We start from the raw sequence: 60392 nt of genomic DNA, 5'->3' as shown, positions 1-60392 counted from the left end.
GTGAAACTGTCGAAAATGTTAACGATGTCAGAATAATTTAAATTTTGCACAGTACTTGCAAAACTAGCGGAGGAATCAAAGTCATTTCTAAGTTAAATGTTCAATGGTACTCCATATGTTAACCCATCAGTTTGATGGATTTGAGTAACACACCTCTAGGGTGAATTATTAGTTATTACTGTTATTGGTTAAACTTTACATGTTTGGGTAAAGTGCCAAGATTTATAGTACTCTGTTATGAACACTTCCCGCACGCCGGCTGATCTTGAAGGGGACGTGCGGAGTGAGGTGGTGACGTCGGGTGAAGCAATGGAGCCGACGCCACCAAGTGAAGAGGAGTCGGAGGAACGAGAGGAAGAAGAGCTGAAGGAGGCTGTGCCGGAGGTAGTCGTGGAGGGAAGAAAGCTACGACCGCGGGAGCAGCTGAAGCTGATAGAAATCCACGACTATGTCCCCAAATAGGCGCGTACCTTCAGCAAGGAGTGCCGTATCTGTTTACTTATTCTAGCGTCAAATATTTTGTTTTATTTAATTATGTGTTGAATTTAATTTAATTATTTTGAGCGAATTATAAGCTCCGTCGGATTTTCTTTGTTGGTTCTTCCCAATATATAGGATTAAGTCGAACAAACCCTAGGGTCCGTAGATATTACAAATAGGGCTTTCATTGATTCCGTCTCGCAATGAATGAAGAATTATTTGCCCACATTACTTGCGTAATACAACAAACCCTACTTTTGCAGCCGGCAGAGAAGTCTCCGCGCCAGCCGTGTGAGTGTGTGACTGCTGACCCACTGAATTGGGCGACGGTACTGCTATGTTGCGTACGTGATCCAACATGTGTTCTTCGTTAGGAGAAGGAGTCTCTTAACATACTCCCTCCGTCCCAACTAAGTTGAGTCGTTTTCCTATTTAGGATGTCCCAACTAAGTTGAGTCATTTCCTTTTTTAATAAAAAATAAAACATCAAATCAATCTTATTTTATTCCACCATCTACTTTACTCTCTCTTTATCTTTCCTACTTTATTCATCTATCATTTTTTCAATACGATTTCTTAATCTCTGTGTCCAAAAGATTTGTCTCAATTTCTCAAATAGTTCCTGAACTATGCGTTTTGCACGCAAATAGTACCTAAACTTTAAAAATATCGTAGGTAGTCCCTGAACTAAGGTGTAATCACATTTTTATACTTTTTCACTATTCATCACAATTTTGCACAAAAAATGCCCCCTAAGGCATGAAGGGCATTTATGGACTTTTATTTTCAGGCACAAAATTTGATATTTTCTTTATCTCTCTCTATTACTAAATATGATATTTTCTTATAGTTTGAGTACCAAAAATGATATTATTCACTTCACTTTTTCAATCATTTTATGTCGTATATTCTTTCTCTCTCTTTCTCTAACACTTTTAGAAAGTAAAAAAATTAAAATAAAAAATACTACTATGAAATTCTTAAATATGGAATAAAATTTAAATTATAATTTTAATTATCAAAATAACTTGTAGCTAAATTTAAATTTGATTCTGATTTGATTATTTTATTTAATACTATTAATTATTAAAAAATTAGAATTAAATAAAAATTAAAAATTTAGTTTTAATTAAAAAAAGTAATTTTAAATATTAAAGAAATAATCAAATCACAATCAAAATTAAATTTTGCTACAAATTATTTAATAATTAAATTTATAATTTTAATTTTATAATTAATATATTTAATAATTTCAAACTATTTTTTATTTTTATTTTTTACTTTCTAGAAGTTTTAGAGAAAGAGAGAAAGAAGAACTGACATAAAGTGATTGGAAAAGTAAAGTGAATAATATCATTTTTAGTACTCAAACTATAAGAAAATAGCATATTTAGGGAGTAATAGAGAGATAAAGAAAAATATCAAATTCAGTATCTGAAAATTAAAGTCCATAAATGCCCTTCATGCATTGGGGCATTTTGGGTATAAAATTATGATGAATAGTGAAAAGTACCATAAATGTGATTACACCTTAATTCAGGGACTATCCACGATATTTTAAATTTTAGGTACTATTTACGTGCAAAACGCATAGGTCAGGGACCATTTGCGTAGGTGACTCTTATATTTATAGTAATAACACATCCAAGGCAATGGCATAACGGTTGAATGCTTTTTGTCGATTGTTGGGACGAAAGTATGAATTTGCTTTTGAGCAGCATGTTATATTAGTAATAAGATTTAACTTTGTTTATTTCTCTGAATTTTGAGCATTCATCCTCTAAATATTGTAAATCATTATAATTTTTGTATGAATTGTAAATCATTATAATTAACATTTAATTTTTTGCTTTTCTACTTTTTATACATTTCATATTATATTGTGAAATGTGTTTTTAATTTTCTTGTAATATGTTTCATTTTTTTCATCATTAATCATTTTTTTCAAAAGATCTTAATTATTGTTTAATAATTTTTTTTTATCTTTTTGGTTCCTAATATATTTACAATTTTTTACTTGTAACTTTTGAAATAGTAGAAACTTGTAGACTTTGAGATAAATTGTCGGTAATAAGGAGTAGTAAATCTAAAAAGTAATAGCTCATTTTTTTTTTACATACAATACAAAACTTAATTAAAAAATTTATACAAATCGTGATTGAGAAAATGTAATAAATAAAAGATGAAAGATCGATCATATTTTGAAACTCCAAGTTATAATCATTTATTGCTTTAATACTCAAAGTAATGTCTTTCTTTTCTTACGGAAAATAATCCTAAATTCAGTAGTGTGTGAGCATTTCAAGTAAAATTTATCTGTTCAAGAATAGGGCTGGAACGGTACGATATACCGCACCGAAATGGTCATACCGCATACCATACCATACCGTGCGGTATGACCAAAGACCATACATTTACCGTACCGCTTTTGTCGGTATACCAAAATTGCGGTATACCGAAAAGTCGGTATACCAAAATTTAGATATCGTTACCGTACCGCTTTTGTCGGTATACCGTGATTTCGGTATACGTGATTTCCGGTATATACCGCAATTGCATATACCGTATTTGCGGTATACCATGTTATTTGCAATATATACTGCAATTGCGGTATAACGCAGTATATACAAAATGCATACATTTACCGTACCTAAAACTGTCGGTACGATATACCGAAAATTCGGTATTTTCGATATTTTCTCGGTATGGTAAGTGCGGTATTTCGGTATATTTTCCCGCCCTATTCAAGAATCCTTCAAACTATATGGAAAGGCTAATTACATTACACAAATCTTATACGTATAACAGGATCTACTTAAAACTAAAAGATATTGACAAGCTTCTCAAATAAGCGATGCTAATATTTTAGAATATTTGTCAAGTATTGAACAACAATTTACAATCCTACATATAAGTAAATGAATTACTAGTAGTAAATAATGGAGTAAATGTTTCAGAACCAAATTAACTAGCACTATGAAACTTCAGTGAAAATGAAATGTTAATTTCATATACTTTATTTTATTAACCACACTAATTTAAGTGTGCAACCACTGTCTGACAAGTTAAAAAAACTATACGATGAAACTCTGATGTATTAAAAGTTGATTACAGGGGACCAATTTGCATACACATAAACGCACTGAAAAGATACATATAAGTATAATTCCAAAATTTGGGATGAACCAGCAGCTATTGCAGTGCTAATCAGAGCATACACCAAGATTCGAAATCAAACTCTCTTATTTATAGTTGCATCAGGTTATAATAAAAGGATCACAAATACAGGTATACATGATTAATAAATAAATCACATTCAGATTATGCTAATGCGGAGTAAATAAAGTAGCCAAACCTTGATCAACTCTAATAAGTAATCTGTCGTATCTCATCAATGTATCTTCTTCACACTTGTATGCTCCACTCCCTCTGGCCAAAACTTCTCCATCCACATCTATGATCCCAGCTTTAGTTGGGTCATCGGTTCGTGGACCAGGCTGCAAAATGAATGCCTTCACCTGTAGTTACAAACCAATACAAAATATAGTAAGGAAAAGTGTTGCTAACAAAGATAGAGGGGAATCCAGCTATAGGGTACTTTGGAAGTAATTCCAAAGGTACTAATAAATATTGCAAGAAGAAAATACTGATGGGTAAAAAAAGCGGAAACGAGATCAGAAATCAAAACTCTGAGTGCACCTTCAGATAAGAAACATAAGGGGATTTAACATGGCCTCCACTGTTTAATTCAGTCATCAACTTTAGCAATGGCAGTTTGGGAGTTTCCTTTATCATGATCAGGTCCAAACACCCATCTGAAAACTGTAGATGGATAACGAAAAGGATGGAGTGGAGTTATTACTCGTAACAATTATACTTAATTACCTCTTGATATGAAAATAATAGAGTTGGACTGTAAAATTACAGTGGTGAGGCAAAATAACAGAAAAGAGAATAAATGGAGGGAATAGACCTCGGCATCAGGGGCTGCTTTAGTATCTTCAGCTCCCCAAGGTACATTATGGAGCCAGACTGAAACAAAAGGTCCGTCAATCATCCGCCAGTTTAAACTCTTTATATCAACTTTAGGACCCTGATAGCCATACGCTGGATCCCTAACAAGTCCATCCTCCGATTTAATTGCACTTTCATCATCTATAATTATATTCTTTTCTAGATCTAATGGCTCTCCATAAGATTCATAACCCGGTGCTGGCACAAAAATTATATTGCCGTTGTACCTCCTGAGACCAAATATTCGTTGAAGACCCTAAAAAATATAAGGAAACCCCATTATTTTTAGTGAAGAAATAGTTTCTTGGACAAGGATGTATCTTTCATGAGAATCGACATGATAACACCCACATAGAATAAAATAGCAACAGAAGAAATAACAACTTTTTAGGAATACCTTGATTACCACTTCCAAACTGCTAGAAACATTAGAAACATAATGGTAAAAAGTTGTAAGCCGTCTCAATAAATAAATTAATCAAGGAAAACAGAAATGCAAAAGATTGTTTGTCGCCTATCACTCTATCACATAATGAGAACACTTCTCAGGATACAAATGAATGATGCTTTCGTGTAGAGAGTATGCAACACATACAGTGTATAAAATTGTATAGTATGAGCTATGCAATAATAATATAGGTGTACTCTGTTTTATCGTTATCCAGTAAGATTTCAATGCAAACTTACGTAGAAATCCAATCGAGCACTTCCCATCCATCTGTATTTCTCAGACTCAATATCAATATCAGCCACAAGACCTGTATTGATTTACCCCAAAATTCATACATTACCACTAGCATATTTTATAATCATGACCAACAACTTGGTTGACTACGTTAAAGTAGTTATCTATATGACTTAGAAATCTGAACATAATTTAAGCTGTTGAGACTTGAGACTAGTGCTCCAAAAGATTGATGATCACATGCATTATCCATACATTACCACTAACATATTGCATAATCATGACCAACAACTCGGTTGACTAAGTTAAAGTAATTAGTATATGACTTAGAAATGAACATAAATTGAGCTGTTGAGACTAGTGCTCCAATAGATTGATAATCACATACCCCATGCCAGCATTAACATGCTAAAAAATCTAGTTTCCCCTTGTGATATAGTAGCTATATCCAGTGAGCACTTATGCCCTGCAATTTGCAAGCAAGAACTTACTTACAGTAGTTTCAAAAAAAAATTTCAAAACACTGGCAATGAATTAAATGAGAATACAATCTACCTCGAATAATAAAAAGAGCAGCATTAGATGCTGCACATGGTTCACCATGTGAATCTAGAAGCGACTTTGCCATGCCATTTCCAGTTCCTGGATATTGTATCGTATCAAGTTCGAATTTTGAACTCGTAAACATAGAGCTATTGTCTTTATCTATGGTAAAACATAAACTAATCTAAAATGAGTCAGACCTGCAGGTACTGCTCCAAGAGGTATCCTTATTGCCTTCTCCCAGTCCTCCCTAATGAGCAGTCCATTTAGCACCTACTAGAACCCGAATGTGTTAACAAAGTGGACAATTTAAGACATTGTTCGTTACTTCTAATTGGAGACTGAAAATTGATCAATAAATAAATTGATGTATGTAGTTTGAGGATTCACAGTTTGAGGATTTTATTTAATATATCATCGAAATAAATCAGAAAGAAAACCACAATTTCTTAATCTGGGTAGGTAGTTGCATTACAAAAGTTCATGAATAACAAAATAAGTATATATGCCGCTATAAATACCGGCCTACCTCCACTAGAACTCCATCTCCACTAACGCAAACAATCCCATCAAATTTTGCCAGATCCAGCGTCTGAACGACTTCCTTAGCGTGCAACTGGTGTTTGGTTTCTAAATATCATCATAAACCCCAACACATCAACAACCATCCATTTTTCAAACTCATCGACTGCAAACAGAGAAGGAAAAGAGACGAACGCCTACCTTGTACGGTATACTCCACGCTCGCATCATCGAGTAAGGGCTTCACGTCATTTTGAAAAATCTTCGACGCCGATTTCTTCCCTCCGTAGGGATTCACAAATACAAACAGCCGTTTCGGCCTGCCTGAATCCAAAACACGCAAAATTGGAACATGAATAACAGACGTATTTCGTCCAAGGCTGATGAAATTGAAATTCCTACCATCCAAATTACAGCATAAGTGTTGTGATTACCTAGTGAATCCAGATAATCCTGAAGTTTTTCAGTCCAGATTCGAAGAGAATCATTCGATAATAACTCCAGCGTGAAGGTCTTCCTAATCAGGGCGGATTTACTAGTGCAGCAGCAGATTCCAGCTTCGGCTTCCACAACCGCTCTAAATTTGATCTTCAATCCGTCGACGGAGAAACCTAATACCTGCTTCTCGATGTCCAGCCGGTGGTAGTCCCACTGGAGTTGACCGGCGGTGGAAAGTGTCGCCGTCGTTGTGCGGCCGTTGGTGCGTACTTGGTCAGACAATATGCATCCATCCTGCTCCATTCAATTCAATTCAATCCAATCAATATGAGATAATCTAAGCTCTTCCCAAATCATACAAGTGTTTTGAACCCAAAGGAATTTGATTTCTTGTTGGATTTGGATTCTCCGCTTTGGTTGGTTGAATGGTTTTGTTAATTGTTTTTTTGCAGGAAAAGTTTTGTTAATTATCTAACAAAACCACTGCTTAGTGCCTATTTTAAAAACAATTAAAAAGACATGGACAAAAAAACTCTCCCTAGTGGCAATGGAAAATTGAAACATTCGGACACGTTGAATTCCCTTGCATCCGCAGCGGTGGGAATTGTCCGTCCGTCCATCTGTGCCAGCGGTAAGGACACGCTTTTCCGTCGTTGCACTCTTGCCGCTGGCAGGGCGACGTGGCACGTTTCTATTGGCCGTTGTCATTTTCTTCTTTTTCTTTTTTTTTAAAAAATCGAAAATAATACCAAAAATTAAAAAATATATATTTTTGTATTCCCAAAAATATAGTCATTTATTACTGTTTTTTTATTTTTTTTTGAAATTTAAAAAAAATTAATTCCAAAATTATATATAAATACACCCTTTCATCGTCCATTTGGACGAAATTCGGTCACTTATGAATTTAATTATGTAATTTTTAATTTTTAGGATTTTAATTATGTAATTTTTAATTTTTTAGTAATTAGTAATAGTATTTTGGGTATTTTTAATACATTTTAATATTGTGGAAATATTTTATTTAAATTGAATAATAGAATGGTGGGACCATTGAACATATCCTTGCGGAAGAGCACGGATGTGGTTGTTGTGCTCTTGCCTAAGAGCAGAGAGTAAAAGTGGGTCCGGGCCCACATCCGTGCTTGTTGGCAAGAGCACGGATGTGGATGCTCTAACAATTTATAGTATGTTGTTTTGTAATTTATTTTCTTCTCTTCTAAAAATTGTTCTTTGGTATGGTTTGTTACTACTTTTTGTAAAATTTCAACAAGACGTAGCACACTTTATTTGAAACATATTTTTAATTTTTAAATCTAATAAATATGAACTCGATAAGAAACTATCTCGGTTCTTAAAAAATTAATTGAGTTTGATGGCTCTAATTGATACTAATACATCATGTTTGGTAGGCAGTAAGTTGTAATTATTGTTGTGGTGGTACTACAATGGCTCTCTCTAACTATCTCTCACGCATTCTCTCTTTCTAAGGTCGAGAAGCAGACGGCGACAACATTAGCGGCAGGTCGCCGGAGACAGACACAACGACTCTAGTAAAAATTGTTGTGTTGATTTTGATGGGAATTATTGTCATTTTTTCTGACTAGTTCTGCAATTATGTGATTTGATTGGAGGTTACTAGTAGTCAGTTTATACGTGCAAAATGTATAATTAATACAACTAGTATAGTTTACTTGTGAAGCTTAGGGTATCCACTATAGGGGCAGCGCGCCGCCTTCCCGCCAGATTATAGTGGGGAGGACGTCCGCCCCGAGGCGCACAAAATTTCCGGGGCGGAAGAGGCTTCGGCGTGTTTTGTGCGAGGACGCACCACGCCGGTCCCCGATCGCCGGCCACCCCTGCGATTTTTTTTTTCTCGACATTTTTAGGGTTTAGAGGGAGATGGGAGAAGGAAGAAGGAAGAAGGAAGAAGAGAGAAAGAAGCAGTTTCGAATTTTGTGTAATTAAAATGAAAATTGGTTATAAAATTTTGGGGCTATTGGAAGTGTCCGCTTATAGTGGCGGAAACTTTTTTTTGGGCGCGGACAAAAAAAATTGGGGCTGTAAACAAAAAAGGAGCGGGGCTATTAGGGACGTACTCCTTAATAGTGGATACTCATATTGGATTGTTGTAAATTGTAAACTTGTTTTTGGTATGTTTGTTGATCATGCAGAGCATATGATTGGAATTCTAGACGTACATCCAATATATATGAATAATTAAATTTAGTGTACTACTATTATTTTAGTCGTTTGCAAAAACTCTAGGCTATTACTTTTATTCAAAATATAAAAAAATGTTGTTAGAGAAAACGCGTGTTCCCAAAATTTAGTTGACTCCGAAGTGAAGAAGGTGCAAGAAAAGGAATAATTATGTAGACCGTCTTTAGATTATGGGCCATGCTTTTTAAAGTTTTTTAATCAAAGTACTAAATTATCTATAATTTTGTTATAGATACCGATTTAAAAAGTTAGCATGTCTCTCTACAGTTTGTATTTTATCACACCTATATATATATATATATATATATATAGGATTGTGATCAAGATAGAACCATTCTTAAACATAGAACCATTCTTAAACGTAGAACCATTCTTAAACGTAGAACAAATGTCAAACGGAGGTAGTTAGATCTTTTAATCCAATGGTGTTGATTTGCACAACAACTTCCCATTACAATCAAAACTATTATTAATGGGTGAATGCAGATAAGTGAAAAAATAAAGCATGCATGGACTCTTCTTCGTTTCCTTCATTCTTCCATCAACATGTGAGTTTTTTCACATGTTGAGTCCGGAATGTCGTGAAAACATAGTCTAATATGTATGATTTTTAATCTTGATCGTCATTTTTTCCTCATCCAATGAATAAAATATGTAGAGTTCTATGTTCTACACTTAAGAATGGTTCTATCTTTAACGCAACCCTATATATATATATATATATATATATATATATATATATATATATATATATATATATAAATTCTCTCTTATTTTATTTTCTCATTTATTTTACTCTCTTTTTATCTCTTCTATTTAATTTCTACCATACTTTATTCACAATCAATTTAACTCGATAAATATAATTTTTAAAAATTTTCTGCCCAAAAAATTCAAATCATTTGTGTGGGAGTAGAATACAATGCGATACACATAAAAATTTATAATTTTGCAAAAATATACATGTATATAATATTACTAGGTCCTATGAAAGGCAAAACACCTTGATAAATGCGAAAAAAAATAGGCCATTACATATTCTGAAGGCTGAAGCCATTTGAAAGTTTGGTTCTTACAAGTTACAACAAGGAAGCAGAGAGAGAATATGACAAAAGCATGCCCTCTCACACAGTCACACTCCCCTGTCCAACCGAAGCCTTGCCTCTCGAATACCAAAGCATAAGAAAGTAAAATGAGTCATTCAAATGTATAGTACTTTTTGGTCTAGTTAGTAATGGAAGGTAAAATAAATAAATTAGAACTTATATACCAAATTTTACACATACCTGATACCACCTCCAATATAGATACCCCAAAGGAACCATCCAACCAGCATACATTAAAACAAAATCTCAACGTAGATCTCCTTATTCAGTTATTGCATCAAAAAACAAAAAATGTTAACAGTCCATCTCCCAATCTTTCAATTAGCATACAATGAAACAGGCCGCAGGATTCTCTTCATGTGCTCATATGAAACAATGTCGGCTCACATAAAATCATAGTCATCATAACCATCATAACCATCAACCACCACTGCATCATCTTCTTGTTTGCCAACATGCAATTGTTTCTTCTTTCCAACTGTAAGCAATATATAACTTGTCATAAAACTAGAACTCCATCTCGATAAATCAAATTCACTAATGTAGGATGCAACTGAGAAGTGACAAACCTGTCTTCTTTTTGCTTGCATTGGCTTCTTTTTCAGCTTTTATCTTTTCGTTTGCGATTGCAGTAACAGATGAGGCAACTTCTTTGGCATCTGCTCCTTTCAAAGAAGTCAATGATAACCTCATAACAGACTTGAGCAGACCAATGTAGTGATAGCTTTTCTGTAATAGAGAAATGTACGAGTCATCAAACTTCTTTACAACAAATGCAAAATAAACAGGTATAGTGAGGCAAATATCACGAACCTCGTATGGACGAAGTTTATGAGAGATGAGTTCTGCATATTCCAAAAAGTCATTCTCACTGTTTGGAATAAAATTATCCAGAGTCTTTTCATCACCCTTCTTGGAAAACAATTCTGTAGTAGCCTTAAAATCAGCTTCCTCAACAAGCCTGTAGAAGCGAAACACGTGTATTGATAGATATTCCGTGTTAGTAACTGATGTTAATGAAAATTAGTTATTTGCATTATTATAAAACTGTGACTGCAGCTAATGGAAGTTCAGTGACTGTTTCTTTAGGAGAGGAAAATAATTCCTAAGTTGAATGATGTCAACCACCCCTACCCCCACAACTACAAGAACTAGAAATAGAAACTCTAGTATGAAATATGTGCATAAATTGAATAGCAAAATGTATTGCTTCAACTTTGGTAGCACGAGAACGAAGCTGGCCGAAAAATAATTCCTGAGTTCAGTGAATGGTTCTTTCGGAGTGGAAGATAATTCCTGAGTTCAATGATGTCAACCACCCCTACCCCCAACAACTGCAAGAACTAGAGATGAAAACTATAGTATGAAATATGTTCGTAAATTGAATAAAAGAATATATTGCTTCGACTTTGGTAGCACAAGAATGAAGATGGCCTAAAAATTCAAATGCAGAGCATAAGACTACCTCTGCTGCCGAAGTTTTTCTTCTAAAGGATCTAAAGGCACCTCTTTTATGGCTTCAACAGCTTTCACCTTCTTTTCTTCTGGTTTTGATGCAGTCTTTTTAACAGCCTTTTCAGGAGGTGGAAGCGGCTGACGACATAAATTTGGATAATGATAAGTACCATAACATACAAGAAAGTTAAGAGCAGCAATGCAACCAAATAGTGCTTAGCGTACCTTCGCAGGCTCCTCTTCATCTTCCCAAGAATCCTTGATACCATCTTCGTCCAAATCCTCATCATCCCAATTGCTCTTCAGAAGCTCCTTTTTGCTTAAGAGATCTGGAACAGGCTCATCTTCTGAAGCACAAAAGGGTCATTACATTAAGATATTGGAAAAGTAACAGAGCAAACCACGTTACATTCATTACTCAACAAAAAACAAGAAAGGCAAGACGAGATGTTTAGGGTGTATTCTAGTTGTGAAAGCGAACAAACATCTTGTTATTGTCCAGTCAGAGTAATCCATACAATTCTTGAGATATTCAGGGAACAGTTTCAGCGAGAGCAATCGGTATCTAGAGCCAAACTGTTACAATTGACATTTATTAGAAATCACAGGAGATCTAACCATGCCAAGAAGTTCAGATCCTCAACCCAAATTTTTGGTAATTTTCTCATGAATTCTGAGAACTGGAATTTTGCTACTGATGAAACTGGCATAACTAATTCAAATATCAAAAGGTGAATTATAGATCTATCAGAAGCCAAAATCATATGATGAAAGTTGTCGATAAAATAGCTAACCGAAAGAAAGAATGGTAAACAATCTGAGAGCGATTCAGTTATAGCCAATCTAGAGTCAGATATCAACCACAAATAATCACAATCTACAAAAGCCAAAGCCATCGATCAAATAGGGTACAGAAACTAGTTGTATAAATGATGAACACGATGAACAAAGAAAATACTACAATTCAACAACCACCCTAAAATCGATCGAGGTAATTGAAAAAAGAAATCGACATAGAAAGTACCCCAATCCTCCATGGAGTTCCGCTGCGTCTGGACTCGAAAGCTCTTCAACTTTCGATAACTCCTCTCTACAACAGACCAATTACGAATATAGGGAACCAATTACTTCAGAATCATATCAATTAAGAAAAAATATACTCACAAACCATCAATACAATCAACTGAAATTTCTCGAAAATTAAAGATCGAACCTTTTACGAGTTATGGGCGAAACAGCTGAGGCGCAAAGATTGGTGAGAGAAAACACTCCGACAGGTGTTGTATGTAATTTTTACACTGGGACGGCGACAAGAGAGTGACGAAGAAGAGAGGAACCGGTGGAGTTATTATTAGGGTTAAGCAAATGGCGGTTCATTTCTCCTGTTATCCGATATATACCGGCGGTATTAGAGCATCCGCGGAGCTCGCTGAGACGGACGGCGTCCGTGCCGCTGGCGCAGCGCCTCCCTTAGGGATGTCAATCGGGCCGGCCCACCGGATTTCGGGCCAACCCTACTCGGGTTGCGGGTCAATCGGGTGCGGGCTAATCGGGTTGAGATTTTTTCGGGTTATAAAAGTTCAACCCTAACCCTAAACGCTCGGGTTTCGGGCTGGCCCAGCGGGTTAATCGGGTTGCTACCGATAAAATTAACATGCGATTAATCCAATAAATAATGACGAAAATTAGTTATATTTATAAAATATAAATATTTAGTTATGATAAATTTGAGATTTATACTTAAAACTCAAACACAAACATGATCAAATACTAATATTTGAGATTTGTGTAAAATAAAATATAAATTTAAATATTTTAAAGCATGTTTTAAAACATGTTTATAAATTTAAATATTTATTAATGAATTAGAAGTTTCTAATTTATTTATTTATTATTATTATATTAATAAAAATTTAATATATAATTTATATGTTTAATATAAAATTGAATGTTATTTTTTTAGTTATCTATATTATAAAAATAATCAATGAAATTGTCCAATTCGGAGTCAAACAAATAGAACAATAGAAATTTTATCGGGTTTTCGGGCCAGCCCATCGGGTTTTCGGGTCTGACCCTAACGGGTTGCGGGCTAATCGGGTTGTAATTTTATCGGGCTAGAAATTTTCAACCCTAACCCTATAAATTTGGCTGGTTATTCGGGTCAGCCCACGGGTTGCGGGCTGCATTGACATCCCTAGCCTCCCTGCTCGCCACTGCGATCTCGCAACTGGTACGGCGCTGCTCGATGCATAGAGCTCGTTTGTGTCTCTGAGCAGGCGACGTGACGCGTTTCTCTTTGCCAATGGATTTTCCGTTGGAATATTTTTTAAATCGAAAATAATACCAAAAATAAAAAAAAATATTTCTAGATTCCCAAAAATATAGCCATTTTTTTTACCTTTTTCGAAAAAAATTTATTTTTTAAAACCCAAAAATCATCTATAAATACACACATTCATCATCCATTTTTCGCATCAAATTTATCTCTTATTCATCATTGTTCATACAACTCATCTACGTCTTCCTCTACATCTTCCCCTCTCACTCAAACCCTCTCTAAAAATGAATTTCACCGATATCATGGCTGAAGCGGAGCGCGAAGAATAAGAATACTATGAACAATATCGTGCCGCCTATGAAGCATATGTCGCCACCACCACCTCCGCCCCTCCTCCTCGACCAACTAGATCAATTCGTCGCTACATACCTCGTGACCGGGAGGGAGCCAGCGAAAGGCTCGTTGCCGACTATTTTTCCGACCAGCCGCGGTTTCTGCAAGATTACTCCTGGCGCCGTTTTCGCATATCAAAACGGTTGTTTATGCGTATTGTCAACACATTGTCCGCCCGTGTTGAATACTTTCAATCAAGTAGAGGCGCAACCGGTCGGCATAGTCTCTCGGCATTGCAGAAGTGTACTTGTGCCATCCAACAACTTGCTACTGGGAAAACGGCTGACCTCTTCGACGAGTATTTGAATGTGGGTGAGTCAACTGGAATCCTATGCCTCAAAAATTTTTGCGACGACATTCGTTCTGCTTTCGGTGAGGAATTCCTTCGGGCACCCACCACCGAAGATTGTCAACGGCTGCTTCATCTTCACGAAACAGTCTACGGTTTTCCCGGTATGCTTGACAGCATTGGCTGCATGCATTAGAAGTGGAAGAATTGTCCGACTGCTAGGAGGGGGCAATACTTAAACGGCCACAAAGGCGGAGGCCCAACGCTTATCCTTGAAGCGGTCGTCGACTACCGCCTATGGATTTGACATGCATATTTCAGTGTTGTTGGATCCAACACCGACTTGAACGTGCTCTATTCTTCACCACTCTTCAATGATGTTTCGAATGGTGTAGCACCGGCAATCAACTTCACCGTCAACGGAAATGCATAGCACATGGGTTACTATCTCGCTGATGGTATCTACCCAAGGTGGTCTACTTTCGTGAAGACGTTCAGCAATCCTCAAGACCCGAGACAGGATCTTTTTGCGCAGCGTCAAGAGTCTACTCGGAAAGACGTCGAAAGAGCTTTTGGGGTCCTTCAAGCCCGATTCAACATTGTGAAGGCCCCGTCTTGGCTGTGGTACGTTAAGAATATCGCTGACATCATGTACACGTGTATTATCTTGCACAACATGATTATAGCTGACGAAGGACCGAGGACGGCTAACTTTTACGACGAGGATGAAGTCGGATGCTCAACCGCGAGGTCTCCCCCACGCCGAGGAGTGCATACGACGGTGGACGAGAGGATCGAAACAATACACACACAATGCGTGATACCAGAACCCACACTGAGCTACAAGAAGACCTAATCAAACACATTTGGGCGAAATTCGACAACGAGTAGTGTGTTTTTTTAATATTATGAATTTAATTATGTAATTTTTAATTTTTAGGATTTTAATTATGTAATTTTTAATTTTTTAGTAATTTGTAATGGTATCGGATATTTTTAATGCATTTTAATATTGTGGAAATGTTTTTAGTAATTGAAGTATTTAATTTAAATAATAGAATGGTGAGACCCTTGAGCATGTCCTTGCAGAAGAGCATGAATGTGGGTGTTGTGCTCTTGAGGAAGAATAGAGAGTAAAAAAGTACCAAAGAGCACAGATGTGGATATTCTTAGGGAGGTTTATTAATTTTGTTTTTCCTTTTCTGATGTTTGGGACATTAAAAAATACATTAATTTATTATGGCAATTATATGCCGCTATGTTTTATACTCTAGTAAAGAATATTAGTAGCAACTAATAACTTATTCCACTTAATTAGTATAATTCATTTCTGGTAAACTATAAGCAATTAATCATTTCGTTCCAAAAAAAAATATGCATTCTTAATTACACAAGCTTAAATGTACAATTAATGTACAATAAAAAGAAAAAGTATTAAAAATATTGTTAATGAAAAATTGATCTCACCTCAATAGAGAGAAAAAATTTTTAAAATTAGAAATTATATATTTTTGTTAAATAGACTAAAAATAAAAGAATGTATATTCTCTGTGTCATGTACAACTTATTCCGTGTCATGTACAACTTATTCCATTTAATTACTTCAGTATTTTATGCATTAATGTACATTGCGCTTGTATGTCTTAACAATCGATGATGCATAATGGAACTTTTAAGGGCCTTTTTTCCCATGGCGAAAAAAATAATTAAAAAGTTACTCTTTCTGTCCCATAAAATGTGAGTGAAGTGAGTTAGTGGTATGCGAGACCTACTTACCATTTATGATAAATGTGACTATTACTGTGTGACAAACTAAAATAGTAAAATGTAACTTTAATTGTGGGACAGATATAATATATTTCTCATTTATCTTCTCAAAAAGATAATTATATTTATTTAAAAGTAATAAATTCCTAAGAGAAAAAGATAAACTTAAAAAGCAAATAAAATTAACTAACTTTTTTCCTTTTATATAAAAAGGAAAAGTATATTTTCATAAATTAAAAAATATACAATACCTTTTCAAATGCTATTTTCTATTGAATAATAATTTTTTATAAAAATAAGGTAAATATGATAGATATATCTCTTAACAATTAATATTGCATTGTGGAAGATGTTTCATGGTGTCACCCTTCTAACCATAAAGCATGGAATTATAATAAAATAGGTGAAATAGCTAGTACTCCATTCGTCTAAATAAATATAAAAGATTTAGTTTTCGGTATTGGATTTTATGTAGTGTTACTTTTTAAATTAATGAAAGAAGAGTAAAGTAAGAAAAATGAAAAAGTAGAGATTATGTTATTTCCATATTAAGAAATATTTTATTTTTAATATGACAACTCAAAAGGAGAAATATTTCATTTTTGATAGGATGGAGAGAATATTTAATACTCCTCTTGTCGTTTAACTTGCCTGGATCCGCTACTATTTGTACATAAGAATTTGAGATTGAAAAACTAGAAAGAGTCAAATAAGATTCGATGGTAATTAAAATAGGAAAATATGATGGCTAACTTATTCAAGTTAACCATCATATTGATCTGAACCTTTTGTCAAGTTACTTCAATAATCATAATGTACCATTTGTATTACAGTATCCAATATAAGAGCATCCCCAAGACCCCAATGCATGACATGCGGATGAGCATGCTTGTGCTGTTGGTACGGCATGTCGCAAGCTCGCCGTTGGGCTCCTGTAGGTGAGCTTTGCTTACTGGCAAGAGTACATACACACACCCCGTGAGTGAGTGCCATTTTTATAATTTTTAATTAATTTTAAAAAAAAATTAAAAAAATTCTAAAAAAATCCCACTTCACAAAATATGGCTGTTTTATTTGCGTTTTTTGAATTTTTGAATTTTATTTTTCATTTTATATCCTCAGCCAAATCAACTATAAATATCATCATTTATCACCCAATTATGCAATTTTAAATTTATCGCTTGTATTTTTAATATTTATGATTTAAACTACGCAATTTTAAATATTTAGAATTTTAATCGGGCAATTTAAATTTTTTAAGATTTAAACTATGTAATTTTCAATTTTTTAATGAAGTTTTCTTATTAATTTTTATTAGTAATTATAGTTTTTAAATTGAACAATAGAATAGTGAGACCATAAATAATGAAAAACATGCTATTGAGGAAGAACATGGTATGGATGTTATGCCTTAGTTAAAAGCATGGAATAAAATATGGAGTAAATAAAAGTGTGACCGAGCTATGAATAGTGAAGAGCATGCTCTTCATGGAGAGCACGGTTGAGCATGCTCAAAATCTCAATTTCAAAATGAAAAGAAATCACGTGCACGCTCAGAGAGAGAGGCAACAAGGATGTTGTAGTGAGAAAATAATTGGATTACTTGCTCGTGTACTACGCGTGCAAATGAGGGTGGGAAACGGATGTCGGGTATCAGGTTTATCATAATATGACTCTATACTCATCGGGTAGGGTAACTAATATCTAATTTACGGGATTTAGTGTAGGATCGAGCAATAAGATTTAGGATATGTCGGGTGTTGGATATTTGTAATTTATTGTTTTGGGAATTTTTAATTATGTTTGGGGTTGTTCGGCTTAGTTATAGTTATTTATAAGAATAAAGCTATGCGGCCACATTATGGCCAGCCATAAATTAATTAAATAACAAAAAATTGATTTTTTTTCAAATTTTTGGTTTAATACTACTTGATTTTACTTTTATATCATCTTCATTATATGTTGTTCAACATGTTAGTGTTGCTCTTTCATAATTTTTGCTCAACTTATTGCTACTGTCATTTCTTGATTGTTGCTCAACGTATACAGTAATTCGTGATATTAATGTGCTTACGTAATGGAATTCAAAGATAAGTATCAACTCACAAGTTCATTCACACACATATAAGTTTATATCGGTAATTCTAATTTTTTATACATGTAAATGTACTAAATCAACTCTTTATGGCCGGCCACATTATGGTCATTTAGCATCACTCTACTTATAATACGTATAACAGTATAATTATTGGTTTTTGCTAAATTCTAATCTATTTTCTAAGTCATATTTGAACCATTGTCGGCTTTTTATAATGTTTCCTAAAATCAAAAGAGGAAGTATTTCTCCCCTCCTCGTGCCTACTAAAAATGTACTAGTAATATTTTGTGCGAAAAATTAGTACTTGACACCTCAAGAACAAAATCACTAAACAATGATAAAATTAGTACTTGACACCTCAAGAACAAAATCACTAAACAATGATACGTAGTTCAATTGATAAGACGTTTCTCCTCCAATTGATAAGTTTGGGGTTCGAATTATCTAGGATAGATGGGAAACCATGATTGATAAGTTTACCCTTATCAATGACACTATCATTTCACTCGCTGTCCAGTTAATTCTCCTTTAATTGTGTTTATTGTATAATCAAAAATATTTTAAGAGAATTAGTGTCCCAATATAAGCATTTGATCTCCAATTATTCGCTACTCTTAGAGCATCCACAACCGTGCTCTTGCCAGCGGCACGGTTGTGGGCCCGGGCGGTACTATTCATGCCTGCTCTCTGGCAAGAGCACAACACCCACAACTGTGCTCTTCCGCAAGGACGAGCACAATTAATATAAAATTCAATTACACAAAAACATTTTCATAATACTAAAATTCATTAAAAAAACCACAATAAAATAACAAATTACAAATAAAATAAAAAGACATAATTAAAATCCTAAAAATTAAAAATTACATAATTAAAATACTAAAAATTAAAAATTACATAATTAAACTCCTAAAAATTAAAAATTACATAATTATTGGCTAATATAACCCGAGGAAGACTACGCATCCGGCGGCACCAACCCCAATTGTTTTTGGAGACCCAATATCATGGACTCGTGCGTTTGAAGTTGCGTGGGGGTCATAGTTGACCTATCGGCCATATTGAGTTGGGCCAAAAGGGCCCACAACGAGTTGTTCGGGGGTGGAGGTGGAACATAGGGTGCGGGTTCGGGAGCAGGGGCAGATGGAGTCGCGGCGCGACGTCGTTCGGCCGCCGCCTTCTTCCTACCTTGCGGTCGGCGTCGGGAACCGCTTGGTTGGGCATCGGGGCTACCCAAGTTAGCTTCGGCGAGTTGGCTAGCCACTTCTTCGCCGGCGTCGGATAGGGATGCCGACCGTGAGCGTTTGGAGGAGCCGCTAGAGGAGGATGTTATGCCTCCCTTATACTTCGGGTGCGTCCGCGTCTCCTGCCAAACGTTAAGATATTTGAACGACTTACCGTTCATGGATTGGTAGGTGCTCAGCGAGGCGGTGATGATGTCGACCTCGCTTCGGCCGCTCCCGGCATTCCGGGACTCCTGGATGAAATAGCCGTTGAACTTGCCAATTTCTTCGTTGGCTCGGCCGATGCAGTTGCGCACCATACTCTCGTTGCGCTCGATCGTTCCCGGCGGCCGGTGTGCATTGTACCGGCTAGAGACGCGCCACCAAAAGTGATCTCCGGATTGGTTCGTTCCAACCACCGCATCTTCGGAGATTTCCAAGTACGCCTTGAACAATCTTTCCATCTCCGCCGGTGAGTACGGTGTGCGGACACCGGCGCGAGATGGAGGATTCGGCATTTGGGAAGGGGCGCGAGGCCTAGGCTCCGGTGTCCACCCGTAGCGCCCATCGGAGGCACCTTGATCGTCGATTGGGTATGGCCGGTAGCCACTCGGAACGCCCGAATCTTGGGTGAGAGGAGGGGCCGAATATTCCGTTTCCGGACTATGAAACGGTTGCGAACCGAACCATTCGGGGTTCCAACCGTGAGAGCCGCTTGGGTTGTCGTCGTTACCGGACATAGTGGTGTTGTAGGGTGTGAGAGGAAGATGAAAATGGATATGAGAGATTGATGATGAGAATTGTGTAGTGAAAGTGTGAATTTTTTGGAGTGAAATTGGGGGTATTTATAGATGAAAGTGTGTATTTTTGGGGTAAAAAAAATAAAAAAAAATTAAAAGTGGGGAAAAACGGTTATAAACGGATATAATTTTTTGGGGAAGTGAAATTTTTTTTTTTATTTTTTATCGATTTTTTTAATAAAAATCCGATTTTTTTAAAAAAAAATTAAAAAAATGTTTGAAACCAACGGCTATGCCGTTGGCGAATGGGAGACCGCCACGTGTGCGTCCGCTGGCACGGACGTGCTCGATACATCGAGCAGCGCCGTGCCAGCGGCGCGGTTGCAGCGGTGGCGGTCCTTCGCCTTGCCGCTGGCACGGACGGCGGTGGCGCCAACCGCCACCGCTGCGGATGCTCTTATTCTCGTTATGTATGAGTATTTATCTTTCAATAGCTTGATTGGACGGAGCCGGTAGCTCTATATTTGGGCTGCTAGGGTAGTATTTTTTTTGTTTTATATTTAGCCCATTTCTATGGAGCTTAATGGGCCTCGAGCTATTTTAACTTTCAAGTCAATACGGCCCAAGGCCTATCAGTCCCACCTCTCCTAGGGAGTAAAATTTATTATGTTTTTATCAGAATAAATAATTTTTTTATCTTCATATTGGCTCAAATTTCCTAAGTTGAGAAAAAATCAGTTAATAATTCTATAAATGAATTCAAATCCCGTACCCCAATATATTTCGTTATTTTGTCCTACTATCAAATTCGCGAAGAGTTAATCGTGCCAAATAACTAAATAAATACTTAAATAAAATGTTATCCATCAACTTAATTTTAATCAATTACAATAAACTTTGATATGAAATTTTTTTAGAAGCTTTTAGTATGAAATGAGTTCAATCGGTCGTACCAACGCGTTTCATGTTGAAACTGGTTCGGATAATTTCAATTTGTAATAAATTTCGGTTTGTACAGTGATATGGTTGGTCAAATTAAAATTGGTTGAATTTAGCTATAATTCATAATAAATTAAGTCGATGGCCACTTTTTATTTCCATAATCGATAATAACTATCTCAGATTTTGCATCATTAGTTATTTCCATTATGCTTATTTTAAAATAAATTCTCTAACAATATAAAGAATCACATTTAAAAATATGACCAAAAATAATTTTTTAAATATATATAGCCTACTTATGAAATTATAAACTTATATAGTCATTATTAACTAATAAAATTGAAATTAAATGATAAATGATTAAACTATATGGTAATCAATAAAAGTAAATAAGCTCTAATTTGAATGAAAAGAGAATGTTATTATTTGAAAATAGTACTCAAAATAGAACACTAAATTTTTTTTATAGATCTCGTTGACCCCAGTGAATACAATTTTTATTGTCGTACATTTCAATCGAGGCCAATAAAATTTGATAATCCATGACATCGAATTGAAGATCTTTTACTAAATAAACAATATTGGTATGCACTATCTCAGATCAAGTATAACTCGAATTATAGAAAAATATAGTCAATTCTTTTTTTTTTTCACTTCTCACTTGACGCACAAAATAATGTTCCATGTATATATTATACACTCAGGGTGCGATTGATTGGTATGAGAGTATAGTGCAAGAAAACTAGATAGAGATAGTGTTTTCGGGCCGAAAATAAGATAGTGTCAAGATAGTCTTTTTAAAATGTTGTTTGATACACAAATTAGTTTTGTAGATATAAAATTGTAAGGACAAAATTACCCTTTTATATTCAATTTCTTTTATACATCTTAAATATCTATTTTTTAATTACTTTAATTATATAATTAATTATTTAAATAAATTAAATGACTCACGATTGATTGGTAAATATTATTATTAATTACAGCAAAATTGATTTGATTATTCTTAAGGCACATAATTAAAGCTTACTTATATACATCTTAATATATTTAATAAAATATTACTACAAAAATTGCATAAAATTAAACGACTCACGATATTTAGTAGGAGTATTAAATATCTAATGAAATGAATCCCAATTCCCAAGTTCCAACAGTATACTGTATACCCAAAATCCATTATGCAATTTGTCTCATTTCCCACTCCTAACTCTCTCCCTCCCTCCCTCTTGCCCCATTTTCTCATTCAGCCCATTCTCCACCGCTTCGACTCCTCTTTATGAAAATGGTCGACGGCACCGGCTAAGCCCCTGCTGGAGGGGCTTGGCCTTAGCTGGTTCCGCTACTGGATGGAAGCACTGTGGTCTTCTTGATAAGGTAGAGAGAGGGTGAGAGGAAGAGGGAATTACATAAGAGAGATATGGTAAATTGAGTTGCAGAAGAGAGAGAAAGTGGAAGTGAGAGTGGGTGAGAGAAGAATGTTGCAGAGAGAGAAAGGAGGGTAGTTATGACTATCATGGACAAAAAGCTTATTATCGGAGGTTTTTTGTGAGATAGTGTATTACCAAATTTCTGGATAGTCCACCGGGCCGAGACGGGCTTTTCACTTTTTTCGGACTTAGAGATATAGATATCATACCAACCAAAAACTACATAGAACCTAGATAGCAGGCTATATCTATGGCTATCGTACCAATCAAACACGCCCTCAGGGTGCGATTGATTGGTATGAGAGTATAGTGCAAGAAAACTAGATAGAGATAGTGTTTTCGGGCCGAAAATAAGATAGTGTCAAGATAGTCTTTTTAAAATGTTGTTTGATACACAAATTAGTTTTGTAGATATCAAACTGTAAGGACAAAATTACCCTTTTATATTCAATTTCTTTTATACATCTTAAATATCTATTTTTTTTAATTACTTTAATTATATAATTGATTATTTAAATAAATTAAATGACTCACGATTGATTGGTAAATATTATTATTAATTACAGCAAAATTGATTTGATTATTCTTAAGGCACATAATTAAAGCTTACTTATATACATCTTAATATATTTAATAAAATATTACTACAAAAATTGCATAAAATTAAATGACTCACGATATTTAGTAGGAGTATTAAATATCTAATGAAATGAATCCCAATTCCCAAGTTCCAACAGTATACTGTATACCCAAAATCCATTATGCAATTTGTCTCATTTCCCACTCCTAACTCTCTCTCTCCCTCCCTCCCTCTTGCCCCATTTTCTCATTCAGCCCATTCTCCACCGCTTCGACTCCTCTTTATGAAAATGGTCGACGGCACCGGCTAAGCCCCTGCTGGAGGGGCTTGGCCTTAGCTGGTTCCGCTACTGGATGGAAGCACTGTGGTCTTCTTGATAAGGTAGAGAGAGGGTGAGAGGAAGAGGGAATTACATAAGAGAGATATGGTAAATTGAGTTGCAGAAGAGAGAGAAAGTGGAAGTGAGAGTGGGTGAGAGATGAATGTTGCAGAGAGAGAAAGGAGGGTAGTTATGACTATCATGGACAAAAAGCTTATTATCGGAGGTTTTTTGTGAGATAGTGTATTACCAAATTTCTGGATAGTCCACCGGGCCGAGACGGGCTTTTCACTTTTTTCGGACTTAGAGATATAGATATCATACCAACCAAAAACTACATAGAACCTAGATAGGAAGCTATATCTATGGCTATCGTACCAATCAAACACGCCCTCAGGGTGCGATTGATTGGTATGAGAGTATAGTGCAAGAAAACTAGATAGAGATAGTGTTTTCGGGCCGAAAATAAGATAGTGTCAAGATAGTCTTTTTAAAATGTTGTTTGATACACAAATTAGTTTTGTAGATATAAAATTGTAAGGACAAAATTACCCTTTTATATTCAATTTCTTTTATACATCTTAAATATCTATTTTTTTAATTACTTTAATTATATAATTGATTATTTAAATAAATTAAATGACTCACGATTGATTGGTAAATATTATTATTAATTACAGCAAAATTGATTTGATTATTCTTAAGGCACATAATTAAAGCTTACTTATATACATCTTAATATATTTAATAAAATATTACTACAAAAATTGCATAAAATTAAATGACTCACGATATTTAGTAGGAGTATTAAATATCTAATGAAATGAATCCCAATTCCCAAGTTCCAACAGTATACTGTATACCCAAAATCCATTATGCAATTTGTCTCATTTCCCACTCCTAACTCTCTCCCTCCCTCCCTCCCTCTTGCCCCATTTTCTCATTCAGCCCATTCTCCACCGCTTCGACTCCTCTTTATGAAAATGGTCGACGGCACCGGCTAAGCCCCTGCTGGAGGGGCTTGGCCTTAGCTGGTTCCGCTACTGGATGGAAGCACTGTGGTCTTCTTGATAAGGTAGAGAGAGGGTGAGAGGAAGAGGGAATTACATAAGAGAGATATGGTAAATTGAGTTGCAGATGAGAGAGAAAGTGGAAGTGAGAGTGGGTGAGAGAAGAATGTTGCAGAGAGAGAAAGGAGGGTAGTTATGACTATCATGGACAAAAAGCTTATTATCGGAGGTTTTTTGTGAGATAGTGTATTACCAAATTTCTGGATAGTCCACCGGGCCGAGACGGGCTTTTCACTTTTTTCGGACTTAGAGATATAGATATCATACCAACCAAAAAGTACATAGAACCTAGATAGCAGGCTATATCTATGGCTATCGTACCAATCAAACACGCCCTCAGGGTTTGATTGATTGGTATGAGAGTATAGTGCAAGAAAACTAGATAGAGATAGTGTTTTCGGGCCGAAAATAAGATAGTGTCAAGATAGTCTTTTTAAAATGTTGTTTGATACACAAATTAGTTTTGTAGATATAAAATTGTAAGGACAAAATTACCCTTTTATATTCAATTTCTTTTATACATCTTAAATATCTATTTTTTTAATTACTTTAATTATATAATTGATTATTTAAATAAATTAAATGACTCACGATTGATTGGTAAATATTATTATTAATTACAGCAAAATTGATTTGATTATTCTTAAGGCACATAATTAAAGCTTACTTATATACATCTTAATATATTTAATAAAATATTACTACAAAAATTGCATAAAATTAAATGACTCACGATATTTAGTAGGAGTATTAAATATCTAATGAAATGAATCCCAATTCCCAAGTTCCAACAGTATACTGTATACCCAAAATCCATTATGCAATTTGTCTCATTTCCCACTCCTAACTCTCTCTCTCCCTCCCTCCCTCTTGCCCCATTTTCTCATTCAGCCCATTCTCCACCGCTTCGACTCCTCTTTATGAAAATGGTCGACGGCACCGGCTAAGCCCCTGCTGGAGGGGCTTGGCCTTAGCTGGTTCCGCTACTGGATGGAAGCACTGTGGTCTTCTTGATAAGGTAGAGAGACGGTGAGAGGAAGAGGGAATTACATAAGAGAGATATGGTAAATTGAGTTGCAGAAGAGAGAGAAAGTGGAAGTGAGAGTGGGTGAGAGAAGAATGTTGCAGAGAGAGAAAGGAGGGTAGTTATGACTATCATGGACAAAAAGCTTATTATCGGAGGTTTTTTGTGAGATAGTGTATTACCAAATTTCTGGATAGTCCATCGGGCCGAGACGGGCTTTTCACTTTTTTCGGACTTAGAGATATAGATATCATACCAACCAAAAACTACATAGAACCTAGATAACAGGCTATATCTATGGCTATCGTACCAATCAAACACGCCCTCAGATTATTAGTGCCTAACTGACTATAATATCAAAATCAACCTTGACACTAAATCACAGCGTCGCATCAATCTGAAGACAAATTACGGCACCAACCATTGTTAATAAACCTTGCTTGAATGGTGATACTTGACAATAAAACAAATTTTAAGAGCACTGAACCACAAAATATTGGATTTCTAAAAAAATATTAGGATTTCTTAAAACAAAAAAAATAATGTGAATATGAGAAAGGAGACCCTCGCACATGGAAATAAAGCGTAATTTTGTTAAGCCCAATGAATATGATACCCACGTGACGGGCGATATTATTACACTCTCTAATCAAAATCATTTCTCTCACAGCTTTGGAGCCAATTGAGGGAACACATTTCAACCAATTATCTTGGCCCCATTTCTTTTATTAAAACGCCCCTGCATTTTGAATACTAACCGTTATAGTATACCTATTCAAAATTCATCTTTGATTTATGTTGATAATCATTATCTTGTTTACCATAAAATATAATTAGTCTCCTCATCATTACTCCCACTTAGTCCTTCAAGTAGCAATGATCAAGACTATGAGTGTATTTAATAGTATTTACAGATATTCCGCCGATCCCAAAAACTATAGTACTATCAAAAGATTATTTAGTATTTCACTCTGTTACTGATTGATCATATACGTAACATTTTGTTAATTTCTATTCAAATGAATTTTGAGCCCACAGATACAAATCCTGATCATCCATTATCATCTTATTCCACTGCAAGTGCAGGACCTGAAAATAAAAAGATTCACGTCCTATAAAGCAAAAGAGGCATGATGAAAAAAAGCTGTTTCAACAGTTGCTAATCACGCAGGCAGTTTCATCCCCACCAACACAAGTAGATTTTCCGAAACTCAAGTAAGCCAAAAATAAAAACCACATCCATTCCCATAGAAGAATGCCGCGCCACACCTGCAGATTCGTCTCCACCATTCGATTAAAACGTTGGAGTCTTCAAACTTGAATTTAAACTGAGAAAGATGGTAACAGCGACCTCCATGGCGACTCGCAGCTCGCTGGAGCTCATGCTCGATAAACTGCAGCAGCTGGAGGAGCAGCCGCCCGACACTCCGCCTCCGCTCCCCGTTAGGCCAGTCTCTAGGGCCCGGAGAGCCCGGCTGCCGCGGCCGCCGGGCAGGCATTCTCATAGAAATGGAATTGCAGCTGCATCTCACCATATTTTGGAAAAGGTAATGTTGTGATTTCATCAGATTGATATACATGCTTGGATCCAATTGAAATTGAGTTGTTTATCTGTTTACAGAAGCACGAATTTGGGGATCTGAAAGGAGGAGCAGAAAAAGGAGTGTGCAAGATCCAGAAATGCTACCGCGGTTACCGAGTTCGTTGCTGCAATTGGGAGCTGAAAAGGGGAGCGATCGCCCTGCAATCGTGTAAGCAGTTAGAAGTAGAATACAATTTTTGAAGAATTACATGAGCAAACAATCTCAATATTAATGTTCACTTCTGGTGCAGTTATTCGAGGCCAAAACGCGAGAAGGGGATACGAACGAAGATGCAGAATTCTTAGTGCTACTATCACAATACAGAAACAAGGCAGAAAGTATCTCGAGCTTCGCTCTGGTAAATCAATACACCTTTAATTTATGCTCACGAGAGTAAAACGGATGAACTTACAATTTCATCACTTGCTATTTTGATCAGCAGCCAGTCTGAATCCCAATCAACGGCGGCAACGAGAAGCGGAGAAAACCAAGGTTTAACGTTTGATCTGCACACAGAAATTGATCTCTCCCTATTTTCGTAACAAAATCCGATTGAATTTTCCAGGATCAAACTCGAATTCCGTACACATCTCTGGTTGATCTTCAAAAGCGAGTGGTGAGAACAGAGGCCAAGCTCAGGGCGAAGAATGAGGAAAACGCCGCGTTGAAGAGGAGACTGTTGGAAATTGAGAAGAAATGGCAGCAGCGCGAGGAGAGGATGGCGTCGATGGAGAAGGAATGGCAAGATCAATTAACATATATACAAGTGAGATCAATATAGATTCTCGTCTAACCTAATCCTTCTCACATAAAAAAATATGAACATGCGTTTCATCGCGCAGGAATGCTTAGCTGCTGCGGCTAAGAAGAATCAATCGCCTCAAATCCGATATTCCAATCGATTCCAAATTCCAGAAAACGGAAGGGGTTTGCATATTCCGATGAATTCCAATAGTAATGTTGTGGATGAAGACGATGAAGTTGGAGAGGAGCGAGTGTGCCTCAAACTCCGCCCTCGCGAGGAGCTTCAGAAACTGAGTGTAAGATTTAAGGAATGGAAGAAAGAGTACAAGAATAAGCTAAGGAAGGCACAATCAACCTTCAAGAAGACTTCAAAGAGCCACAAGAATTGGTGGGGAAGATTATCCAACTAATTAAGTCAATCATCATCAAAATGTACCAACAACTTTCTCTATTCTTTCTCCCACTCCTCTACGCTTGCACAATTGTAAACATGTTGAATACCAAACATTATTTGAAATAGAAGATCTCTTCTATTTGCATTAGATGTGTAGCACTAAAATAGAGGAAACTACCCGTTGTTATTTATTTGAAGTTTTGAACTAGTATAGTAGTACTACTAGGGACTAATCCATTAAAAGACTAGTATATTTGTTGGGCCAAAAGCCCACAGCCAGAGCACTAGATGGTGAGGAAAGGACAGGTGGGGATCCTTTGCGTATAATTGCATAGCAGCCCCGTTACAAACATACCAATAAAATAATACTCCCTCCGTCCGTCATTAGGAATCCCACTCCTTGGTAGCACTAGCATGGATTTTAATAAATTTTTTGGGGACGAAGGGAGTAATTATGAACGGGACGGGCCAAAATAGATAAACGAGACTCTTATTCGCAAACTGAGGGAGTATATAGCAATTTTCTCGATTACCAAGCCAAGGAAAATAAGGTATCAATATAATAAAAAAATGATTTTCTGTTAATTCGAGATTTGCACCAAAATGAGACATCATTTATTTGATTATTAAATTAATCGGGTAAGGGATGTTACCGTTCTTCTTTTCTCCAAGCTCAGTGTATTTTTTATTAATTAAAAAATTATATTTTATTTATTGTACTTAGTTAATTTAATTACTAAATAGTACTCCATCCGTTCCCTAAAAATAAAAACTCTTTCTTTTTTAGCCCATCTCCTAGAAATAGAACCTATGTTGTTATGCATAATGGACTAACTACGCATTGAGTGAACATATGCTGATGTACATAATGTTCATTATAGTGTGTAGTCCATTAAAATTATACTCCATTCATCCCAACTAATTTTTTGTTATATTCTTTTTTGAGACGTCCAAAAGTTGAGCCATTATATTTTTTGATAAAAAACAAAACATTTAGTTACGGTTACTTTACGACATCACCTATTTTATTCCCTCTTATGTCTCCTATTTTTTCTCTCTCTCCTATTTTATTTTATTTTCATTTAATCCATTCAACACTATTTTTTTTCTCCGTGTCAAAAGTTTTAACCCAACTTAATTAAGACGGAGGGGAGGGAGTACAAAATGCCCATTACGGCATGAATTTCCATAGTTGTGAGTTTTGACAAAAGATAGAGCTATTTTTTGAACCATTTCCCAATAAAGAAATTTTTAAAAAATTGTAATTTATCATTTTAATTTTAACAGATGGGGCAAGCCAAATATAACTTATTTTTCGTAATTTTTATTGATCATTAACAATTCTTAAGAAGTCCTGAGACAAAGTAGATACACGGCTTATCCGATGCTCACCATAATAATAATAATAATATTATAATAATAGTAATATTATTATTAATAATTTTATTGTACTAATACAGGGTCCCCATTTACATTCTACTAAATCCTTATTTGAGACACGGCCAATTTCATCTTCTCCATCGTCTCTCTCTCAGTCTCGCGCCAGTCCCCGCCGACTCAAACAGTGATAGAGAAACAGGGCAACCTGCCTCCTCCGCCGCCCGCAGCCTCAAGGTGTGCCCTCGGTGCTTCGCTTGTTTTATTCATGTAGTTTGAGTTAAATTGTGTTAATCATTGAGCTGCTGAATGCATCAACAGAAGAATGCCGATTTCGTTTATTTTCTAAATTGAAAAAGAGTTCTCTCTCGAACACCAGAATTGTGTTCAAGAGCTCATTCCCATGATCAAAGTGTGTTCAATTCGACACCGATATTCCCCAAATTCTCCACATCGCCATTTCCCTCGCCCAAATTGATTGCGCACCGCTAATCGATGTTTATTAATATTATTGAGTTTATTATTAACTTATTCTGCCATCATGAACTAGATTTCTTGCCTGCTTTCCTCAATTCCCGCTTGATTAACCACTGCACTGTTCTTCTTTGACTTGTTTGTGCAGCAGGATTATTTTTCATGGTTGATGAATCATAGCTCTGCTCTGGTGTGCTATTCATTCGTGTTATGCCAATGACAACCTCTTTGAGAAAGCTCGCGTCCTGCGTTATCCTTGATTTGGATGGAACACTTCTTAATACAGGTGGTGTTTATATCTCTATTGTAGAGATCTTTTATTTATATGAATGCCATTATAATAATTTCTTCAATGATTGTCGTGTGTAAATTGATCTAACTGGAAAGGGAAGTACTTTTACTAGTCCTTCTGTAGAAATTGATTGCCATCTGCAAAAAGGCCAACTCATACCTAGTATATGAGCATAGATTTACTGCAATGTTTACTTTACTCATAATTAACTCTCATTTCTTAGTGCTTTATGCTAACTTCAAGTTATGAAAAAAATCATTCAATGTGGGTGTGGGATGAACTTTATAAGGCTTTATGTTGTGTCCTCAAGTGTTACTTATTTAAATTTCATTTATATCAGACACCATTGTGCACGATGTCTTGAAGGGTTACTTGGTAAAGTATGGAAAGCAATGGGATGGAAGAAGATCTGATAGAGTTGTTGGAAAGACACCCTATGAAGCTGCAACTGCTATTGTTGAAGATTATGAACTTCCCATAACTACAAATGAGCTTTTATCAGAACTTTCTCCAATATTCTCCGAGAAGTAATGTTTCTTATCTTCTAGCTCCTCTCTTATTTATATTATTGATGAAGTTGGTAATTATTATGAGCATGCATCTTCTTACTTGGCTAACAGTTATGCGTTGTTCTTTTTGAATATTTGGAACTTTTGGAATTGCATATCTAATTTACGTTGGTGGGACATGCATGTTTACCTTGTTTCATCTTACTAAAGCCTATTGTGCCATTTTGCAATGTGTTGTCTAGAAACTTATTTAGAAACTTGCTCTCATGAAGTACTCTCTTTCCGTCCAACTCAAATGCCACATTTCTTGTTCGGCACGGGATATTATGAGTGTTGTTCAGAGTGTTTAGTGGAGAGAGAATAAAGTCGGAGATAAAATAAAGTAGAGAGTGGTGTTTATTTTTTTAGAAATGTGTCACTTTGAGTGGAACGAAGTGCATATTTCTTAGAGAGATTCTAATATTTTTCTTCAAATATAGAACGATGATATTTTTTTCCGGTTTATGCAAAGTGAGTAATTTAGTTTCCATGTTTTCTTACCTAAACTTTGCACAATTAAGGTTTGAGAAGAAAAGGCACACTTGGTTGATTCAGTAAATTGTGCCATCTTTGCCTATGGAGATAATTTACTTTAGGAACATGTTGGCACGGTTTTCATTTTCTCTCATTAGTTCTCCTTGAAGTTATCAAGTATTATACTATTATGTTTCAATTATGTTATTGGCAATATGAACCTTCTTTCTTGGTGAGGACTACCTAATTGTTATTTTAATTTCATATTAGGTGGTGCAGCATCAAAGCCCAACCTGGCGCCAACAGGTTAATTAACCATTTGAGGAGTCATGGCGTGTTGATGGGCTTGGCTTCAAATTCCTCAAAGGAAAATATTGAAACTAAGATTTCTTATCATCATGGTACTTGGATGTGAATCTGATTTCTGCACCCACATCACTGATGTGTATGGTTTTCATGTGCATTTCCTGTGGCGTTAAAATCTTGTAGGCTGGAAAGAATCGTTCTCTGTCATTTTAGGTGGTGATGAAGTCACTTGTGCGAAGCCATCTCCTGAGATGTAAGATTGGTTAAACCTACTTTATCTTGCTACTTTTGATGCTTCTTTCAGATAAGAAGCAGTAATGCCATATGATTTTGTGGTTCATCGTTGCAGATATCTTGAAACTGCTAAGAGGCTGGAGGTAGAAGTTGCAAGTTGTCTTGTCATTGAAGATTCACTGTAAGTATTAGTGAAGTACTATGTTGCAACGGGTGGACAGTAATACTTTGAGCAAGTTGATATTTTGAAATTTGTGGTACTTGAATTTTTCATCTGACTACCTTGAATATGTTAATTTCCCATGGAAAACATATGCTTGCTAGCCAGATATGTTATGACTTATCTAAAGGAAGAGAATCAGCAACTATTTCTTATCTAAAGCTTTAAGGACCAGAAATGGTATCCATCACTTTGCAGAATGAGTTTCTCATATTTTTACTCAAGTACACGCATCTTTCCTATAAATATATTGTAAATTTGTGTAAATTAATAAAATTACAATGCTATTGTTATTTCATGTATTATATATAGGCCGGGTGTTGCTGCTGCTAAGGCTGCTGGAATGGAAGTGGTTGCTGTTCCGTCACTTCCTAAACAATCCCATAATTTTACCTCGGCAGATGAGGTGATTAATTCCCTCCTAGACTTGCGACCCGAAAAATGGGGCCTACCCGCATTTGAAGACTGTGAGCTGCTCTTTCCCGACTTTTTGCTTGTTTTGTTACTTGTTATATTTCCTACATATTGATATAGCAATTGCTGCAGGGTTGGAAGGTACTTTACCAATAGAACCATGGTACATTGGTGGTCCCGTCATCAAGGGCTATGGCCGTGGTTCAAAGGTTCTCGGGATTCCTACAGGTTTTTCCACAAATAGATGAATCATGAATCAATTACTTTGGTTGTTGATAGAGGAGTTTGGTCTAACAAACTTGGTCTTGTGCTGCTCTTCCAGCTAATTTGTCGACTGAAGGTTACTCGGATCTCCTCTTGGAGCATCCTTCTGGTGTTTACTTTGGGTGGGCTGGTCTAGCAACTCGAGGTGTTTACAAGATGGTAATGAGCATAGGTTGGAACCCTTACTTCAACAACACTGAAAAGACAATTGTGAGTCGTGCCCGTGTTTCTCTTTTCTGCAATCCTTTTTTTCCTTTTCCCATTCTTATGATCTTGTCCTATAAAATATTACAGGAGCCATGGTTGCTTCATGATTTTAAAGAAGATTTCTATGGTGAAGACCTACGTCTTGCTATTGTCGGCTACATACGGCCTGAGGTATGTTCTCTGATCATTGTTTCACGGGAAGAAAAAATATGTAACCAACGTTAATGGTGTCGTTGTACAGACCAACTTTTCGTCGCTTGAGAGCTTGATAGCAAAGATCCACGAGGACGGAGAGATTGCTGAGAAAGCGCTTCAACTTCCCCAGTATTCCAAGTATAGGGATGATCCATATTTCAAAAGTTCCTAACACATACTCCACTCATCAATTTATCAGAAGCCGAAAAATGTGATGGAAGAATGGTTCAAAGTAACTCATTTTTATTTGGGGATTGTAATTAAAGAAATATCTACGTATTAAATAAATTATAATCATTGTAATTCGGCTATCAACCCTTGATCGATTGGATTGTAGTGGCGCCGAGTGTTATTCACAAAAATTCTTAGTAAATGAATGTTACTCCCTAGTATGAAATGATCATTTTTACCTCTATTTTCTTTTGCTTGGTAATTTAAATGAATCTTAGTCTAATTTTTCTACTAAATTAAGAATACTATTCCTTCCCCAGCCCATGGGTTCCATCATTCTATTCCTATATCTTTTTTATTTTTCAGTCTTCATTTGTTTCGCATACATTTCATTTCATCTCATCATCCGAAGCATGCCATAAGTACTGTATTACTAACTACTGTGTTTGAACCGTCCAATTATAATTTCTTATGGAGATTTCAATAATGTTTTAGTTGTTATTTAATGGGTTTTAGACTTTTATCTTGGTACACATAGGTTGTGATTTAGCCTAGAGGCATTTTAAAGCTCGAATATGTTGGTTACAACTTTGCTACTTTCCTAATTGCTACAGAACTAATACTACAAAGTATTTTGTGTTAATTTCTTGGAGCAAGATAAATGGAGTACATTATTGTTCATAGGCAAAACACATAAAAATTGGCAGCTCTCAGTAAAACAATGCTCAAACGTAATTGGCATGTGGTTACATATATCTGTATAATTATATTCCATACATAGAAAACTCTATCCTCCATGTTTCTTGCATAATGCCCCACCATTCCTATATGCTACTCATAGGAACTTTGACGGGGGCGATAAACGAAAGGTCTCACAGCATGAGAATAGCCAGAGGGGTGCTCATAGCTGAACTTGACACCTGCACTTCCATCTCCAAGATGCGTGCAGTGGTTGTGGAAGCTGCTGATCGGCCTTGCTAGACAGGCATCCCAACGCTCACTCTCTGGCATCGTCTCAGCTACTGTGTATATCCCATTTGAATTTGTGAATGCCTGGTAGTTAGGACTTCCCCGGACTTTGTTATGCAGAGCACTGCCACCTCAGCACCTGTGCAAGAATTGGAAAACTCAGGATATCATGAACTAATAATGACTGCTTATGCCTTGAAATGCTAACCGGGCAGATGAAAAAGGAGCAATGCATTTCACACTCCAGCTATATCAGGTTGGTTGCTGATTGAACTTGGTAAGAAATTGAAACAAATTGAAAACATGCCCGCTAATTGAAATAAATCGTGCATATCAGCAGAGATAAAATGAAAACTCTATGTCCTTACAGACCAAGTTCATCTAGGAACTTTCATACAAGAGTGAAGAAGCCATAGTGTTCTAATCCTTTGACAGAAAGATAGGGTCAAGAAAGATGTAAACCCTTATTTTCCTCCCCAGTACTCTCCTAATGAAAGCTAGGACGCCGCCATCAAAATCCTACATTATATCTAGCTTTGCATTCCTCAATCCTTATCCTGCTGTTTATCATGAAACTTGGACAAATCAATCCTCTTGAAAGATCTAAAAACAAAAGCAACTGATAGACAAACATGGGATGTGCCCACACTCAGCGAAGCACAAAATGAGAATCATGAACTCCTCAGGACAATACAACATTGCAGATTCAGCAGAAGCAAACTTCTATGCGTCCAATCCGAACAAAAGCAACATCATCAATATTCTCAAAGAAGCCGAAGACAGCTGAATCAATCATTAAATCATGAACTATACACAAATTACTATAAAATAATTCCCTCCCGATTTTTAGATTATTATTCACAACCGTCACTAAGAAAGTCATTTCAACAACTATACAGCTATCAACATATCATTCTCTATGCAGCCAAAGGAGTTAAGATAGAAAAACAAATAGGTGAATCACATCATTTTCTCACACGAAAACTAGATCATAGAGCATCACAATTACAAGATTTATCTCTCTTAGGATACTTTTGAAGTGAACATAACCCTATATTTCTTATAAAATCAACTAACAACACTAGCTCGGTGAAAAATTCAATCACAATTACAAGATCTGAACCAGCTGTAAAAATCACCCGCCAATACTGCAAAAAGCAATTATATAACTAACATTGGAAGCAGAAATGAAAGGGGCAATATGTCTTGCCTGCTAAAACGTGATCTTCGGGGCCGATGGAGGAGTCGGCGCACACGTCGCAAACTACTCTGCCGTGGATTTCGCCGGTCCATGCCGTCACTCCTTTTGCCATCAAAACAGCCGCAATAAGAAGCTTGGACTCCATTTGGTATAAAAACAATACTTTCAATCTTTACTACTGCACTAAATAAGAATTTTAAACAAAATCACTAAGCCAATAATCGGCTCTTTCTTTCCTACCGACCCATCATGAATTCCATTTGTTTTCTACTTAAATCACCAATTCCAGCATGAAACTAATTAATTACAGAATAGTAGAATTCTTACCTTTATTTGTAAAAATGAAGGTGGGGATAAAAAATGGGAGACAATAGAGGACGCTGTTGTTAGGGCTGGGGCTGAGATGACAACAACATTCAACGGAAACCGCGTCAGACGACACGGTAGCACCGGCCAGAAGAGGCGGCGAGGGGTTGCAGGAGAAGATGAAGTGATTCAGAATTATTCTTTTACAATGTGAGATGATTTCTTCTCCTCTTTATTTAGTGAGTCTTGTCTCTGTGTGCCCACAATGGAGAGTTTAAAATAGGCTTTATGTAATTATTTTATGGTAGTCTCTCCGTCCATGAAATATTATGGAACGAGGATCCCACATTTATATATTAGTGTTTTTATAATAGAATGTGAGTGTAAAAAGTTAGTGGAACGTGAGAACCATTTACCAAAAATAGAAAAAAAACAAAGTAGACAATTTTTTACGGACGAACGAAAATGGAAAAATTAAACAACATTTGACGGACGGAGGAAGTACTATTTGACTAAAACTAATAGGTGGACATTCCTTCTATGAATCGGAATTTGTACCGTATATTTTATGAAATTATCTATTTAAACTTGTAATCAGTACTACATGAATTGATATGATATTCTTGGGCATTTAAAATAATTTTCTTATTCTAATATAAATCTTAGCATTCTTTGAATCGTAGATGATATACTAATATTGCTGATGTGAGGTGAAAGGGAATCCTTCGAACCGTCCTGTGTATACTATGCTGATAAAGATTTGTGGACTTGCTGGTAGATTTGTTGAGGCTGCCAATTATTTGGTGGAGATATATGAGTGAGTTAGATTAGCTACCTATGTCACAAAGCTTTGTTATGGTTTCTGATGGCTTAAACAAATTGTGGGAAACATGATTTAGCCAAAAGAATACTAGAATAGTTGGAGTTATAATCTATCTGTTCTGATGATTCATCAACTCATAAATTAGTTTATTATGCCAGGAAAGTGATCCTCAATGTGCTTACTCATGCTATACATGTCCATGCAAAAATCATGATTTATCCTTGACCAAGCTTTTGAAAGCTGCTATTTTTACATGTGTTGAACAATATGTGTCTTGTTGCCTAATGTTTTGTTTGCACTATTCAGCTTGAGTCCAGTTATAAGTGTTCAACCATCTGCAGACACTTGACTATCTTTAATTTCTTTGTACCCATCATAAACTTAGCAGCAACTGCAGTAGTGTGTGTATATATGCGCATTCCAATTGGGGTCTTGGGGCACATCATGTGATCACTCTACCAAGTTCAAAGTGGTGTGATGGTCTAACTTGGGCATTTCCATTTGCTGTGTCGAAAGATATTATTATCCATCTGAACTAACTTCTAACACCAACTTATTCCTGATATTCATAATTGATTTGGTGTGTTTGGCATTTGATTCTGATCCTCATTCTTTGCTCAACCCAAGAATCACAAATTTTGATCCTGGATAGAGTCAATGAAATCTTTGTCTGCCACAATCATCAAGGGACCATACCATACTCATCTCCATCCACTCCTTACTTTTGACCCTCCAATTAAGTGGATTTGGCGTCTGACAAAAAATACCTCTTTCTTAAGGGGACACCTTGCCTCTTTTTGTAAAGAAGCCGCATCTTAAGAGCATGAATAACCCCATCCCCAATTCCGGCCCCAAGTCCCCTCCACGTCATCATTCCTCTACAGTTGTGGCCCACGCCCCAACTGCTCTAATCCTGCAGGCCGCAACTCAGGCTGCAACTAATAAATGACACTATTCACAACTTCAACATATGTAACTCGTAAACGCAATTCGTTGAAAAATTGAAACTGGGAAAATGCATTGTTCATTAGAAATTAACATTACATTACTAGACGAAGCAAATTTAAAATACTAGAAACCCGGGCCACGACTACTACTTCTTCATTTGGGCGCGAAGGTAGGCGATCATCTCACGGTGCAACTTAAGATCGAACTCCGACATCGTCGAAGTATCCCTCGATGTCAACTCCGTCAGCTGGCTCATCCGCCATGTAACACTCATCTCCGACAAAGATTCGGACATCTTATCCAGAGACGGATTGATCGGCGGTGGCACCATAGCGGAGTTGCTCGCAGTTGTCTTCCCCTTTGCTTTCCTCTTGGCCGCCTTTGTTCCCATCGGGCGGCTCTGAATGCTAGGAGAGGAGCCGAAGACGTCGTCGTCCGTCACGTTGAGGTTGATCGCCGGACCTCCTTCGCTCGAAGAGTAGTTTCCGGAGGCGGAAACTTTGGTTCTCTTCGCCGCCCCAGTTGCCGTCGGCTCGGCACCGCTGGTGTACTTCAGGCTCTTCTCGACGAGCTTCCAAACCTCGAAGTACTTGAAGGTCTTCTTCCCTTCAGTGAAGAACGCATCCTTCGCCTTCTCGACGAGGTCCGCCTCGCTGTGCCCGCTCGGCCAAATTCGGACTACGTTGGCCCACTTTCCATTCCACTTGCTCATATCCGCCTGGACCCGGCCCCAATGCTTGCGCAACTTCACGTAGCTACGCCCGATTGACCCTTTAGGACGGCCAGCGTTATACTTCACGGCAATCCGCTCCCAAAAAGTCTTGCCGGTCTGCTGGTTGCCGACGATAGGATCCTCGGCGACGTCGACGTAGTTCCTCGCAAGCCACATTGTCTCTTCCGGACTGTACTTCTTTGGCCCATCCTCCTCGCCGACCTTGCCCTTGCCCCGCTCTTGGGCGGCCTCCATCTCACTGAGCTCGAACTCTTCGATGTTGACCGGTGATGTTACGTCGACGTTGCTACCGACTCCCGGACTAGGCGTCGGCTGCGATGGTGGCGACCCCGGTATGTACCAATTTTGCGAGTTAATGAACTCGTCCATCTGACGTTCATCGCTGTTGAACCAATCCATTGACGCCGAAACAAATGGTATAATAGAGGATTGAAATGGAATGCACGTAAGAGTGATGCACAAAAGGCTCGTATTTATAGACACAAAATTTCGAATTAAAAAAAAAAAGGTTGCGGCCCGGCCCGAACACAAATAACCCTGGGTCGGGCCGCAACGCGTCACGTCCCGCGCCGTGTAACGCGCGCCCAGGCCGGGCCACGGGAAGGTCATCAGGCCGGGAATGCGGCCCCGGGACCTGCCCAAGCCGTGCCGCTTCTCCGTGTAACGCGTGGGACGGGCCAGGACTCGCGATTTGCGGCCCGGCCCGTAGCGTTATTCATGCTCTAATACTAGCTTCTTCTCCTGCTACTCCATGTGCTATGTCACCATGAGCTATAATTATTCTTGCATGGGCTTCACAAGTAGACTAAACTAAACCAATCCCATTTCAAAAGGCCAAAATCATCATTTAATTTGCTAAATCATGAATTCTCTTTTCTCATTCGTCACCACTCTCTACGCTCTCCTACTCCTCTACTTCCCCTCTCACTTCCACCGCTTCCTTCTCTCGCCCGCTCTATTCTCCACTTTGATTCTATTGCTTTATCTTCTCCGCCTCGGCGCCGCCCAAAGACCCACCCGCTCCGATTCCACGTAACCGTTAACCGAAGAACTCCGCGAATCTAGGGAAAATTTCCGGAGCCACGGATCCGATCAGAAGAAGGAAACGGAGTGGGACGTCCGAGCGCCGCTTGCGGTGATATACGAGGAATGCGAAGGAGAGGACGATAATTCGGAGTCGCAGATGGATTCGATCCGCCGCTACGCCTCGCTCTCGCTTTTTTACCCTGACTCCGACAGCGACGCTTCGTCGGAGGGGGATAGAGAGGGGTTGATTGAGATCACGCTGGATGAGAAGAGGAGGAATTGCGACTTTGAGGAGGATAATCTCATCGAGATCGATCTCTCGCCGGAAAGATGACGTGGAATTCGGAGGGGATTGATTAACCCATAGTTTTGGTAAATTGTGATGATTAATTAAAAGGAGAGACGTTTTCTGGGGTTGTGGGTTTTAGAATTGTATTACATCAAGGATTAACGCGTAACCCAAAGCTTACTAATGATGACCTGATTTATGTATTTAGGGTGTCCACTATAAGGTGGACACGCCCAATAGCCCCGCCCCAGTTTTTTGTCCATAGCCCCGGATTTTTGTCCATAGCCCCAAAATTCTATTTCCGCCACTATAGTGGACACCTCCAATAGCCCCCAAATTTTATAATCAATTTTCATTTTAAAAATAAAAAATTTTGCACGCGTCGACCGCCGCGCCGGAAGCTGCGGTCACTATGACCGCCGCGCCTATAGGCGCGCCTCACCCCCACCAGCCGCGTCCTCGCCCCGCACGCGGCGAAGCCGTTTCCGCCCCCCTCCCCCGTCCTCAGGCGCGGCGGCCACCCCAGCCACTATGACCGCCGCGCCTCCCGCCTCGCCCCACACCCCTCTTCGGCGACCGCCGAGCCGCTCCCATAGTGGACACTCTTACCGGTGTGCTTTCACAGGCCTAATTCAATTTTCCTTTTCATTTAAGTTTAATCAATTCAATTAGTTGTAGTACTACTTTTAATCTATGTGAATTCATTATTGGATCTATTAGTGAATGACTATTCATGTGGTTCTTTTTTTCATTTTCACCTAGCATTGGTTTTGAATTAATAAGTCACTATTCTATTGGATGCACAAGAGCAAAAGTATAAAATTAAGCTTCACTTCAGTAACAAGAATACGAAACTAAACGGCTAATAATATTTGGTTATAACTTGTAATTGAATCATTGAAAAGTTGAAACTTCTTTCTTTATTTTAGTAGTTGTCGAAAAATGATGGTAACTCTCCTTTATATACTTAAAAAGGTGGTTTCCCATGGATTAGGTGAAAGGCATGTGGAAATGAACATGGTTTGTGCTGTGTCTGAATTTCATTAGCGAAAGGGATATGACAATGAAGCAAACTTCCTTTTCAATTTGTGTTGTACGGATAATCGTAACTTAGGTGACAACGATGATTTGATTAGTCTGATGTCCAAGTTCAATCTTTTTCGATAACTTCAAACTTAATCTCAATGGAATTAGAATAACTCGCAACCAAACCATCTCAAGAATTATAAAGATGAGTACGAAAACAACTGTATTCAATCAAGACTTTTATATTATCCGACTCTTACCAAATGAGATCAATAATCTTCTATAGTTTTATTGCAGTTTCTATTCCAAGCGTGAGTTACATATCATATGTTTATAATCATCGATCTACCTCATACCGGGCATTTATGATAAAAGATGATTATTTTGAGCATATTCTATGCAAATCAATCATTTTTATTAAATGTCATAAAATTAAATAAAATATATAGAATTGTAGAAGATTTGGCATGAACGAGAATAGAAGAGGATTCTATTTCTGATCATGCGATGAGATTAGTGTGAGAGCGGATCATGAATATGAGATAGAAATTAATCATAAAACATGTGATTAAGTGGATTCTGAGTTTTGTAGAGAGTTATGTGGATTAATAAACATGCATGTACATCTATGTATCTGGGGTAGGACAACGCACAATTTGTTAATTGTCATGAAATTGATATTTTGTCTCTTGCTGCAGTACTGGTCTGAATTAATAGCGATGCCAACATATTAATGGAATACAGCCCCTTCCTCTCACAAACATCTGGGTTTAGCAACAGGAACAAGCCAGCAACTATGGGTCTAAATTACGTTTATCTATGGTCACATGTCTGCAAACCTTAGCCGCCACATTGATTTGTTTGGAGAACCTTTTATTATAAAATAACTTATTTTATTCATATTTTATTATAAAGTTAATTTTTATATTCTGTTAATATTATAATCTTCACATATTTTAAAACTCCGAATCTCCAAGAAACTCATCGCTGCCATTTCCTTTTGTAATGTCTGTGTAAGAAAATAATTCTATTTGTAAATCACGGTCAATTGTAAGGAAGATTTGACTTTTAACTTAATCTTTAGATTTAGAACACAGTTTCGACTTTCGACTATGACATATTACTACCAAAGGAATCAGTTGAGTTTCTGTTTTTCCAAATCTATAAGGGTGTGGCAAGACAATTATGTTGACGTTTGCTTTTTCTAAGCAAATCTATACTATGGTCTATGTGCCTAGAATAGAAATACTTTGCATTGAATTCCAACTTTTCTTTACTAAATTTTTTGACCAAATCTATATTTGGAGACGGAATATATTCATTCAATACTAATGAAATTGAAAACTAAAAATCTGAAAATTGGTATAAATTGAAAGTGTAGTTTATTTTCTTTGAAATAATGATGCATGTCTTGACCTGTTCCATGCAGGGCAGGAGGGGCCCGTTGCGTATGATGGGCCGATGGAATGGGAGGCCCATAAAGAAAATGGGCCAGGTCTGCCACGTGGCAAGGCCCTAGAAGGATTTTAGAAAGTGAAATGGGAAAAGGAAAAGGGCATGGATATGGTTGGATTGGATACATATGGAGGATAAAGAGGGATGATTGTTGTCTTTTGGTAACATGGCCTTCTCAACGCACGGGAGACTACATGTTAGGTTGTACTCTGGTGGAAGAGAAAATTTCGCGGATCAAGTTATATGGAAAAATAACCGACCGGGTGGATCAGTTTGCAATTGTCGTTGCGACTTGATCAAGACGTTTCTCTCTCTCACAAAAAATATTTATAATTCCCTAACATGCAACCTACTTTTAACGGTAAAGCATCAAGTACGGGGTCGATCCCACAGAGAAACTAGTGCGTTGAGTGTGTGTTTAGTGAACAGGGTTTGGCTGCGGCCACGCTTTAAGTTGGGAGTTTTAAACTACTGGATTAAACTAGGCAGAATGTAACTATCTGCTTGATCAAGGAACATATCATGCTGAAAACCGTAAACTGATCAGGTAAGCGACAAACTGAAAATAAACGACTTAGCTACTTTAACATGCTACGAATCTACGAAACACTTTTCCATTCAACATTATGCAAGCTCAAACTTTGGATCTGGGTATTTAAGACTAAGCTAAGCTCAAACAGTCAACAAGATTTTCGAAAACAAACAACTTTGATTTAAAACAGAACTCAAAACAGAACTTGGAAAATGCGGAATACAAAACAAGAGAGATCGTTTTCAACTACTTTAACAAACACGAAAGTTAACTAAGTAACTAGAACTGAAATGGAAGAAAGCTATAAATCCGAGAGGTCATCGGTCGGAACTGAAGCGGCGGCGAAGGGTCTGGATCTCTCTGTCGCGCTCCCTTCTACTCTCTAGCTAACCATTCTAACTCTCTACTGGAAAATGAAACTAAAACTATTGATAAAAGAAAAGAAAATAATCTGGAGAAGAAAGAAGATAAAAAAAGCTCTCAAGCTATGGCGATGCGCCCTCTATTTTTAGGCTCTTCGTAACAACCTCCAGCTGTGATAACAACTTTGGCAGCGAATCTTCGTTCTTGCTGGAATTGCACGTCTTATCCGTCGATACGTGTCCCCTTTTCTGTTTCGCCGTGGTCCTTGGATAACTGATTGAGGATCGCTTTCTAGCTCATCGGCTATACGTGCCCTCTTTCTGTTTTGCAGTGGTCCCCGACTAACTGCTTGACCATCAACTTGATCAACCCACACTATTTTGGGCTTTTTCGCTTTCTGCGCCAACATGATCAGTTTGGCTTTGCTGCCTTGGTCAAGCGGCATTCCTACACAATTAACACTCGCTTTCCGCGTAAAACTGATCAAGTAGCCTACATTTTACCCTCTAAACCAATGCATGAAATAGGCCTTATCAAACTGCTCACACTTAAAACATACTTGTCCTCAAGTATAAAGAAAAAGAAAAGAAAAGGAGAATAAGGCAGATTTCAGGCATGGTTTCTCGTTTCAAGAAAGTAAAAGAAGAAGAAAAACACAAGACTCAAAACATAGACACATATTCACATAGATGCATAAAACCGAATAAACTTCCAACAATCATACCCGAGGTCGAGGTCGATCCATTTGCCAGCAGCTTATGTTTCCACCCTTTCACGTTCACTTGATCAAGGTGTCAGTTCGTCAAGATAGCACAAATTTAAACCAACTGTTGGATTCACTCAGTCACTAATTTCTCACCAGAGATGTTAGGACTCTTCACTCAGTAATTGCTGCACATTTAATACCTCGAATCGGACTGCACAAGATAGTTCCTTAAGGTCTTTGTTATGGTTGTAACGAGGCTTAGGGTTGTAATGTGTTTAGGTAAGGTCCTAGGGGTTCTAGGTTAAAATTTGAAAATATAAACTGGAAAAAGAAAAATGAAAAGCACATGAGTCAAGAGACCAAGATCTGAACAACTTTACTGGATCAAGCTGGGTTTACTTCTTGCGACTTGACAACTCACTTGGTCAGGCTACGGCCTTAACCTTTAACTTCCTGGCTTATTCTTAACTATCGACTTACTGGGTCAGGTTACAACTTTTTCCTGCCCGTTTTTTTTATAACTTGATCAACCTAACCTTTTTACATGATCAACCTGACTAATTCACTTGATCAACCTGACTACCCATTTATTTCGGCCCTTCTATCGCTATCCCCCCTTTTTTTTGAAATAATCCATCTCTCGGCCCCTTTTTCTCATGTGTTTATAAAATGTAAAAATTTGGGTACTTGGTTTACTAAGGGGTGCCTTGTTTGATGAAGCGGGTTTGTGAAAGAAAACAAATTGACTCAAATGGTTAAGTCTTAATGCCTTTAGTCCTTACTACTTGTGCAATTTTCATCTAACTATCAAAAAGCAGCCTCTCATTTTTTTTTGCAAAAATAGTAGAATGTGTTCTACTTTGGCTTATAACTCACATTTTAGAGAGGCTTCACTGAAGGATTTAAATTGAGCATTTCCATCATACTTACGTCATCCAAACTGATCAAGTTTTTTTTTACACACACACATCGGAGTTCGAGATACATTGGCAAGCGAACCAGCCTCTTCCAGCCCCTCGTGGTCACGTCCGAACTAGCCTCCTTCTGCCCCTCGTGGCCAACGAACTAGCCGCTTAACCACCCTCAGACGGGTCCAGGCCAAGCACCGGCCTCTCCCTTTCCCTCGTGGCCCACGAACTAGCTGCTTAACCACCCTCACACGGGTCTCGGCTCGTAAGTTGACCACCCTCAGACTGGTCCAGGCCCGTATGCTTGCAAAGTCCCAAGGAAACAAGCCTTGGGCCCACAGGGAAATTAATCCCAAGTTGCACCATCCGGGATTCGAACTCAGGACCTCCTGGATGGCGCCTATCCTTGCCTCCCTTCTCAACCAGTTGAGCTAGGAGGCTTGGATCCAAACTGATCAAGTTGAGCAATTAAGTTTTCACACGTAAACATGCTGTATTCTTTTTCTAACTCTTCCCCAAGCATTCATATCTTTCATTTACCCAATTCCATGCATACTGTCCTAATTAATTCTATCTGTTTGTTTAATTTTTTTTATTTTTTAAAATTTGACATGTTTGATTTCAATTAGGCTAACCCTCTCCCCTCCCATTGCATATTAGGTCGTCCTCGAGCGACTTGATGAAGTGGAAAAAGGGTTAGGCAACGGCACAGGTATAACAAAAACCAAGTAAAACTTCTCACACTTAGACCAGACATTGGGCTAAGTGGGAGATAGTGCCCCAAATCAAAATCATGCCGAAAAACAAGAAAACAAGAATAAAACAAAAATACTCAGGCAATAAAAGGAACACGAAATCCATAAACTTCTCACACTTAGACCAGTCACTGGGCTAAGTGTGAAATGGATAAAAACATATAATTACAGATCAAAAACAAAAACTAAAACGGAAAGTATTTGAAAACTGAAACGGGTTGGGTAAGATGGTATACTATTTCCTCCTTGATGGCTGGGAAGGGTGAGTAGAGGTGGGCTTGGTAGGAGCAATGGCATGCCTTCCTTGAGGGGAGCGAGTAGAGGGAGGTGGTGGGTGCCTTGTGCTCGGTTGTCGCGCTAAGGTACTGGCTGGATCACGCACTGTCTCCAGCAGCCTCTCCATGACAGTCCCAATCTTGTTCATCTGCACCAGATGGGCTTGAGAGTTCTCCACCAGCTGCGCCATCATCTGCTCCATGCGCAACTTCCAATCGGCGTCTCTCTGGGCAGCCTCCTCTGTCTGCTCTACCCTCGGGGTGGCCATTATCGCTAGCTGGGGGCCTTGATGCTTGCTCGGGCTGTCTGGGCGTTCAAGTTGCCTCTGTCTTGCTTCTAGTTGGCCCCTTGACTGCTCCCGCTGGCCTAGAGTGTAAAAGTGAAATCTTCCCTGTCTGTCTTTCTCCAGCACCTGTATTCTAAAAAAGTAATCCAAGCCAAACAGTTCAGGGAGAGGGCAACGGAAGGGGCGTCTAACACTCTCTTGATTCTCTAGATTCCGATTCCTCCTCAGGTAGGCGCCAAGGAGATGGCACACGTTCAGGTGGCGAGCCGAGCGGGTAGCTATTTGATTGATTGAGTAGGCCAACTAGAATCCCAGGTGGACCTTCCGCTGCTCCTTCATGCACCATATAAAATAAAGCTCAGCCAGAGTAATCTTGGCAGTGGTGTTGGCTTGGCCTAGGAGATTGCAGACAAGGTAGACTTGAGCTAGGCGGAGGGCAGGGTCTGTAATATGATTCCCCCGGGACTCGGACGCCTTGAACGCTGGAGCTCGGTCGTGGCTGAGGGCTTTCCAGAATGCTTGCTGGTCGAAATCGACCTTCTTGTTGGCCGCATTCAGCTTCCTATAGTCTATGCACATCCTCCATCCAGTGACGGGCCTTGTTGGAATCAACTCGTTTTTCTCGTTCTTCACCACTTGGATTCCACCCTTCTTTGGCACCATATGAACTGCACTGACCCAGTTGCTATCCGGAATGGAGTATATAATTCCGATGGAGACCAGCTTGACTATCTCCTTGAGCATTTCCTCCCTCATGTTGGGGTTGAGCTTGCGTTGCTGGTCACGGTGGGGCTTTGCTCCTTCCTCTAGCCGGATGTGGTGCATGCATAAGTGTGGGCTAATTCCCACCAAATCTGTCAACTTCCACCCGATTGCCTTCTGATTGCGCCTTAGTACCTGCAGCAATTGCTTTTCCTGCCCCTGGGTCAACTGATTGTTGATGATTACTGGCAGCGTTTCATTCTCCCCCAGATAGGCGTACTTCAAATGTGCTGGAAGCGGCTTCAATTCTTTTGCGGTTGTGGGTAATTCAGTAGGCAGAGAGTTCTCTTCCGCTTCTCTTCTCAGTGGGGTGCCTTGAGCAGGCAGCTTCTCGAGGCTTGACAATTGAGCGATCCCGCTTGACCCAGCTGGCCGCGGTCGCTCGCAAAAATCCATCACCGCTTTCGCGATGGCTTGATCATCCATCTCGCCAACTTTCATAGCCTCGTACCAGTCAGCAATTTCCTTCTCAACCTCTTCGTCTGCCGCGGAGTCAGTGAATTGCCTCTGTAGGAACTTCTCTTCGAGATACTCTTGCACCAGAGGCTCGGTTACGTCCACCGAGTACACATTCTCACTGTCCTTTTCATTGCTTCGTCAATGTTCAAAGTGAATTGCTCTCATTTGAAGTCCAAACTGATCATCCCATTGCGGACGTCAATTATAGTGCTGGTTGTGGACATGAACGACCTTCCCAATAAGATTCTACTAGACTCCTTCGCTGCTGGCTCTGTCATTTTGATGACGAACAAGTCGGCTGGGTACAGGAAATTGTTCACCTTAACTATCACATCTTCGAGAATTCTCTCGGGGTGAATGCAAGACCTGTCGGCTAGCTGTATCATGATGTCAGTGTCGACGAGCGTAGCCTCTCCCAGCTTCTTGTATATGGAACACGACAATACATTGATAGACGCCCCGAGATCGCACATTGCGTGCTCCACTTGAATGCCTCCAATCGAGATTGGGAGTGTGAACATCCCTTGGTTGGTCTTCTTTGATGAGAGGTCACTCCGCTGGATTACTGCAGAGACATTCTCCACTGTAGTCATTATTCCTTCTTTATTGACCTTTGGAGGGTCTGACTACGATCTGGTAGTAGCGTGGTTTCACACGGAGTAAGCAAGTGTGCACAGAGAAAACTAATGCAAGTGCTTGGTCAAGACTCCACGCTCCTTAAATCCACTGGATCACCAGGTCCAGGAACTCAAGAGAACACAGAGTGTTTCTGTCGTTGGACACACTCGACTCCCCTTCAAAAATAAATCCCTCAACCCGAATACTATAAATTAGCATAGGGAAGCGGGGTCGATCCCACGAAGATGGATTCGTGAAGTAGTGCTTAGAGACTCTGGAAACAAGCGGCTGCTGCCACGCAAATGGGTTGAGAATTTTAACTACCTCTAGATCTAGACACGAAATGTAAATGCTAGACCTAAGACACAGAAAATGTAATAAAATCAGACTTCAACACTAAGAGACACATTTTACTTCCTAGATTAAGTAAACGACTAACTAACTAAGCCTAGACAGGGAAAATAAAACAGTGGGGACCATGGCTCCAAATATAGCAAGTACGGCTAAAGCTGCAAATAACAAACTCATGCTCCAGCTAACAACGACATGCAATTTCCTAACCGATTCAAGCACGTAAATGGAGAAAACAGAGCATATATCTAGATTCGAACAGAATATAGAAATTGGGATGCCGGAAACTTGCTATGAACCGGAAATACATCAGATCTACGTAAACTAGGCGAAATGAAATGAAGACACGTAAACTAGGCATAAGATTAAATAAATCTTGTTCAGATTCACGTCGGGTGCTTAATCCACTCCGGATCCAAGCGATCCGAACCCAACAACAGACACAATCGACTCCATAACTCCGGTTTTCACAGATCTGCTCCGATCAACTCCGAATTCAAACAATCACAGATAACTCCACAACTCCAGCGAACTCAACCCTCCTATTCATCCACAAACATACTCCGATCACCCAGATCCAACCACAAACCTGCATAAATTCAGAAAACAACTGCGAAACGCACCCAGTTCGAACAATCCAACTCCAAAATTCCGGAAATCAACATGACAGACGTAACAGAAAATCAAACTTGCATTAAAATAAGAGAATATTCGGCAAAAGCAAACAGAGGTCCGAGCTTCGAACAACGAAGCTCGGCAAAATCAGCAAAGTATGAAAGTGGAAATTAAATTATTTCTTCGCCCCCACTGAAGGACGGTGTTACAACCCAATCGAAAATATATGAAAGCTCAAGTAAACCCCAATGCATGACCCCCCTGAATCTCCCCACGAAAAGAACCCAAGTGTGTGAAAAGTGAACTAAGCTACCGGCTGTTAGCGAGGTCTCCAACCGAGAAGATCCCTCCAGCTTGCATGCTTCTGCCTTTTATAGACGCGGACATAGCCTTCTAGAGTCTTCGTAGAAATCTCTATTCTACCCTTCAACTCCGAGGCTTCCTCCGTCAAGCAATTTTCCGCATAATGTCCACTCATTCGCCTATTTCCTAGGTCCACGCAACTGTCTTCCTCCTTTCCTGGACCTGGCGAAAATCTTCACACACCTGGCTTAAAACGTGCGTTAGACCTAGAAATTTTACGAATTAAAACCCTAGACCTATGCGTGAAATTAGCCTTATCAAACTGCTCACACTTAAACCATGTTTGTCCTCAAGTATGAAAGACAAGAAAAAGAAGTAAGGCGAATTTCTATGCACGGTTCCCAGGAACGACTCTACAAACATGGTACTAACACAAAAACAGACTCCTAAACCTAGACAACTACAGACTCAGAAAAGAAAAGAACACACAAAGAACACAAAACACAACAAATAAGCATGCACTAGTTTCAACTTTTAGGCGACTGTCCCCACAAGCTTAAGTTCTCTCTGATCGTCTACAGTCTTCAAATCCTCATTCTTCCTTCGTCGACCTAAACGGTCCGTCAGTTTGTCAAGAAACCTATGGATTTCCTGGCGGTTAGGTTCGCTCGATCACTCATTCCTTACCAAGGATGTTAGGATCAAAACGCTCCAAAGTTAAAGTTACACCACTGATGCGTTGGGTTATGAGAGTGTCTGTTGTATCTCTGATTTGAAGGTCCTCCATTGTGGCTGGGTTGAGGGTAGTCTGATGGCCCATAATGATCAGATTAATACCGGGGCTGATGGTATGATTGGTTCCCTTGGTGCTGTTGGTTCCCTTTTTGATGCGGCGGAATGTAGCTCACCACCTGATTGTTCGGTTGTCTCCCGGAGTTACTTGACTGTGGGCCTTGATGTCTGTATCCCCAATTCCCTTCCTGTTGTCTGCCTGTCCAGTTTGGCTGACCTCCGCTGGACCAGTTACCCTGGGGTCCGCCTGACCAGTTGCCTTGACCACCTTGCCCTCTGTTTTCCTCCGATGTTTGGTCTTTCTTGAATTCGAGCAGGCCAATTGGGCTGCCCTTCGGAGGGTTGTGTCTGCTGAATAGATGGTTGAGGCGGTTGTCTTTGACTCTGATCAGTCCACCTGAAATTTGGATGATCTCTCCATGGAGCATCCCTCTATTTTCCCTGGATCCAGTGGCCATCCAGGCTCCAATGGCCGACAATGTTTACTTGATTCGGAGCTTCTGGCCCAGGAGGAAACTCGCAGTAGTAATAATGGTGCTCCTCCGGAGGTGGTGGCACATACATCTTCTCCTTAGGGGCTGGAGGTGGAGGAGCTCTGTCCTTCTCCACGGCTTCTAGCAGCTTTTTTTCCATTTGCTCAAATCGAGCCTCCAACTTCTCGTTGCTTCGCGCTTCTGCTGCTGCGTGCACCTCTCCTCTTCTGTACTGGCCTCGGGAGGTCTCATAGGATCTTTTTGCTTCGATCAACCTCTCCAAAATATTCTTTGCTTGACTAAACGGGGTTTTGGAAAATTCCCCTTGGGCAGCTAGATTGAGGTCGTTTTTGCTGTCCACATTCAACCCACCATAAAAGGTTGAATAGACCTTCCGCTCTCCCATTTTGTGATCAGGACACGCTTGCAGCAGTCCCTGGAATCTGTCCCAATATTGCCCGAGAGGCTCACCGTACTCCTGCCTCGCCTCTGTAATTTCTCTCTTCAAGGCACTTGTCTTTGATGTTGGAAAGAAGCGGTCCAGGAAGATCATGCGGAACTCGGCCCAAGTTCTAATCGAGCTTTCTGGCAGCCTTCTCAACCAGATTCCTACATCACCCTTCAAATCGAAGCGTATCGCCTTGAGCCTGTAATCTTCTGACGTGGATCCAACTGGTACTGGTTGAATGTCACAATATCTGCAAAATTCCTCCAAAAAGGCATAAGGGCATTCCTTCGGAAGTCCATAGAAATTTGACAACACCGCGAGCACCCCCGATTTGATTGCGATTGCCCGTATTCCTGGGGTAACTGTGATGGCATGAGTGGGCTCCTTCTCGTCATGAGCGTGTAGGGAGCCAATTCCCCAATCGTTGTCTACGACGGCCATCTTTGCTTCTGTTTCTTCGAGTAATGGTATTTCCTGTTTAACCGGCGTGGACAACTATCCTTCCTCCTCACTTGTCAGTTGCTCAGCAGTAGATGATGATGCGGCTGCTGCTAACGCGGCTCTGTAGCGAATGGTTACTACACCCGCCTCCTCGACTAGCCACTGAGCGTTTGTATTTCTGTAAATGAGAGGAAGATTCCAGTGTCCTCCGCGGTGGTACCTTCTCATGAAAAGAAGGAAAAACAAATTAAAAGCAAGAAACAAAACTATTTACATGTATGCATTAAACACATCCATGTAATAACACCATGCTTCCCCGGCAACAGCGCCATTTGGTGTAAGAAAAAATTTTTTCGGATCAAGTTATATGGAAAAATAACCGACCGGGTGGATCAGTTTGCAATTGTCGTTGCGACTTGATCAAGACGCTTCTCTCTCTCACAAAAAATATTTATAACTCCCTAACATGCAACCTACTTTTAACAGTGAAGCAGCAAGTACGGGGTCGATCCCACAGAGAAACTGGTGCGTTGAGTGATGTAAATTTTGATGACCTGGAGAGACTTGTTAGACGATGCAAACAACTGAGATTTCTGAAGGTGAATGATAAAATTACTTTGGATCAATTGCAACGGCTGATTGCGCATGTTCCTCTACTAACAGAGCTTGGCACTGGCTCCTTACTGCAAGAACTTACGCCTGACCAATATGAAGAGATTAAAACTGCATTTTGTAATTGTAGAAATCTCCAGGTTCGTTCGGGTTTGTGGGAAGCAACTCCCTGGTATCTCCCTCTTCTTTATGGAGCATGTTCCAGTCTGACTTTCTTGACCATGAGCGAAATACCCCTTCAAAGTGGTGTAGGAAAAAAACGTGTGAAATTTCAAAAGGCTAGGCCTTTGGCTTTTCATATAGTGTAACCTCCAAATGCATTATGGGATCCCTAATGCCAAGACCTCTCATATGGTCACTCCTAGCCTATATAAGGCATGGATTTGTAGATGGAAGTACACCAACAACAAGCATTCTCTCTTTTCTCTCAAGGTCTCTACATCATAGTGTGCATCTTAGGAGCATTGTCTAGCTCGATTCTCGGAACTCCATCAAGTTCGCCGGTGCCTAGCGGGTGTTTGAGGTGCTTCTACATGCTAGGAGGAAGTCGTTTTATCTTTGGGGGCAATACGCCATTCCGTGAGCACTAGCCGGGGCGTAATTTGTCTTGCGGAAAGAGGGCTTTCCTCGACTCGACTTATAAATTTGGTTTGCTTTATTTCTGTTGTAATTTTCATTCCTGTTTTTTTGCAAGTTTCCTTTCGATTGTAATAGTTAGAGTACCGCCTGTACACGGCTTGGGAATTTCTTCCCACTATTTCTGACAATCGCAAGACAATTTAGTGTACTCTTCTAAGACAGGGTTATATCAATCGAAGTTGGAGAAAACATGAGCTTCAAAGCTGGAATGAAGAAACGAACAGTACCAATGTTCATGGGCTACGAAATGTTTAATTCCTTGAGATATACTCTCTTAAGAATTGTGTTTATCGTTTGTCATTTGACAAGCAAGACCAATTTAGACTTGGTAGTAGTAATTGGGATGCATGAGTTGTTGAATATACCAATGCACATATGGTTCAATATAATTGTGTACTTATTGGTGGAGACAATATTGTGCAAATTATTTGAACATGTTGTTATAAACTACAATGATCACGAGGTGGTCGCAATGGTCTCCGATTTGAACCATGGTAACAATCCAAATGAATGGTTTGTTGATATAGGTGTGTGCTCTGAAAGAAACGTTTTTTCTACCTACAAATCTATTGGAGGTAGAAAAGTACGCATGGGAAACCAAGCGTCTTCTGAGGTGGTTGGTGTGGGTTAGGGGTGGCAAATCGTGCGTGTCGGGTCGTTATCGTGTCGACACGATAACGACACGAACACGATAACAACAAACACGAACACGACCCGTTAAGAAAACCTCAAACACGAACACGAACACGACACGAAACCCTCAGACACGAACACGACACGAACACGACACGAACCCATTAACGACACGAACCAATTCGGGTCAACACGACACGATAACAACACGTACATGAGATGACACGATAACGACTCGATAACAACACGACCTGATAACGGTTAAACCTATTAAAAATGAAAATAATAAGAATTAATAATATTAAAATATTATTTGTTAACGGATAACACGAACACGACACGAACACGACACGGACACGTATTGTTAACGGATAACACGAACCCGACACGAACACGACACGAAATTTTCGTGTCCTTAACGGGTCGACCCGATAAGGACACGAACCCAATAAGCTCTGACCCAAACCCATTATTTTCGTGCCGGTTCGTGTCGTGTTATCGCGTCGTGTCAAAAATTGCCAGCCCTAGTGTGGGTAATGTGTTCCTAAAATTAGGATCTGGAAAAGTTCTTACCCTTAAGGATGTACTGCATGTCCCAGACATCCGAAATAATTTGGTGTCAGCCTCACTTCTAGTAAATCATGGATTTTTACTAGAATTTGAGTGTGAAAAGGTTTTATTGACCAAGTATAGAAAGTTCATAGGTGAAGGTCGCCTAGTGAATGGACTTTTTGAGCTGAATGTTACGGTCATTCACCGTGGAAAAGGAATAAGCAATAAGGAAGATGACACGTTCTCTTATTTGCTTGAGAGCTCTGATTTATGGCATATTAGATTGGGACATGTGAATCTAAATGCTATAAAAAGATTAGTGAATCTTGATTTACTAAAAATTCACGAGTTTAACTCACAAAAGAAATGTGAAGTCTGTGTTGAAGCAAAAATAACCAAGCTACCGTTTCGCTCGGTAGAACGGAGCGCAAAACCTCTAGAGTTAATCCATACAGACGTATGTGATTTAAAATTTGTGCAAACTAGAGGTGGTAAAAAGTACTTCATCACATTTATAGATGGTTGCACAAGGTATTGTTACCTTTACTTATTAAGAAGTAAAGATGAGGCAATTGAAGCGTTTAAAGACTTAAAAAATGAAGCTTAAAATCAACTTAATTGTCGAATTAAGTGTGTTCGAAGTGATAGAGGTGGTGGGTATGTAGCCCCGTTTGCAGAATTATGTCATGCAAGTGGTATAATTCACCAAACAACGGCTCCATATTCTCCCCAGTCAAATGGAGTTGTTGAACGAAAAAATCGAACACTTAAAGAGATGATGAACGCTCTGTTGATTAATTTTGGTTTATCCCAGAATATGTGGGGGGAGGCTGTGTTAACAGCGAATCATATCCTAAACAAAATTCCACTAAAAATAGGGATGTGACTCCTTATGAGTTGTGGAAACCCAAGAAACCTTCGTATTCATACCTCAAAGTGTGGGGGTGCTTAGCGAAGGTAGATGTGCCTCCTCCAAAATAAGTTGCAATAGGCCCTAAAACAGTCGATTGCATCTTATTGGCCATGCACTTAATAGTAGTGCATATCGTTTCCTAGTTCATAGGTCAGTTGTGCCTGGCGTGGCTGAAGGAACAACAATTGAGTCAAGAAATGCTATATTATTTGAGAATGTGTACCATTGCAAGAAGCAGGAGGATCGTTCTAGTGAAAGAATGATGGATGAATCCACTAGTTCTAATCCTCCAAAAAGGATGAGTTCAAGTCCTGAAGATATAGAACCAAGACATGGTAAAAGAGTTAAAATTGCTAAGACTTTTGGTCCAGACTTCATAACTTTCATGTTGGATGGTGAACCAAAGTCATTGGCGGAAGCTTTCTCTGGCCCAGACGTAGCGTGGTGGCAAGAAGCTATCAACAGTGAAATTGAATCCATCATGAGAAATAACACTTGGGTATTAGTAGACTTGCCTGAAGGCTGTAAGGCTTTAGGGTGCAAGTGGATTCTGAAAAGGAAATATAAGCCCGATGGTACTATAGAAAAGTACAAAGCTCGCCTAGTTGTCCAAGGCTTTAAGCAGAAAGAAGGGTATGACTTTTTTGATACCTATTCACCTGTTACGAGAATAACTTCCATTTGAGTGCTTCTTGCGATTGCTGCTTTGCACAATCTTGAGATTCACCAAATGGATGTGAAAACTGCGTTTCTGAATGGTGATCTGGAAGAAGAAATATATATGGAACAACCCGAAGGGTTTGTTGTGCTTGGGCAAGAGCGTAAAGTATGCAAACTGGTAAAGTCATTATATGGGTTGAAGCAAGCACCATTACAATGGCATTTAAAATTTGACAACGTGATGTTGGCAAATGGATTCACTATCAATGAGTGCGATAAGTGTGTTTACATTAAGAACACAGATAACGGTTTTGTTATTGTGTGTCTTTATGTAGATGATATGTTGATTATGGGCAGCAATAGTGCCATTATCAACGAAACCAAAAATATGTTGAAGAGAAATTTCGACATGAAAGATATGGGTTTAGCTGATGTGATTCTCGGAATCAAAATTAAAAGGAATCATGAGGGAATTGCTCTGACACAATCTCATTATATTGAAAAAGTGCTAAAGAAATTTCACTCGTTCGATTGTGAGCCAGCTAAAACTCCATTTGAACCCAACGTGCATTTGAGTAAGCACACGGGTGATCATGTAGCTCAAGAAGAGTATGCAAAGGTCATTGGAAGTTTGATGTTTATCACAAACTATACTCGACCTGATCTTGCTTGTCCTGTAAACAAGTTGAGCCGATTTACGAGCAATCCAAGCAAGGAACATTGGAAAGCTCTGTGTAGAGTTTTGAGATACTTGAAGTATACTCTTAACTTTGGGTTGCATTACACAAGATATCCCCAAGTACTTGAAGGGTACTGTGATGCAAATTGGATCTCTGATTCAAAAGACTCATTTTCGACAAGTGGGTATGTGTTCACTGTGGGGGTGGTGCTGTCTCGTGGAAATCAACGAAACAGACATGTATTGCTCGTTCGACCATGGAATCTGAGTTTATCGCATTGGATAAAGCAGGGGAAGAAGCCGAGTGGCTCAGAAATTTCCTAGAATGTATTCCATGTTGGAAGAAGCCAGTGCCGGCAGTAGTGATATACTGTGATAGTCAAGCAGCTATAGGGAGAGCACATAGTGGCTTATACAACGGTAAGTCTCGACATATTCGTCGGCGACATAATACCGTCAGACAATTGATCACAAGTGGTGTTATCACAGTTGACCATGTAAGGTCATTTGATAACTTAGCGGATCCGTTAACAAAAGGTTTAAACCGTGATCAAATGCATAAATTGCTAAAAGGAATGGGACTGAAAACCACATCTTAAAAAGATGATTATAGTGGTAACCCAACCATACGATTGGAGATCCCATGGGCTTGCTTCAATGGGAAAATGAAGCTATATGAATCTAGTTGTAACACTCGGAAGATTTTTAATCTTCGCCCATTCTTTATAAAGCATTGAGTGTTGTAACCTGCATGTGGTAGGAGGCTAAGTTTTGACTTTTAATGATTCTTGGAAACATCGAGGGGGTGGGTATTGCAGGATACCTAGAAAAGAATCACCTATGTAAGTGAAGAAGTGTGGGCCTCTTCAACAAGTGAATCACTTATGAGTCCAAAGTGGTGTTCCATGGCCAGTAAAGGACACAAACGTGAGAACTGATGAGTTTGTAAATAATATTGTGTCAATATTATTGTCTCGGTATACACTAAGGAGGAATGGTTCAAGGCATCACGTCCACCAGGCCGCCGGTATGCCCGATAGTGTTGACTATGGAAAGTTCAAAGCCACAAGCTACTATTCCAAATGCAATATTATTTCTCGAGAATTGAGCTAAAGAGTCTGCATACATGCATTTGTGTCTGGTTTTGGTTTGAGCTTAGCGCTCTAACCAATGTGGGGGATTGTAGGAAAAAAAACGTGTGAAATTTCAAAAGGTTAGGCCTTTGGCTTTACATATGGTGTAACCTCCAAATGCATTATGGGATCCCTAATACAAAAACCTCTCATATGGTCACTCCTAGCCTATATAAGGCATGGATTTGTAGATGGAAGTACACCAACAACAAACATTCTCTCTTTTCTCTCAAGGTCTCTACATCATAGTGTGCATCTTAGGAGCATTGTCTAGCTCGATTCTCGGAACTCCATCAAGTTCGCCGGTGCCTAGCGGGTTTGAGGTGCTTCTACACGCTAGGAGGAAGTCGTTTTATCTTTGGGGGCAATACGTCATTCCGTGAGCACTAGCCGGGGCGTAATTTGTCTTGCGGAAAGAGGGTTTTCCTCGACTCGACTTATAAATTTGGTTTGCTTTATTTCCGTTGTAATTTTCATTCATGTTTTTTTGCAAGTTTCCTTTCGATTGTAGTAGTTAGAGTACCGGCTGTACACGGCTTGGGAATTTCTTCCCACTATTTCTGACAAGTGGTGAATTCGCAAAGTTTCTTGCTCACTGCCCCAATTTACGATGCCTTTGGGTAAGAATTTGTTTTTACTACTTTATGAAGTTTTATTATTGGAGAAACTTGATGATCATAAAATAAGAAGACGATATTAAAATCTGCTCCATCATATAAACTATCAGTTAAGTGCAAAATTAGCTATACGCGCACTGAATAAGTCCTAAATAATTTGAAAATTTGTTGTTGCCGTTCTCATTTTTCTGTAAGACGTTTCTCCATGGATTGGCATTATTGCAGTTTCTTCCTTCTTTAAAGTAGTGTACTTTAATTCTAGTGACTTATCTCTTCAACTATAGTTATGCTTAATTTCTCCTTACTTGTAGTCAATATCTCAAAGTTCCCTCCATATGTAGGTCATGGATTCAGTTGAAGACAAGGGGCTTGAGGCTGTTGGTTTGAGCTGTTGATTTTACCCACTTCCGTTTATGCATTATGACCCCGTACCAATGAGATTACCTCACAAACGGTCCCTTGGATGACGGCTTTGGTGCTGTTGTCAAAACCTGTACGAAAATTAAAAGGCTTTCAGTTTCAGGCCTTCTGACTGATCAGACGTTTGAGTATATTGGCAAGTATGCTAAAGATCTTGAGACTCTGTCTATTGCTTTTGTTGGCAGTAGCGATTTTGGAATGCATTGTATCTTGGAAGGCTGTCCTAAGCTGAGGAAGCTCGAGATGAGAGATTGCCCCTTTGGAGACTCTGCTCTCTCCTCTTTGGACGAGAGAAATATGAGATGATGCGGTCATTATGGATGCAATCATGCAGTGTGACGATGAAAGGTTGCAGACTACTCGCGTGGGAGAATCCAAGACTCAATGTTGAAGTGATTATAAAGAAAGGATGTGATGAAGACCAACCTCACAAAGTCTACGTCTATCGTTCTGTAGCATGGCCAAGACGCGATGCCCCACCAGATGTTCTCACACTTTGTCAGTCAAGGGAAAGCCATTCTAGGTCAATCTTTGTTCTCTTCTCTTACATAAAGAAGTTTCTAGATCTTCTCGAATAACTCGTTGTCATGCTTGCAGAACAATATGCTCTTCTAGATCCTTCTCCAATTCTTCAAAATTGAGTAGAGGTTCAATTGCAAGAGAAGATCTCTGCACCCTTAGAGTTGATATTTCCTATTTTCTTGTAGCATTGTCAATGGCTTAAGGATGTTAGAAAATAGCCAACGAACGATTAACAGTGATGAGGTGGCGCTACGCATTCCTGGTGAGTCTTAGCTCTGTCTGAAAGATCAGACCATAGAGCAGTTATTTATGGTATTAGGTTTTTAACATCATTTATGTAAGTGTTGACTAATCAAGGATTAAGGATGGATAACGAGGTAAATGTTGTAGGTTACTCTTACTATGATGTTTCTCTTCTTTGACTGTCATGATCAACATCTCCTGTTGTGTACATGCATGAATCTTTCTGAAGAATGTCAGTTTGTCTTTGTGGTGAACAATTTGTTATAATCTTATTTTAAATCCAAGGAGAAATGTTGCATTGAATGTGCTCTTGATATGCATTTTCATGTGGTTATCAGGCCTAACACTCATTTAATTCAACAACCATTTTCAAAATAAAATAACAAGATCAGATCCATTTCACTAAACATTTCTAAATAGAAATTATCTTAAATAAATAAAAGAAAATAGAATCAACAAGATCAGATCCATCTCATTTCCTTGAAATCAATCTTTCATCTCTCTGTTAGCTCTCGGGGATATGATCCTCTCTAGTGTTTATAAACACAGGATGAGGTGCTGTTCCGCAAACGACATCGTACCAATTACGATGATGACTTAAGCCATGTCTTCTCCATTGCATTTCTCCACCGCTAAATAATGTTTCTGATTGAGTAAATAATTACATTCAAAGATGACCATTTTCTCTATTGCATTTCTCCACCGCAAAAAAATGATCATTTGTGGATTGTTTTTGTTTGTTCGGGATTCAAAGATCCAAAAGATAATGTGTTGGACAAAAATTATAAAATGGTTATATATTTGGGACTAAAAATAGACTTTAGTCTTCTTTTTTCTATTTATTTAAAATGAAACAGTGTTAAATTTGTAAATTACTAATGGTACATCACATAAGAGGACACTAGTTCCTAAATTCAGTAAATAAAAACATTATACTCCAGCAGGCAAGAAATTTGGATTGGCAAAAGCATGGGGGCCAACAATTATTGATCTAAAAAGATGAAAAACCATTGTCAATAATCATTCAATGCACATATCAATTTTACCGATCCAAGAATTATACTGTATCACATATTTTCATGTTAGGCCACTAGTCCCCACCTTAACTGGCATATGCATTAAATAATTACAATCTACCTTAAACCAATTTCTTATCATAGTAACATGCATGTAATTTGTGTTAACAAAAAAACAAATACTCCAAGAATTAATCTTTTAGAGCATCTCCAGTGGTCGGCGGACAAGCAATAGCCCAGCCATAACCCAGTCATGCCACATCAGCAGCACTAAATTCCTCCTGCCACATCAGCTGGACAAGTAACTGGACAAACAATAGCCCAGCCATAGCCTTGCCACATCATCAGCACTAAAAACAAATAATTAAAC

General features: G+C 38.6%; 4 protein-coding genes and 2 pseudogenes across 8 annotated transcripts; 3 read left to right on the top strand and 3 right to left on the bottom strand.

Annotated features, from left to right (window-relative positions):
* Window positions 1-3705: 3705 nt before the first annotated feature.
* Window positions 3706-7173, bottom strand: LOC121745176 (sphingosine kinase 1-like). The gene is made up of 10 exons (XM_042138980.1): window positions 6679-7173; window positions 6446-6568; window positions 6252-6352; window positions 5923-5995; window positions 5735-5821; window positions 5568-5645; window positions 5182-5252; window positions 4454-4750; window positions 4180-4302; window positions 3706-3998 (listed from the first exon to the last, which is right to left on the bottom strand). The coding sequence occupies exons 1-10, from the start codon at window positions 6983-6985 to the stop codon at window positions 3807-3809; spliced, it is 1452 nt and encodes a 483-aa protein (XP_041994914.1). The 5' UTR covers window positions 6986-7173; the 3' UTR covers window positions 3706-3806.
* A 2647-nt stretch (window positions 7174-9820) lies between these two features.
* LOC121745163 (eukaryotic translation initiation factor 3 subunit J-A-like) lies at window positions 9821-12879 on the bottom strand. 3 transcript variants are annotated; one of them, XR_006038788.1, is made up of 8 exons: window positions 12680-12879; window positions 12491-12556; window positions 11692-11813; window positions 11477-11604; window positions 10825-10972; window positions 10581-10740; window positions 10192-10489; window positions 9821-10069 (listed from the first exon to the last, which is right to left on the bottom strand). XR_006038788.1 is itself a non-coding variant. In XM_042138962.1 (7 exons), exons 2-7 carry the CDS (start codon window positions 12501-12503, stop codon window positions 10395-10397), a joined length of 666 nt encoding a protein of 221 aa, XP_041994896.1. In that variant the 5' UTR covers window positions 12504-12556; window positions 12680-12879; the 3' UTR covers window positions 9821-10394. The 3 variants fall into 3 exon arrangements, 1 of the variants encoding a protein (XP_041994896.1); XR_006038787.1 differs by having other exon boundaries at window positions 9821-10062; XM_042138962.1 differs by having other exon boundaries at window positions 9821-10489.
* A 13699-nt stretch (window positions 12880-26578) lies between these two features.
* LOC121743277 (myosin-4-like) lies at window positions 26579-28491 on the top strand. Of its 2 annotated transcripts, none has more exons than XM_042136533.1 (6): window positions 26579-27169; window positions 27244-27373; window positions 27456-27563; window positions 27648-27697; window positions 27771-27971; window positions 28048-28491. In XM_042136533.1, exons 1-6 carry the CDS (start codon window positions 26960-26962, stop codon window positions 28357-28359), a joined length of 1011 nt encoding a protein of 336 aa, XP_041992467.1. In that variant the 5' UTR covers window positions 26579-26959; the 3' UTR covers window positions 28360-28491. The 2 variants fall into 2 exon arrangements, with proteins under 2 accessions (XP_041992467.1, XP_041992466.1); XM_042136532.1 differs by having other exon boundaries at window positions 26581-27169; window positions 27645-27697.
* Window positions 28492-29817: 1326 nt separating this feature from the next.
* LOC121745426 (bifunctional riboflavin kinase/FMN phosphatase-like) lies at window positions 29818-33763 on the top strand. Of its 2 annotated transcripts, none has more exons than XM_042139328.1 (11): window positions 29818-29957; window positions 30346-30480; window positions 30827-31013; window positions 31779-31909; window positions 31998-32067; window positions 32164-32229; window positions 32581-32735; window positions 32815-32910; window positions 33005-33156; window positions 33241-33324; window positions 33395-33763. In XM_042139328.1, the coding sequence occupies exons 2-11, from the start codon at window positions 30405-30407 to the stop codon at window positions 33518-33520; spliced, it is 1143 nt and encodes a 380-aa protein (XP_041995262.1). In that variant the 5' UTR covers window positions 29818-29957; window positions 30346-30404; the 3' UTR covers window positions 33521-33763. The 2 variants fall into 2 exon arrangements, with proteins under 2 accessions (XP_041995262.1, XP_041995261.1); XM_042139327.1 differs by having other exon boundaries at window positions 30343-30480.
* Window positions 33764-34200: 437 nt separating this feature from the next.
* LOC121743304 lies at window positions 34201-36244 on the bottom strand (annotated as a pseudogene).
* Window positions 36245-51481: 15237 nt separating this feature from the next.
* Window positions 51482-58965, top strand: LOC121746046 (annotated as a pseudogene).
* Window positions 58966-60392: the final 1427 nt, after the last annotated feature.

This window comes from Salvia splendens, chromosome 8 (genome assembly GCF_004379255.2).
Source record: "Salvia splendens isolate huo1 chromosome 8, SspV2, whole genome shotgun sequence".
Lineage (NCBI taxonomy): Eukaryota > Viridiplantae > Streptophyta > Magnoliopsida > Lamiales > Lamiaceae > Salvia > Salvia splendens.
The sequence above is the reverse complement of the archived record's forward strand: the minus strand, read 5'-3'. Positions and strand labels throughout refer to the sequence as shown.

What these genes read in the sequence shown, in the direction of transcription:
- LOC121745176 (XM_042138980.1), bottom strand. Translation starts at nt 6,985, where the DNA reads ATGGAGCAGGATGGATGCATATTGTCTGACCAAGTACGCACCAACGGC. An exon ending in TGCTCTTTTTATTATTCGAG is followed by an intron (nt 5,646 to 5,734) that starts GTAGATTGTATT and finishes TGCAAATTGCAG; the next exon opens with GGCATAAGTGCTCACTGGAT. An exon ending in GTGCTCGATTGGATTTCTAC is followed by an intron (nt 4,751 to 5,181) that starts GTAAGTTTGCAT and finishes TATATTTTTTAG; the next exon opens with GGTCTTCAACGAATATTTGG.
- LOC121745163 (XM_042138962.1), bottom strand. An exon ending in ATGAAGAGGAGCCTGCGAAG is followed by an intron (nt 11,605 to 11,691) that starts GTACGCTAAGCA and finishes TTATGTCGTCAG; the next exon opens with CCGCTTCCACCTCCTGAAAA. An exon ending in GAAAAACTTCGGCAGCAGAG is followed by an intron (nt 10,973 to 11,476) that starts GTAGTCTTATGC and finishes TCGCTTCTACAG; the next exon opens with GCTTGTTGAGGAAGCTGATT.
- LOC121743277 (XM_042136532.1), top strand. Translation starts at nt 26,960, where the DNA reads ATGGTAACAGCGACCTCCATGGCGACTCGCAGCTCGCTGGAGCTCATG. An exon ending in AGCGATCGCCCTGCAATCGT is followed by an intron (nt 27,374 to 27,455) that starts GTAAGCAGTTAG and finishes CTTCTGGTGCAG; the next exon opens with TTATTCGAGGCCAAAACGCG. An exon ending in GAGAAGCGGAGAAAACCAAG is followed by an intron (nt 27,698 to 27,770) that starts GTTTAACGTTTG and finishes TGAATTTTCCAG; the next exon opens with GATCAAACTCGAATTCCGTA.
- LOC121745426 (XM_042139328.1), top strand. Translation starts at nt 30,405, where the DNA reads ATGCCAATGACAACCTCTTTGAGAAAGCTCGCGTCCTGCGTTATCCTT. An exon ending in TAAGATTTCTTATCATCATG is followed by an intron (nt 31,910 to 31,997) that starts GTACTTGGATGT and finishes AAAATCTTGTAG; the next exon opens with GCTGGAAAGAATCGTTCTCT. An exon ending in CTTGTCATTGAAGATTCACT is followed by an intron (nt 32,230 to 32,580) that starts GTAAGTATTAGT and finishes TATTATATATAG; the next exon opens with GCCGGGTGTTGCTGCTGCTA.